This window comes from Hydra vulgaris, chromosome 15 (genome assembly GCF_038396675.1).
Source record: "Hydra vulgaris chromosome 15, alternate assembly HydraT2T_AEP".
Lineage (NCBI taxonomy): Eukaryota > Metazoa > Cnidaria > Hydrozoa > Anthoathecata > Hydridae > Hydra > Hydra vulgaris.
Genome location: NC_088934.1, coordinates 29,055,314 through 29,127,402, shown reverse-complemented (window position 1 = coordinate 29,127,402; position 72,089 = coordinate 29,055,314). Strand labels below are relative to the sequence as shown.

Sequence of the window (72,089 nt, the reverse complement as noted above, 5' to 3'; positions counted from 1 at the left end):
CTATGTTTAAAAAAAAATACTAGTCTGAATAATGCGATTTTCTAGTTAATAAATAACATCAATACAAAAAAGTTCTTTCAAACTTAAGTTATAAATGCTATGTTTGGGTTTTCCCTTTGCCGTTAAATTTTATGTAGAAGAATTTCATTATTTTTTTCATAGAACAAACCATTCTTTCATGACCGAATGAAAATAACGCTATCAATGAATAAACGCTTTAAAAGCCCAACTTCTACTTATTTTGTTTTAAAAACAAAACTTATACTAGCGCTATAAATATAAGATATGTAAATTATAAAATTATACTGATATTTGTTAAAAACAAGTTCTGCTAATAACATCTTAAAACCGAAAACACTATTTTTTTTTTTGGCTTTGTATGAAATAGTAAAAACACATTAGGTTTAACGGTATATAAAATAAAATATTTTAATGGAATTAAAAAAAAAAAAAGTCAAAAAGCGGTAATCTTTGTTTAAATACAACTTTTGTTTCGTGAAAAGTTACAAAAATGCTTTAGGTAGGGCAAAAATTTTGTTTATAAAGGGGAAAACCCAATCTAATCGTGTAGTTGTAAGAACATTTAAATCCCTTTAAAAAAATCAACCATAAACAAGTGTCCACTCATTAAAAAAAATAACCATAAAACAAATGTTTAAAAGAAAAAAAAAAGTTTAAATAAATAGAAGATTTTAAAATAATTTTTTTTTAAAAACATTTAAATTTTGTTAATAATTTTTTTTATAACAATATTGTTTATTTAAAGATATTTTATTTCAAAGACTTACAACAATTTTTAATGCGGTTTTAAATTTAATTACAATGAGGTATTTACGTAACTAACGTAATTAACTTTTAACAATTATCTTTATTGCACTTTTCCGTTACGCAACAAAATCTTATAATAAGGCCTGTATCTATTATCTATACATCTATATATATATATATATATATATATATATATATATATATATATATATATATATATATATATATATATATATATATATATATATATATATATATATATATACATAATATATATTATATACATATATATATATATTGTTGTAAACCATAATATAATAGTAAAACCATAATAATAATATTATTGTAAACCATAATAAAAAAGTCTTTCGTGTATATTTTGGCTTTTATCAAATATAAGAAAAAGGCTATACAAGAACTACAAACATCTATCGTATATAAATAGCATAACTAATAACCGTATGTATAATAGATTATATATAAATAGCGTTATTAATAACTATAATATTCAGAAGACGGGAAGTGACGTCATTAATATTATATTGCATTATTACTTAAATTATAACAGTCTTCTCCACATTAGGAAAGTTTTAGGGCGTAGAGTATAGACTTAACCTCTGATATTATACTAGGAAAGAAAGTAGTCGTCGAGATACTTTGGCCTCTTCATAACGCGTCCTGTTCTTGAGGGTATGTTAGTAAGATTCTCGGGAGTAGTAACAATCTGCATAGGCTGACTAGGTACTGCTGTTGTAGGTGACTGATTACAAGGGATACTATCTATAATTGAATTCTCAACTAATTGGCTTGAAGTTACTTCGTTGGTTTCGCTTAGTTCTTCTTGGTTTCTGTTTATTGAATTGCTGGTATTGTTGATCATCTGTTCAATGTTCAAATCACCGGATTGTTGTTGGACTGATTCTGTTGGGGGATTTAGGTCTTCTAGTGGGGCGAGGTCTTTTGTTGAAACAGTATCAATTTTTCCATTTTGAAATTTTATTCGAGCGTAGTGGGGCGATATTGTTTCTAGCAGTTGAACTCTGTCAACGAGTGGATCTCCTTTCATTCGTACTCGACGTCTGTAAAGGATTGTGGAATCCTGTTCTGTTAAGAAGTTAGGTAAAACAGTGCCTATTATTGATGAGCGTTGAAAGTTCATCATCCTCTGATGGGGTGTTTCGTTAGTGACAGTACACAGAAGTCCTCTTATGGAGGACAAAGCCATTTGCAATACTATTTCCCATTTCTCTTTTCCTAGACTTAAGGTTTTTAGAGCTAGACTAATAGCTTTTAGTATTGTTCCATTTATTCGTTCACACTGACCATTGCCTTGGGGATGGTAAGGAGTGGTTCTAGTTTTAATTACTCCGTTTTTTTCTAGAAAAACTTTAATTTTTAAGCTTTCGAACTGAGTTCCACGATCTGTATGAATAGATGATGGTGCACCAAATAATGAAAAGAGGCTAAGAAGGTGTCGTATAACAGTTTCAGCTGATATGTCTTGACAGGGGAATGCAAATGGGTAGCGTGAGTACTCGTCAACCACCACGAGGATGTATTTGTTTGTTGTAGTGGATTGTAAAGGTCCAACAAAGTCCATCGATAAGCGTTCCCAAAGCCTTGTTGCCTGAATGAGACGACCTGTGGGGGGTTTATAAAAACGTGGTTTGAGTTCATTGCAAGTTGTACATTGGTTTGTTAATTGTTTGATTTCTCCGGTGGAGTATGGTAGATTTCTGGTTTTGCAGTAATGTATCATTCTTGTAATTCCGGGATGGCATAGCTGGGAATGGATACTGTAAAACGCTTTAGTGTTATTTACAATCGAGCAACATCTTGAAAGGGCATCTGCTACAATGTTTTGGTTCCCCGGCCTGTATGAGATTGTATAATTAATATCAGCTAATTCTAAACGCCATCGAGTTAATTTTTCTTTTTTTTTTTTGTTGCATTCTGTTTATTGAAAATAAGGGAAATGGATCTTTGGTCGGTTATTATATTAGTATATGGTACTGAGTTAATCAAATGCCTCCATCTTCTACAGCACTCCACTATGGCAGCCGCTTCTTTTTCAACTATCGCATGCTTCCTTTCGGCATTAGTTAATGTTCTTGAAAAGAAGGCAACTGGCCTGCCAAGTTGTAATAGTGTACCTCCGAGTGCTGAGACGGAGGCATCAGTTTCTATTGTTAATGAAACTTTTAAATTAGGGGAGGCTAGACAAGCTTCTACAAGTTTATTTTTGAGTATTTTTATTGCTTCTTTGGCATTTGGGGTTAAACCCTTTGTTGGAAAATTGTCTCTTGCTTGGGTAAGTGGGAGAGTTAATGCTGTGCAATTGTGTATCCACTTAGCGTAATAAGCAAATAAACCTATCATTCGGTTTAGCTCTTTTAACGATCTTGGCTCAGGCATATTTATCAGTGCTTCGTATCTTTTTGGGTCTGGCTTTATAGTTCCATTTTCAATAATGTGGCCTAAGAATTCGATATGAGTTTTTTTAAAGTTACTCTTTTCTTCGTTTATCTTAATGTTAGCGATTTTAGCTGCGTGTAGAAAGCGACTAAGATTTTTATCGTGCTCTTGGGCATCTTTTCCACCAATAATTATATCGTCGAGATAAGCGTATGTGTTTTCAAGTTTATTATCCTGAATGAATTCATCCATTACTCTTTGGAAGATTGGTACTGCGTTTGTACATCCAAAGGGTAAGCGTTTGAACTCATATAATTTGCCATTGGCTTCAAATGCGGTTAGTTTGTAATTTTCAGGTCGTATTCTCACTTGATGATACGCCGATTTGAGATCAATTGTGCTAAAAATTTTATGGACTGCTATTTTAAGTATTAAGTCATCGATTCGTGGTCTAGGATATGAATCGAGCGGAGTGTGTAAATTAATTGTATTCGAATAATCGATCACGAGGCGATTTTTATTTCCTGTTGATACTACAAAACATTGAGCTCGCCAAGGGCTGCGGCTTACTTGAATTATGTCTTTTTTTAGTAAGCGGTTTATTTCATCTGTTACGACGGAGATATTTTTGGGAATACGTCGTGAGGTTGTAGCTACAGGTTTTATTTTGTTAATATCGATTCCAGGAATTAAGGCGTATGTTGAACATTTCATACTTTTTGTTGCTAAACAGAATTTTAGAGGCTCTTTGTTTCCTTTAAAATTAATGGTAATTGAGGAATGACATGTTAACACGTCCATTCCTATAATTACTGGTGCTACCAAGTCGTCTACAACGAGAAATTGTACTTTTAGTTTTTCTCTAGCCAATAATAATGAACCATGGAAGATACCTTTAACTTTTAATGTCGAGTTGTCTGCCAGTGATACCTTTGAGGTAGATTGAGTATCGTATGAAAATTTCCATTGTCGAAGAAGTTTTGATGTAATAAAAGTTTTGTCGGACCCAGTATCTAACAGTGGATATGTTAGATTTTCGTTTATGGTGACGTTACTTAGTCTATCAGGTGAGTCAATTGCTGCTACGACCGTAGATATTATTGTGTTATCATCCTTTTCGTTATCTGCAATTTCGTTATATTCTTTAACAACTGCTGCTTTGGTATAAGTTTTGTTTTCTTTCTTAGAAAGACAGACAGTTGCCCAGTGGCCCTTTCTATGACAATGTGTACATGTAGAGTTTCATGCAGGGCATTTGATTTTTGAGTGTGGATCATTACCACACCAAAAACAGGGAGATTTGGTAAGATTACGACTTGCTGCAAAAGTTGGTAGTGTGGTAGTAGCTGTTATGGTTGTTGTCAAATTAAGGGCATCTTCGGTGGCCAATTCCATCGTAAGAGCTGTTTTATAAAGTGACTCTAGATTGTCATCTGTAGCTTCAAGCAGTCGTTGACGAATAGAAGTTGAGCGGATACCAGCTATAGAGGCATCACATATTAGAAGGTTACTATGTTGATCTGCTGTCAGAGGTTCTGTTGGACATTTTCTGGAAAATTGTTTTAAGTTACTCATAAAGCTTTCAATCGATTCCCCTTCTTTTTGTTTAAAAGAGCGAAGTTTATGGCGCATCATGATCGCTGTCGATCATTTTTGATACTTGTTATCAAGAATTTTGATTGCATCGTCGTATGATGTAACATCCTGAATTATCGTAAAAGCCTTCACTCCGCATAGAACGAATAAGACTTGAAGTTTACAATCCTCTGGGATTGTGGCTTTATCTAGGTAAATTGATAGCATTTTTTTCCAGTATATATAGTCTTCTTCGTTTGGTTCGGCGCACAGTACTTTTTTGAATATTTTTGCATCCATACTGATTTATATTTATATATAATAAAATTTACCTTATATTTGATAAAATTGTTGTAAACCATAATATAATAGTAAAACCATAATAATAATATTATTGTAAACCATAATAAAAAAGTCTTTCGTGTATATTTTGGCTTTTATCAAATATAAGAAAAAGGCTATACAAGAACTACAAACATCTATCGTATATAAATAGCGTAACTAATAACCGTATGTATAATAGATTATATATAAATAGCGTTACTAATAACTATAATATTCAGAAGACGGGAAGTGACGTCATTAATATTATATTGCATTATTACTTAAATTATAACATATATATATATATATATATATATATATATATATATATATATATATATATATATATATATGTATATATATATGTATATATATATAAATATATATATATATATATATATATATATATATATGTATATATATATATATATAAATATATATATATATATATATATATATATATATATATATATATATGTATATATATATGTATATATATATATATAATATATATATATATATATATATATATATATATATATATATATATATATATATGTATATATATATATGTATATATATATATATAAATATATATATATATATATATATATATATATATATATATATATATATATATATATATATATATATATATATATATATATATATATAGTGTGTGTGTATATATATTTTTTTCTCTCACAAAAGTATATTTTTTTCTTTAAAAAGTATAATTTTCATTGTAACTAAAATGAAAAATGCAGTCATTTTTAAAAATAAAAATAAACTAATTTCATAATAAACTGTATTGCTTTTTTAAAAGGCATAGTTGTTGCAACAGAAAAAAAATTTTTTTTAAAAAGAGCGCTGATTTAAATGTAAATGTTTTTGATTACACTCACCAAAATTTCTATAGTTCAACTTAGAATTTGTACATGTAAATGAATTCTTGAAGTATTTGCATTTTTCTTTTTTTTACAGAAATAATTAGGAATAAATAAATTTGCAAATAATATTTTAATAGAAAATAATTATTAATTTAATTCGTAAAAAACAAATTTCTATTGCCTCATCAAAAGTAAATCTTTATAATTTTTGTTTTAAATAATAATTGTTCTATTACTTAAGTTTTAAATGTTTACTAAGATTCAGTTTTTCATACTTTTTATAAGATTTTCCAAACAAACTTTTGAAATATTATGCCATGCTTGTTGGATGGAAGTTTTAAGTTCTTGTATCATATTATACTGTCGAGAATTTCCATATATAGTTCATGCCAAAATATTTCCCATAAATTTTCAATAGGGTTTAAGTCAGGTGAACAAATGGCCTATCCTAAACATGTATATGTTTTTTCTGGAATCATGTTTCCACCTATTGCTGTGTTACTTGCAGCATTATCATTTTTTTTCAAATCAAGCCAATAATACTTAAATTGATCAGGTCCATCTGAGCTAATCTTTTTTTCATTGGAAAAAACGTTATTTTTTTAATGAATATTTTTTTCCTATTCTGCGTCCCATGTCATGTGGCTCTTGGCAAACTCAAATCTTGCAACTTTTTTTTTAGTCAATGGTGGTTTTGTGAGAACTCTTTTTCTACTAGAACAGCCCTGATTTTGGTTATAATTTGTTGGACACGTCTTGTGGTCACAGGTAATTCCAGTTCAGTCCTTCTTTGTTTTGTTTTTCGTACTCTGGATAATGTCACACGCATAATGGAAGAATGTTGCCTTCTGGTTATTTTTTTATTTCTGCCCTTAGGGTGATTTTTGTTGTAAAATTTTTGTTAAGTTATTTTCTACTAATTTATAATTGCTCTGTTCTTTTAAGAACATTGAGCACTCTATTTTGTAGAATACGTTTCAAAAATGTTTAAATATATATATATATATATATATATATATATATATATATATATATATATATATATATATATATATTTATATATATTTACGTGGTTTAAAAAACATTAGAGCCATCAACAAATTTCTCAGATTTCTCAGTTTAAAGCATGTATGCTTAGGTTTTTAAAATAGATACAAGTTTTAAAAAAATGCTTTTTATGTTATGTTATTAGTTAAAGTACAAAGAAACTTAAAAAATAAACTAGTTTATTAAATATTTTTTAATTTTAAGTTTAAATGATTTTAATACTTTTTAAAAATACACATACATATGACTTGGTGGCTATATTGACATGTTTTATTCTTACTAGTAAAGTATTTATTATTGTGAGAAAGTATGTTCAAACCAAGCATCATAAAGACATTTTGTGTGTTCTATTTGTATTTTGAACAGATGATATATACATTCTGTAATACATAGTACAAGTAAAATTTTATTACTATTTTATTACCAATGTCACTGCTTCAGTTAGAGCAAAAGTTAGAGCTGAAGCCTTATTTATGAACTTTTACAGATAAAGTCTGTCAAAAAAGTTGTTTACTATTAGTAAGTAATTTACACCATCCTAAAAAATTTTATATAGCTGACTACCCTAAAATGCTTAGACTGCAGTTGAAAAGTTCGTCATAATAGCTTTTGCCTATTATGACCAACTATTTTGATCAACTATTTTGATTGGTTTAATGCAAGATAAACAAAAAAAGATCAGCTTTAAAGCAAATAACAGCAAAATAATATGGCTTTTTTACAATTGTGTAAATTGCTATTTTAACCATTCAAGTTTTGGGGCCAAGCCTCAAAACTTGAATGGTTAAAAGAAACCACAGGTCGAAGACTGCCAAGATTTTTTATGACACAACCTAACAGAAAATTATAAAATTATTAGATTTTTTTTATTTACTTTAAAAAAAAATTTTAAAAGAAAATAAAGCTGTATAATCTGTTCAAAACGAAGCTAAAAGAAAAGTTACTAAATACCAATGTTTCTAGCATAATCTAACTTTTGTTAACAGAAAATTTCAGTGTAATAAATCCTTTACAAATATACAAAACTAAACTTTTATAACTACTATTTTAAACTGATGATGAACTATAAAATTTTGAAACAAACTTTCGGTTGAAAAATCTTTTTTGTTTGGTCATACACACTGGCACAAGTGTGGGTAGATGCAAGTGCGCATGTGTTTGTGTATAAAGACATTTTATTATTAACTTAAATTAAACAAATACTTAAATTTAATTTAAGAGTTCACAAAAACTTTTCTTAAAAAATTATCTTCAAGACGATACTTAACAAGAATTAATTATAAAGGTGATTAATGATTAATTTAAATAAATATAACAATATAAGATTTGTTATCAACTTAAAGAATTTTAAAATGGCTTTTTTTAAAAAATTATATAATAAAAATATATTAAACATACTGTTAAAATATTAAATTTATTTTCTTTAAAGTTAGGAAGAACTGACACCATGGAATGTTCTGCAAGGAATTCAACTTCTGCCAAATTCATCGTTTTTTGCTCTCTCATTTTATTACAGATTGTACACTAAATACTTCTAAAGAGATAAATATATATCAACACAATCGATAATATATACTATTATCAAAAACACAAAAAAGTTATTTTGTAATAAACATATACAATCAAAGTACAATAAACCTGATATAAAAGGCTAGAAATATTTTATTCAAAAAAAAAAATGCAACCTTTTAACAATAAATTTGCAAACCTACTTCAAGAGAAACTTAATTGCATATATATATATATATATATATATATATATATATATATATATATATATAAAATAAACATAACTCCAAATATACAAGTTAAAGAAGTATTATAGTTATGTATAAACAAATGGTTTTCTATATAAATTGGATACATTGCATGTAATTTATACATAGTATAAATTATATAGGATTTATACAATATACTATATAAGTATTCAAAACAAACACTATTACAATATAATAAAATTAACAATTATATACTCATATAATAGAAAATATTATATACAATAGATACTACAGATATAAGAGATTATATTTTATAAATCAATATATGTTAAATACTTTAAAATTATGAATCATATTAAATACAATGATTAAATACGATTAAATTATGAAATTGATGAATTTTATCATTTATGACAAAATGATAACTAACTTTAAATATTGTAAGGTTTAAACTTAATGGATTCTTAAGCAAAGTTTTACAGAGAAAAGTTTTACAAAGATTTACAATTTTGAGCAAAGCATTCTGCTGTTACCCCTTACAATAACTCAATGAAGTTCTTCAGAAAACATACTTGATAGAAGAGTAAATAATTCAATAAAGTTGTATTCATGAATCAAGGCCTCATGAGCCATGTGATACCATAGGTATATGTTTACAAAGACCGAAGCAGTTTGACAAATGTCCTAAATAATGTTTATATCAAAACCACATGACATTGTGGTTATAACAAAAATGTTACCTAGCTGTGTTGCCTAGCTCTTGGTTGGTCTACAACAAAACATTCTTCTTTGAAATTTAGTGTAATAGTATGTTTGTTTTTTTTTACCCCTTAGGTTCTACATCGTCTTTTTATTCTAATTCTTATATTAATTCCATTAAATTCAAAAAACCTTATTTAGGCTTGGGTTGCCAAATAAATGGTTGCCCAAAGGAGGACATAAAAAAGACAAAAAGAGGATAAAGAAGGATATATTACTAATTTTTAGATGTAATTGATAACATTAAAGTCGTAATTAGAAAAAGGTTATAATTTAGATACTGAGAACAAAGATATTTATATTTTTATTTTGTATTAAAAATTTAATTTGTAATTTAAGGCTGGGTGCGTCTCAGGCCAAGATGTACAATGGGTTAGTTTTGGGACAATGGGTTTATTAAAACAATAAATAAAGATCAAAAAACAGACTTTTGGCAATGTGGCAATAACTGGAAATTTTCATTGGGTATTAATTGAAATTATCATTGTTTTTAGTTCAATTGAAAATTCTGATGAAAAACAAATAACAATAAACAATTTATTTACAAAAAATATGAAACTTAAAAACTTCAATGAAAATTGTTAAACTCGTTGCGTAAAGCGTTGAAATATTATTCAGCACGTGCGTAATCACCTCCCATTATTGTATTCTTTGCCGCAGCATTGGAAAGAGTACGGGGAAAAGGGACACGGGAGAAGTAGATAAACCCAAAAATTCTAATAAACAGAGGTCCCGAATCACTATTACCTGGTATAAATAAAAAAGTATTTTCCTCTCTGTTTAGCAAACACAAGCTGAGCAAAGTAAATTAATTGAAGTCCCATTGTTCCTTAACAATTTTGTGCAACTATGTTGTGAAAATCTTTAAAGTATTTTGATGAAGATTTCGTAGCTTAGGGCTTTAATAGTTTTAATAGTCTTTATCTATTAGACTGGCGTAGATTTACTTATAATACATTGTTTCCAGTTTAGGAAACAATGTATTATATTATTTATTTCTTATCAACAACCTCAACGTTTTTACAAAAAAATTGTTCGCTATATTTTTCATTTATAAATACTACTTGTGACTCTTGTCAACAGTTAATGATTGTTAATCAAAACGTTATAATAATAAAAATATGCAACGTGTGACTTTTATCAATAATTAGTTAAGTTAGTTATTGACAATTAGGGCTGACAATTATTGACAGCCCTAGCCTAATTTTTAATAGCTTTTTCGGAGGTTTAACCCGTGTCAGATTATAATCGTCATCAGTTGTTATACTTTCTTCTTTTTTGTCTACACGACAATGCTGCAGATGAGAAAAATTTCGTGGCAACGTATATCCATTGAATTGAATTAACCTTCGTTGTGTACACGGCGTCATATGCTTGGGCTTCAACCACACTTTATCGCCAACTTTCTAATATTGAAACTTTGTCAGGGACTTTTGTGTTGCTTCAACTTTATTGATTCCAGGAATTCGGATGCGTTTGTATTGTTGGCAAAAGATTTCAAAAGGTGTGCCGTGTTTTAATGAAACGTTGTTGATTAAGAATACACACATGGGTGTACCACATTATGCTCTCGCATTTATTTTTTTTACCGTACGATAAACTCTTTCAACAATTCCATTTTGTGATGGTTTTTCTACTGCTCGATAAATAAGTCTTATTTCCCACTACGACGCCATAGCTTGCATAGTCTGAAATCTAAACGACTTAGAATTATCTAGGAGAACTTTGGAAGGCGGTCTAAGCGATGACCATATTGTTTCTAACGATTGAACAATTATTGTTGCACTTTCGTTATCTAATGGTGTCCATAACGTGTATCTACTTGGGCCACAATCAATGCAGGTGAGGTATAGCAACAAATCAACGTGAGTAACATTGCAGGCTACTCTTTTCCACTCTTTGTTGACAGCAATATTTCTTTTATCCCACAAAATCACATTAGGATCAATTGAGTTGCATTCATCACGTTCAGCGACAACTTGTTTCACTGTGTCTCTGTTAACGTGGATACCGCACGCCAGCATAACTCCATACTCTTGGAAACTCCCATGTGTGCTATTGAATGAACTTTTTTAATCTGCTTATTATTGTGCTTATAAATGATATTACATTCAGACGTTGCAACTTTGTTTTTTATCCATTTTGTTGGCACTCGTGTGAGTTCATCAGCGATATTTTTTGTTGTTGGTACCCATGTAACATTTACATTTCTGGCGTAATCCAATTATCCAAATATTTGAAGCTATTCTATTTAAAGCCCGCTATTCTAATTCGACTTCGTCGAATTAGAATAGCGGATTTTTATTAATATGGCATTAACGATGCCAAAGCCCGCTATTCTAATTCGACGAAGGCTTCAAATATTTGGAAGCCTAATTTATGAATTGATATTCAATGTCATAAAACATTGAATATAAATTTATAAATTAGGCTCCAGAGACTTCTGGAAAATCTTTATTTCACCTCTCTTGCATTGTTCAGATTTTGTTACCTCATCTAAAAACAAAGCCGAATTGTTTGCCACAAACTTTTCATCAATCTCATTTCTTGATTTCACCAATCACATTCTACCTAATGTAGCAAACAAACAGGTTGATAGATTGCTCGACACTCTAGCTTCTGTATCTAAAGTAATTTCCTGCTTAGACTCTTCTACAGTTTGTGGTCCGGACAACATACCTGCAGTTTTGCAGAAATATTCTCCGGAGCTGTGGTCTGTATTTTCAAAACTATTTAAAAAGTGCTTATTAGAGTCTTATTTTCCAGCCTGCTGGAAAGCGGTATCTGTTATCCCAATTTCAAAAATTCTATAGAGCAAATTAAATCGTTTAAAAACCATCCCATTAGTTTTCTTTCATTTATAAGCAAGGTTTTTGAGTCTTTAATTGACAAGCATTTAATCTTTCATCTTGAATCTAATAAATTACTTTCTCATTATCAATATGGGTTTCAATCTTCTCGTTTTACTGCTAATTTGAAGATATTAAAAAAAGATTATTTAAAAACAAAATAATTTTATAAATAATATTTTTTGTTAATATGTTGTTATTTACTTGCTTGTCCCACATCACCTGCACTTGTACCACTTTACTCAAATAGCATGGTTTCTCCAAAAAAAACTAAAAGTATATAAATTATTTTAATTTGTCGTCAATCTTGATGGAATCATTATCCAAAATGATGTTCTTTTGTTAAAACTTGTTTGGTTCAGTTGATACACTATATAAAAAAAAGATACTAGAAATTATACTAGAAGTGCTTTTTAATATCCTATTTTTCCCCACTCACCCATTTTCTCTAAATTTTGCATTCCACAATCCCAGAATTTTTTTACATTTTACTGTTGACCTTTTTTAATTCAATAATTCCTTGATGTAACACACATGTGAAATATAACTAACATCCACTCTTTAAAATAAAATTAATTATATGATCCTTAATATCTTTGTTTTGATGGCCATCAATGTCAGTTGATAGTTGCTTTCACTGCATGTTAACGTTTCTTCGATTTTATCATCGCTCAACTTTTTTAGTTTAAAATCACTTTTTCAGGTGAAATTTGAATTTTAACTACGAATCCAATTGTATGGTGTCTTTGACACCTAAAAATCGCGCCCCAGTCACTCAATCGCCATTTCGCACAGTACATTCTAAATCTTTTTATCATTTGATGAAGATAAAATGGAATTCTTTCGTTCAACTCATTTTTTTGTTCGCTGTTGGACAAGTTAGAGCTGGTTGTTCCAGAAATGATAGTAAACAAACTTAGTGAAAAAAATGTTGAAACAACTTTAATTTAATAACAGACTTTTGTTTCATAGTGTTTCTTTTGTTACATTACATTTGAGAAGCTACTTGTATTTAGACAAATTTTGAAAAAATTATCTTTACTGTTAAGGCAAGAATTTTTTAAATTACCGCTGATTTTTGTCTTGTCTTGATTTAATTTACATTATTGGTCAAACAACAGCACATGACTTTGGAGTTTTATCAAAATATATTGTCATAAAGTTTTAAAGGTTTTAATTGGTGTGTTATCTAAGGTAAAAGTTTTAGTTTAGGTTTAACTTACCAATGGATTTAACTGGATTGCAAGATTCTATTGAAAGGCCAAAACATGAAACTTTCTTAAATGCTTCAGTTTTTTTTTTGCATTTAAGATTTTTATCGATGTCCAAATCTTAAATAATGTGTGCATTAATTCAGCTGTGCAGATCAGAGCGCCTTTAGTTTCTGTTGGCATTTCAACGGCATTTCTAAAAATTTGGCCTCTCGCAGTGCTGAATTAAGGAAAAGGGGGGGGGGGGGGGGGGAAAAAATCTAAATTTAAAGGTAATTTTTTTTGTTAAAATGCCAGTTTACGTTCTTTGCTTTTAAAAAGACTCAGACCTCAAAATCTTTTCACCTCTGGGCCTAGAAAAACGTACAATACAATTAAAAAACCGTTCTTTTTTTTATTGCTGTATAACTCTTTTACTCGTGTTTTTTCTATAACTCTTTTACTCGTGTTTTTTCTATAACTCTTTTACTCGTGTTTTTTCTATAACTCTTTTACTCGTGTTTTTTCTATAACTCTTTTACTCGTGTTTTTTCTATAACTCTTTTACTCGTGTTTTTTCTATAACTCTTTTACTCGTGTTTTTTCTATAACTCTTTTACTCGTGTTTTTTCTATAACTCTTTTACTCGTGTTTTTTCTATAACTCTTTTACTCGTGTTTTTTCTATAACTCTTTTACTCGTGTTTTTTCTATAACTCTTTTACTCGTGTTTTTTCTATAACTCTTTTACTCGTGTTTTTTCTATAACTCTTTTACTCGTGTTTTTTCTACAACTCTTTTACTCGTGTTTTTTCTATAACTCTTTTACTCGTGTTTTTTCTATAACTCTTTTACTCGTGTTTTTTCTATAACTCTTTTACTCGTGTTTTTTCTACAACTCTTTTACTCGTGTTTTTTCTACAACTCTTTTACTCGTGTTTTTTCTATAACTCTTTTACTCGTGTTTTTTCTATAACTCTTTTACTCGTGTTTTTTCTATAACTCTTTTACTCGTGTTTTTTCTATAACTCTTTTACTCGTGTTTTTTCTATAACTCTTTTACTCGTGTTTTTTCTACAACTCTTTTACTCGTGTTTTTTCTATAACTCTTTTACTCGTGTTTTTTCTATAACTCTTTTACTCGTGTTTTTTCTATAACTCTTTTACTCGTGTTTTTTCTATAACTCTTTTACTCGTGTTTTTTCTACAACTCTTTTACTCGTGTTTTTTCTATAACTCTTTTACTCGTGTTTTTTCAAAGTAATATAAAATAAAATGTAACATAACACAAATCAAAAGTTGAACAACGATTTAAAACTTCTATTAAATTTCATGTTATAAAAAGCAAAAATAAAAAAATTGAATAAAAAAAGTATTAACTGCTTATATCTTATATATTCATATTTTATTATATTTTAAATCACTTCGTATTATTAAAAATTACGCACAAACGAAATTTATAAATTGTACGCCGCGGCGATTTTTCTGCCTAAAAAACTCCCAAAGCTTTTTTTGAAGAAATACAAAATTTGGTCTAAAACGTCCGCATTATTTTGATTTTTATGAAAAGTTGCAAAAAATTACCATCTTTAGCATTGAATTAGGGCTATAAATATAAATTTATATATTTTTTTAAAATTCTTTCTAAAGTGTAAATATATATCATGAGTTTTTTTATAAAATCTGCTCTTTAAAAATTATATAGATATATAAAAGTTATAGATAATTCAATTTATTTAAAAAACTAGCAAAAAAATTAGAAATAATCAGCTGGATAGACTAAATGACGGTTTCTTTAACTATCAATATTATTACTTATAAAGATAAACTTCAATCGGATCTCAAATTCTAGTTTACAACAAAGTATCTAAATTACAGTTAAATAGTAGTTTTAAGCAAAATAGACATAGAAATCACTGTTTTTTAATGAAATACATATATATTTACGACATCAGTTATCAGAAGGTATATGTTGTAAACTGGTATTTTAGATATACACATGAACCCGTGTGAATTTTTATAAAAATTCACACGAGTTCATGTGTATATCTAAAGATGGTCATGGATAAAGTCTATCCACGAGTTTGATAGTTAGTTATTTTATCGGTAAAAAGATGGTTCAGAAACCATTATGAACTTGTTAGTAAGTTGAGTAATAAGTTATTTGGAGAAAATTAAATTACTTGGCGCGTAAAAATAAAATAAACTGTTCTGGTTACATCCGTTTCCGAAAATCTCGTAAACCATAGCAAGAGGGAGAAAATCAATAAAAAAAACCGCCGTGCGCTTTCTTTTAAAACCAATGAATGTAAATAGATTAAAACCAACCAATGCAATAAGTCAGGTTTTTTTTTTAATTTAAAGAATAATTACAACATATCTTTGATTTAAGATAAATTTAATAAAACAAAAATGATACTGAATGATAACTGGACTCTAAAGAAAAATCATCAGTTTTAACTCAACTCAGCTTCAACTTTTGCTGTGGCTTTCCCACATTTGCCCGTGATAAACGTGAGTAAAGATGGCACTTGTGCAGACCATCAAGCTTTAGGACTGAAGATGACAAACTCTATAAAATGCCAAAGCTACTTTGGCCGCGTGAATAAAATTTAATAACTTTGGTAATTACGGTAATGTCTATGAGCTGTTAAGGTTAAGTTTATAGTACACTCTTAATTAAAAGGTGTTAAATTAAACTAAAAAGGTGTGTAGCATGAAAAACATCATAACGGTGTTAAATTACACCATTTTAGTGTTAATTTACACCGTTTTGGTGTTAAATTACACCGTTTTGGTGTATTTCATGCTGCACACCTTTGTTAGAGTTAATTTACACCGTTTTGGTGTATTTCATGCTGCACACCTTTTTAGTGTTAATTCACAACGTTTTAGTGCTTATTTAGACTGTTTTGATTATTTCAGGCTAGTTTCAAACAAACGACCGTAAAAAAACGTCTAAAAATTAACATACACACATATTCAATTATAAAGTACATAAAAATATGTTCCTGTGCATGTTCTACTTATTAAAAAAGTTATTAAAAAATGTCTTTATGGTTCATTTAAAAATAATGATTTCAATAGTTGACTTGCCTTTATCGATAAAATAATTTTTTTAAATATAAACATTAACCTAAATAATTTTGAACTATTAGGATGCTCTAGCTTAAATGCATAAAAAAACCCATAGTTTAGCGTGTATAATACCAACAAGCTTGCTTGGGGAGCACCACAACAACAACAAGATATCCGTCTCTTCCATAGTAGTCTGCAAGTTGCATGTCAGTGACTTCTGGGTTTTGCCTAATAACAGTTAAGCGAGGATTTAAATAATACACAATAGCCATTAAAAGGATGTCGTCATCGTAATCCTAAAATAAAAAAACAAAATGAAACATAATTTTTTAATCCTTATTATTGATATAGGAAAGTCCAAATAAATAAGTTAAACTTTAAACAAAGCAGGAAATAATTATAATACTCTATCATGACATACTTGTGGCGTCTTTATATAAATATATATATATATATATATATAAATATATAAATATATATATATATATATATATTATATATATATATATATATATATATATATATATATATATATATATATATATATAAATGTTATTGTTACCCACAGTACCAGGAATTAGTATATAGCTTATGTTTATAATAATATAGATAATAAAGTTTTGCAACTCGGAGTTTAATGTGTTTCCACAATCATCAGGAAAGTAGCAGGAAATTAATTTTGCTTCAAATTTTGTTTAGAAAATTACGGTATTTATTTAGGTTTTGAACAGAAACTTGAAAATAATTAGACAGTGGGTGTAAGTTATTTATTAGTATTTAGTTTATAAAACTGATAAACAAAAATTTATAATTTAATTTTATTCAGACTGTTAAAATAATAATTGGTATTTACATATTTAAAATTTAAAAAGAGGAAAAATAAATGTGGAATGCATAATTTATAATGTGGAATGCATAATTTTAGATTTTTAAGAAAAAATAGAAAATTATAAAAAAAATTGTAAAAAAACTATTAGTGAATGTTATTAGTTGAGGTTTGTTGCTGTCTATGTAATTTTTTAGTAAATATTTTGTTAAATAGTTCATTAGGTTTCGAATAAGAAATAATTGCAAGTTTTTCATTTAGGCAAAGGTGACACTTTTTTGAAATGTTTGAATAAGGGGGAATGAATTTTAAAATAGACCAGGCAAAAGTAGGGATTTCGTTAAATTTGCTTTTCAAGTTTCTTTTCATCTACTTTCATATACTTAACTTAACTTAAATTTTTTACATTCATATATACATATACCTATATATTAGGGTGTCCTAAAAAGCAACATGTTTGAAAATAATCTGTTCCACCTCTAAATGCGTTTTATCTAATAAAAAAAACACTAGGTTTAAAATTTTTTTAAATAAAAAATATTTTAAGGGGTCCCTCAAGATCCTCGAATATTTAATGGGTCTCTAATATTTTCAAAAAATTTTTTTTTTTTTAATTTGTCAACCTGGTACTCAAATTAAGCAAAACTATATAAAAATTTCAAAGATAATATTCATTTTGAAAAAAAAATGTTATTTTTGGTTTTATTACATAAAAAATTACGTTTAGGGATCCATTAAATAATCGAGGGTCTTGAAGGACTCCTTAAAATATTATTTATTAAAAAATTTATATATATATATATATATATATATATATATAAATTAGTTAAAACATTAGTAAAAACATCTAATTTTTAACTTCTTCAACAGCTTTTTTCTCCATCAGTAGGTTTATCAGGAAAAATCTCTGAATACCAAAAAGTTCAAATTATAGAAAAAATTTTTCACAAGAAGTTGGAAATTGTTATAACTAATTATGTAATAACTGTATTATTTTGCAACCAGGAAGTTGCATTAACTACATTAGATAATTAAAAAATCATAAAAAGAATTCTTTAGAATTAGGATAATTTTTAGACTGGTCACTTGTTTTTATAATTTTTTAAAAAGAAACTTATTTTCATGTCTGCATTTAGAAATTAATTCAGATTTTTTATTCAGTAAATTTTCTTGATCTAAATGAGTAATAATTTCAAATTTTTCTTGTAAACATAGTATACATTTTTTGGAAATGTTATTATAGGCAGACTTTTTAGAACAGACCAGTTTAATTCAAAATTAATATTTTTTTCTTTCGGTGGCCAAATATATTTTGATAGCATAGTCTCTTTTTAATATTCTTTATGTTTAAAAGATTGTTTGTGGTTGGCATAACGTTTTTTCCATTTGTCCTCGGTTAAGCCAATATATTGTTTCTCAGGGTTGTTTTGCGAGGAAACAAAGCATTTGTAAATAATATTTTTTGATAAGCAATTGCCATTCAATGGGCAGTCAATTTTTGCTTGCAGTTACAATTTACAGTATTTTTTTCTTTAAGAAATTCATTTTTATTAATCAATGCGAAATTATGGCGAATTTATAATTCTTTCAATATTCTTTGTATATTTTTTTCTTTTGAAATTTTTATATAATTTTGCTTTATTTGAGACCCAACATGACATACTTTTATATCACTTATTTTTTGATAATATTAGGAACCTGTTTGATGTTTAATGGTCTTGTGGCACCATATATATATATATATATATATATATATATATATATATATATATATATATATATATATATATATATATATATATATATATATATATATATATATATATATATATATATATATATATATATATATATATATATATATATATATATATATATGTATATATATATATATATATATGTATATATATACAGTGGCGGATCTACAGTACGGCGGATTAGGCGGTCGCCTAAGGAGAAGTATTGTATTATAATTAAAGTGTATCTTACTTTACATTTTTGAAACTTCAGAATTTTTTATTCTTTACGGTTGCAAACCGCGGAAATGAGCGATAGTGTTAAAAACTATGATTAGGCGAATGGCTTTTTTATGCATAAGGCGAAACAAATTTCGCCTAATCTGAGGCTTAAAAAGTCTGGAAATTATAAAAATTAGCCTGATTGGGTTAAAATTTGGCCGGTTGGGTTTTAGTTTAGGCTTAAATAGTCTGGAAATAGAGAAAATATGGTTGCTTAAGTTAAAATTTGGTCGATTGGGTTATAATTTAGGCATAAATAGTCAGGAAATAAAAATAAATCTGTGAGATTAGGTTAGGTAAGCGATCTTTAGCATGCACCAAAAGAAGGTGCCATAGATTTTAAAAATTGCAGACTACGGAAAAATTTATTGAAATCAAATATGACGCAAAGATCGTCTCAACACCATCCGAAAAAATTTTCACCGTGCCATTGAAATCGAAAATTTCTTACGATTTCTTTGGATATTTACCAATATTTGTTTATTGATATTTATATTGTATTTATCAAAAAAATTTAAAAGTTAATTAAAATGGACGAGAATAATTTGGGAGATTGTAATGTTTGTGATATTGTTTCTTCATTAGATCTTGAAGATTTTGTTGGTAAGATTTTATATTTAATGTAAATATATTTGAACAAATATATTAATAATCGCCGTGGATAGCCTACCGAAAGTCGGTAGCCAAAAAAATAAAAATTTGCCTACCGAAAGTCCGTTTTATTGGCTAGGAATGTCACGTGTCAAAATAGAATTTATCAACCAATAAAAGCGTTTTCGGTAAAATAAAAAAAATTAACAACCTCGACTGTCGGTAGCCAAAAAAAATTTTTTGCCTACCGAAAGCCCCTTTTATTGGCTAAGAATGTCACGTGTCAAAATAGAGTTTATTAACCAATAAAAAGCGCTTTTGTTAGAATAAAAGTACTGTTAGCCTGCCGTTTAAAACGTGTAAAATATGTAAAATATTTTAAGATATTTAAAAAAAAAATAATTTACACATACGTTTTAAAAAATTAATATATCTAAAATATAATGACAAATTAAAGTCCAATGTAGAATTAAAATGTTTTTAATTTTTTTTAAAAATATAAAACAGTAAACTTTTACTTTTAAAATTACAATCTGTTTGGTTTAAAGGTTTCAATGCAATAGCACGCTTTTTTTATTTAATTTTTTTAAACACCCAATAAAATAATTGGGTGTACGTATTAAGTGGGGTATACGATAACGATAAAATAAACAAGATTGTTAGATCAATTTCTGCTTCGGAATGTTCTCCTTCATAAAGTTCCTTAAATCACTTGTTGTTCCTCTAAATTCTAGTAAAACTGATTGTTTTAAAATTGCTTTTCTAAACGTTGGTCTTTAATACTTGCTGTGAGCGTGTAACATTAATTGACCATCTACCATCGTTCACACATTAGAGTTTATATACTTCCATTAGGTTGCGTATAGTAAATACTTCGTTTATAAATAAATTCAGATATTTTTACACTGTAACTGAGTAAGTAAAAACGCATGGGATTATTTATTAACCTAATAAAAGAGTTTAATTTATTACAAAACAGAACTGCCGTCTTATCTTGATTTGAAAAAATAATGCAGGTAGTTTTTATTTTTCTAAGACATATTTAAGAAAAATTCTAAGACAAATTGTGCGATCGTATCAATATTATTATAAAAGTAATTGTTATAACAACACAATTCAAATCCGCGTAATATTTTTGGAGTCAGCTTTGCTGATGATACAACACTTTGTTGATGATACAACACTTTGCTGATGATACAACACTTTGCTGATGGTACAACACTTTGCTGATGATACAACACTAGCGTAATATTCAGGCAAAGTGCCAAATAAACTACTATTAATTAATTTTAATTGATAGTTATGCACGACACCTTAATCAAATGTTCTTAATTTTATGACTCATTAAGGTGTTGGCGTTGATCATTAGTAAGACGGTATAAAAATTTTTTTTACTTTAAAAAACTGTAATTAGTTTTAAAATATGCTATATGTACAGAAAAATATACTTAAACAGAGTTTTGAATTTTGTACAATTTAAACATATTTGCAGGTTTATTTATACTTGAATCTACATATTCTATATATAGGTTTATTTATACTTAAATCTACATAATCTACATATATATATATATATATATATATATATATATATATATATATATATATATATATATATATATATATATATATATATATATATATTTATAGTAAAATAACACTTTACTAACTTGCGCTTCTACTGTCAGTTTCTCCTTCAGCAGGATCATCAGGAACCTGGCAGTAGAAGCTCAAGTTAGATATTTGTTTTTTTGTACTAATTTCTCTCTCTCTCTCTCTCTCTCTCTCTCTCTCTCTCTCTCTCTATATATATATATATATATATATATATATATATATATATATATATATATATATATATATATATATATATATATTTGTATGTTTGTATGTGTATATATATATAGTCTAAAAGGTTGGACAAAGCAAGGAATTGCATCTCCACAAACTTTAAATAACTTCAACAAATATTGCCTTGGTTTTTAGTTTATAAATTACAAAGTATAAAACTTTTGTAACTTATTTAACGAAATGCACCACGAGAAGGTAAACCATAGGACTTGGCATTTCATATTTCTAGATTAAATACAAAACAAAAAACAAATAAAAACAAAAAAGGAAAAAATGTTGTTACTAAAAAACAGAGGTTTTATAAATATTTTCACAATCTGTATCTAATCTATACAATCTAAATAATACTATTTAAATATAACTATATAATCTGTAACAATCATACTATATAATACTATTTATCATAATATATAATACTATCTAAATATAACTATATAAACTGTAACAATCAATTTAATATATATATATATATATATATATATATATATATATATATATATATATATATACAAAAATTATAAAGTTAATACTTAAATCATTATTTTCCATAACAAGTGCGACAAAACCAATACCTTGCTTTTAGAAAGGAATTCTCTTTTTGTCCAACACATTTTTTATGTGACCACAACAAGCATGAATCACATGCTATTGCATTACCAGTTTTATTTTCTTCGCTTGTGCTCTTCAGGCAAACAGCGCATGGCCAGATATGTTGATTTTTTTTAGCCTTGATTACTTTATCAAGTGCTTTCCATGCATCTGAGCTAAAGTATATTTGCAATGAAGAAAGCAACTCTAATGCACTTACATCAAGTATAGATGATGGAATACAATTTGGTCTTTTTTCTACAGCACTCTTATTGATAAGGGTACCAGAAAGAGCTTTCTGTACGTCGTCAGCTTTTAAAAACCAACTAAGCATCACTATAACAAAGCCATTTAATCTTAATAACTAATGCTGTAAAACCATCTATTAATAAAAAAATTCATTAAAACATTTATTAATTTTAATTAAGTGGTCACCAATAAAGTATGACATGCTGTATTTGACTTTTTAATATAGATAGGAGACCATTTCCATTTTTGCACAGTGATTATCATTAAACATATAAGTTTAAAATTGTGCAAGAAAAGTAATCTTCTTAGTACTAGAAAAAAATCTTTTACTACAATTTACTAGTTAAACTCTTTATGGATGACCCTTAATATAAATTAGAAAGAAAAACTTTTAAAAATAACTTGTTATTTATTAGCTTTAAATGTAAAACAATATTTTTAACATACAAGCATGTCTATTAACAGGTTCAAGTTTTATAAGAGGAACTGGCACATCAGAAGATCGACAAAGACGTTTTTTAGGAAGACCTATTGTTGTATGAGTAGCACCTTTAGGACGTCCACATTGGACAACACTTTGAGGCAAGCAAATCTTTTTTAACTGAGTATCTAAAATAAATGTACAAAATGCTATAATTCCATCCTATTCTTACATAATTAATAAACTCTATTTACTATAATTATCAATCTCAATTGCATATAGTTTTTTTGAAATTTATATATACCTAGAACACCTGCTTTGTCCTGCACAACAAAACATTCTTCTTGGTTTTGTTGCAAATTATCGGCAGTAACATATTGCTCTGAAGACTCATTTCTGAAATCGATCTCATTTCTATCCTTTTTGTTAGAGTTTTTAATAAGGTCTACATCGTTTGGTGCTCCTGCATCTGAAAAAGTTTGACTTGAGACTATATCAGATACCTTTAAGTCTGTCTCATCAAGTTCATTTAATACATGACTTTGCCATGCTCCCAACCCTTTTGCAGTTCTTGTAGAAGTTCCATTCTCTGTTCAAAAGAAGGTCCAGTTGACTCTGAAACTAATCTAGCTAATATTGAAGTTGTACGAAGTGCAAGTTTGAATTTTTCGTGCTGAGAAAGGATTATTTTTTTTCTTGGAGCAACACAAATTTCCACACAAGACTCCTTAGTTTCCGAAAAAGTATTAAAAACTCTTTGATGCTGACGATAATGCTTCATTGTCCACCTTTCCAGACATAGATTCAAACCTAGCAACTGGCAAACTGCAAAGATATGGTGACATGGCAGACCCATTGATTTTCTAAATGTACAACCACACATATCAGAAGTGACTATAAGCATACCTTCACTGCTTTTAACTATATGGTTTTAATTGTCACAAAAAAGATGTACTTCAGAACGCAAGGAAAATTGTTTCAATACTTGCTCAAATGCATATGTTGTCAGAAAATTTTTATAACCTGTTTCAGCAGAATTAGGTTCAAAAAAGTCAATACAAATTTTCTGCATTTTGAAAATAGTTTTGTGATCTCTCTCATTTCGCATTGAGGCTAATAAAACATATAAATTCTCAAGGAAGTTTTCTAATGTACTATTACAGTCAATAATTTCTTTCAGTTTTCCATTAAAATTTTCCAGACGGTTGTTAGTGTTGTTCATAAAATTAGCACATGCATAATTTAAGACAAAAACCCATTCATTACGAATGTTGTGCCAATTATTAATAAAATAGTCGAGAACTGCAGTTGGCGATGAAGAAACAAATATCTCATAAAATTCATTATATTGGGCCTCTGATCTTGCATATGCTAATTTTTGAATGAGTTCTAGACAAGACATTCGTTGCCCACTTGTGATGCCAAGTTTTACAGAAGAAATTTCACGATTAAAAGTTCTGAAAATAAAAATCCTTTAACTAACTATTTTCATAAGTAACATTTAACTAGCTGTTACTAGATTATTTTACCTAAGAGTGTGAAATAGGCAAAGTAAAAGAGACGCATCAGGAAAGGAAGCACGTACAACATCTCTCTCGATCAAGTCTTTGTCCGTCATTATGGCATTAGTTTTAGACCAGGAACAGTTGTTTCTTTTAAATGTTTCTACAAACCAACTAAAAATATTATAAAGATAGTTATTTTGACCAAAAAAAAAATACCAATTAATAAAAAATACTATCTTTACATACATGTTATGACACAAATAGTAAAACCTCAATGATGCCGCATCTTCATTTGTAATTAAACAAATGGCAGCTACTTCACTTTCACCTATTTTAGTAAAATTAACATTAATTAAAAAACAATTTAGCAACAATGCAAATACAAAATATAGAAAGTTAATTGGCATATTGTCACCATGATCACCCAGTTACTGGAAACCTGAAATCCAGTCCAACCCGTTCCATGTCCTGCTGTCTTGTTGGATTCGCTTTCTAAGCAAAGAAAAGAAGAAGTGCATTTTCTGTCATCATTACAATAACTTTTGTATTTCTCAATATGTTACTAAGATAGCTAACTTGTGACTTTTTCTTTAGACAACCTAGTCACTTACCCTAACTCCTTGATATGTGTCTTAAACCTGACCCTAGCTTGCGTACAGTCACTTCTTTTTCTCCTTTAGGTGGTTCCGCGAATGCAGTGTTTTCCATAAATCTTTCGTCTTGTACTTCTTCTTTGGATTCACCCTATCATTGAAATACTTACTACTAACCTAAAGCTGACTAGAATTCATTTTGCAATTTTTTTTATGATGCCCTTTGGGCTGATGACTTTTCTCTTTCTGCTGAAAACGCATTGTAAACATAGTTGGCCCTGCTCTTGCAGCCAACCGCCAACCATTATCACATCGTCATATCGGTGCTTTTCTTTCTCTTTTCTACAAATACTATCATGGTTTCTGCTCAAAGAAGCTATTAGCTCTAGCTCCACCAACCTAAACTCATTCTCATCTGACTCGTCATTAAGTAAAGTCACAAGTTTTTACTGTATTTGTCACTGCATGGTCTTTTATTTGTCTAGTTTTTTCCCCCTACAATTCAATTTTTTGGAAGGCTCTCCCATTTTTATGTTTTTCTGACTCTTAACCTTAACTCTTAAAGACTTAGAACCTACAACCTTTAAAGTCTTCATTCATAAAAAATATTTGTATATGAATATATAAACTTGTTCATTTCCTTTATACATTTTGTGATTGGTTGATACATTCCTAAATTGACTGTTATCAATATTATTTACAACAGTTGATCTAGGGATGTATCAACCATATCATTAATGTATAAAGAAACACACTAACCACAACTATCTTCACAAAGTACAATATAAACAGGCAGACGAATTTGTAACAGTTTATATGTTGCATCAAAACAAAGGAACTCTGGATATGAATTGTACGCACTGTGCATAATATCGTCTTGAAAAAAAATCCCTTTCAAATTGTTGTCAGAATCTAATAAAACTTCAACATTAGCATCTGAAAATAAAAAAAGTGATTGTTTTCATAATAATTAAAAATAATAATTGTAATAATAAAATAATAATGTAATAATAATAAAATAATAAAAAAATAATAATGTAAATAAATAAAGTTTAGAAACATTTTCTGAATGGCTGAATAAAAACATTAGAAGCAGCTATTACTATAACAAAGTTGTGTTATCAAATTTTGCTATTACATACCATTTTTTAAAATAACTTAAATTTAACTTTTCATTACGAAAGTTTTATTTGATTTCTGACAATCAGCTTCAGGGTAAAGCTGATTTGAAGTGTCAGGTTGAAGTTGAAGCTTAATCAGCCTAAATTATTTTCTGATTCTAACATCTCTATCTATATTAATGATTTCAAACAAAGTCAAAAAATATATGAATATTTGTTGCCCTTTAATTGGTAATAAAAGCTAAAACAATAGATACCTATGTAGATACTGTACAGTAAAATCTAAACATCTGTTAAATTTTATCATAGAAAATAAAAAATCAAGCAGGCTTTTTTAGCTGGCATCCCAAGACATTCAAAATGAAATTTTTTTTACCTGGCATTCTATTCAAATTAAATTATTTTGCGCGGACAAGACTAAAAGATTGGCGGTCGCACTCAAAGTTTGTCCACATTTAAAGCAATTTTTTTAGACACACTGACCATGACAGTTCGCATCTTTTAACTTTTAAAGCGTTTCAATAATTTGTGGTAAAAAGGTAAACTTATCTACTTAGAAAAAAACCAATTCTAAAAAAAAAAAAGAAACAAAGTTGTAACGAAATAAAATATTATATTTTATTAAATTATTTATTCATTTATAATTTATTCATTAATAACTTAAAACCGAATTTCATACAATTTGAGGAAAAAGGCAGTATATTTTAACTAAAATTAACTAAAAAATTGCATGATTTTTTTATAAATGTATTTACCACATTTGATCCCAGTCTGAAATTACTTCCTTTATATTGCCCGATTTCCAGCGTTAATACGAAATACTGGAGATAATGAACATAACGATTGCTCTGTTTGAAAAATGTAGTTAAAAACTTATAAAAAGGTTTTAAATAGCTCCAAAAAATTTAGTTAAAAAAAATTTTGTCCAAAAAAATTACTTTAAATTAAAATTTTGTCCAAAAAAATTACAAACAAGGCGTGCGACCGTACACGATTTCGAGTAAGACTTGATCGGTGCACTCCTAGAATATATATTTACATATACTAAATATAATACATATATTTATAGTTATTATATAATTTTATTTACATCACTGTAAACAATTTATCTAGATTAATTAATTTTAGATCTAAAAAAAATTTTTTTAAATTTATTCATCTAAAATTAGAAGTTATTCATTTAGTCTCACTTGCATAAAATCATTTGAGGGGCAGTTTAGGAGTAATTCCTAAACTTTAGGAGTAACTCCTAAACTTTAGGAGTTATTCCTAAACTTTAGGAGTAACTCCTAAACTCACTCTCTCTCAAGCTGATTATAATATTCCTTATCAACTTCAAGTTCAGCATCAAGTTGAAGCTGAAACTGTTCACCTTAAAGCTGAGACTGATATGTCAACAACAATCCCTATTTTCAATTTAATAAGTCAATTTATTAGCCTTCTAAACAAAACCAGAAAGATTCAGAAAACATTTTTTAAATTTAAAGTTGACCTAATAAAACAATATAAAATCAATAATTTACAAATTATTGAGCAATAAAAACAGAAACAAATGGAGAAACATTATTTAAAAACATGCCAAATTTAAGAGAAAAAAAATAAAATAAAAAACAAGAAGCATTATCAGTTCATAAGACTACTTACTATATTTGTCTTTTAAAGTTGTAACAAAGGTTGTGATATCATTCCTGTTTTCAACTTTGTTAGATGAAGCAGCAATGTTTGAAAGATCTCTTAGAGTGATAACTTTACCTGTGGATTTAATCAACTCTTTTTGTAGCAGTTTTTTGTTCGGTTTTAAATGCATAAACTCTTAGCTTTCTCGATAGCATAATCTGGAAGTTTTCTTTGATTTGGCAAGTGCTTCTAGATAATCTGAATTTAAAACAAAGATTAATAAAGAAGAAAATTCAGTCCACTTCAAAACAATCTGTACAAAATTAATTGGTTTATAATGTATGTATGCATGTATGTATGTATGTATGTATGTATATATATATATATATATATATATAAATTACATATATTTATATTATATTTATATTACATATATTTATATTATCATATATATATATATATATATATATATATATATATATATATATATATATATATATATATATATATATATATTTATATTATCATATATATATATATATATATATATATATATATATATATATATATATATATATATATATATATATATATATATATATATATATATGATAATATAAATATATATATATATATATATATATATATATATATAAACTATGTTAGTGTATTCTACTAATAGAGTGCTTGATGTCCTTAAAGAACAGAGTAATAATAAATTAGTAAAAACACTTATCTAATTTTTACTGGTCTTCAACAACTTGTTTCACCATCAGCAGGCTCATCAGAAAGCCATATATATATATATATATATATATATATATATATATATATATATATAATACTGATTAAACATGATGGTAAACCAGTGGTACTTGGTATAAGCGTATACATTCCTGTTTATTTGGATTTAAAATTGTGATTTTCATCTTGAAGTTTTCTGTTTTTTTTTTGTAGCCATGGCAAAGTTTAATGTAGTAGATTAACTTCTAAGACACAGATCCTCCACACCAATTAAATCTTACCATCTCAAATCTAATGGTAACAGAATCTAATAGTAACAGCATCTTATACAGTATGGTTGTTGCAAACACTTTCAACAACTTTTATAAAACAATACAATACCCACCTAAAAGTAAAATGATTTCTTCTTATAGTATCTTGTCTGGCTATTTAAAAAATTCTAATTCTTTTTTCTTAATCTAGTGACTGAATATGGTGTCTAATTTAATAAAAAAAATTCTAGAAAACAATAAAAGTTTAGATCCCACACACCTTCTTAAACTTAATTATCATGTTACTTCTAAACCTCTTTGTACCATATAATAGTTCTTCTAATAAAGGCTTATTTCTAGATATCTTTAGGATATTCAAAGTCATTCCTATACATAAAAAAGGTTCTATAATGGACCACACAAATTATCAATCAATTTCTCTTCTATCTATATCTTTTTTTTATCTATAGCTTTTTTTGAAAAAAATCAAAGTCTCCACAAATATAAGTATGGATTTTATAGCAGACACTTAACAACTCATGTACTTGTTAAAATAACTGAAACTATTAAAAAAGCTCTTGACAATAAACTTTTTACATGTGGATTGTTACTTGACTTGGAGAAAGCCTTTGATTCTGTTGATAACTCTAATCTCCTAAGTAAATTAGAACACTATGGTGTTCGAGGTATTACTTTCCAATTGGTTTCATCATACTTTCTTTAAATTTTGCAATTTGTCTTCATTAATAATGCCAAATCTTTGCCAATAAAATGCTGCATAGGTATACCCTAAAGTTCTGAATTAGGACCATTGCTATTCCTCATTTTTATAAATGATCTTAATATCTAAAATTTTAAAGGCTTATTATTTTGCTGACAACATAAAATTACTCATAACAAACCAACCATTAAAAAAAATTAGCAAATATATTAATCATTTATCCAATCTAGTTACAAACTTAGTTTGTTAAAGTGCAGCACTTTAACAAACTAAGTTTTAATACCAACAAAACTGAACTCATCATTTACAAATCACATCAATCTAAAAAATATAAAAACCTAAACTTAAAACTAAAATATATAAAAACCTAGTTTCATTAAAATAGCTTAGAATCAAAACTGACTCAAATCTATCCTCCTCCTCTAGTCTTAAAAACTTAATGGTGAAATTGTGAGCGGTGAAATGGAATGCTAGCCAAAATGTGTCACTATGTCAATTATAAAACTTTACTCAATATAAACCAATCAATTTTTGGATCACATCTCAGATATGCTTGTCAGGTTTAGGGACAAACCAAGTCTCATGCATTTTTCAGATTATTTAACCTACAAAACAAAGCTTTAAAAATAATATACTTTCAACAATTTTAGCTCTGACATCAATTACTTTCTTAAAAAAATACCCAAAATGTGTGATCTTAAATCAAAAAAGTAAGTAAACCTCCCTATAATATCTTCAATCTTTTATTAACTTTATATATATATATATATGTGTATATATATATATATATATATATATATATATATATATATATATATATATATATATATATATATATATATTATATATATATATATATATATATATATATATATATGTGCATTTGTATATGAATGTATGTATATGTGTATGTGTGTTTGTGTGTAACTTATATTAAAAACTAATAAGAAATTATTTAAATACCAAACAAAAATTTTTTACTTCAGATACTTCATGATTATGTGTATTATTCATTGTATGTAACACTAAAAATTCACAACCTTCAGAAGCTTTAAAATTCAGGTAGAATGGACAGTCTTTTTTAAAAGTTCTATAATTATTAGCACAATCAAAATTCAACATAAGACTTTTTTATTCGGTTAGTTATTGGATTATAAGTTATAATCCAATAACAATTATAATATAATATAAATCAAAGTAAATTTCTATACTTTGCTAAAACAATAAACACAATAACTTACGAAGTTTTACGCTTTCCTTTGCCACAGTATTTAAATTTTTGACCACCATGAATGCAACAATACTTTATAAAATAATATTTAATATCAGCTGCCATTAAAGCAGCTTTATTAGAAATGGATTTCCTAGCAGCCTCAATAGTTCTAGCATCTCTTACCCACAACTTTATAAAAGAAGTATCTTCGTACTTCCTAATAGCTTCTTTTAAAACTGCAAATGATGCAAAAGAATCAGAGCATGAAAAAGCCATACTTTCACTAGAAACACAATAAAGTAAGTTATGAAAACAGCTATATGAAAAATACTTCGAAAAATGTGGTAAAAAAAAATAAAAAATATAAACAAGATTAAATTTTTAACACGCGACATTCTTAGCCAGTAAAACGGACTTTCGGTAGGCAAATTTTTATTTTTTTGGCTACCGACTTTCGGTAGGCTATCCACGGCGATTAATAATATTAATATAATATGGCATCAATTGATGGCATCAATTTATTTACATTAATAATATACATTAATCAATGTCAATAAGTGTATTTAAGCCTAATTAGCACTAAAATAAAGTTAAACTACTTATAAAAGAAAGTTAGTTAAAATGTTATTAACTTTGTTTAAATGTTCAGTAAGTATCAAGAATTGATACTTTCTGATAATATATCTAATGTATATCTTTAAAAGTTAATACATTTTGTTTTTTGCTTTTATATAAAATTGATGCAGGCTTTAAGTATAACTTAAACTTGAAACTTTGCTCTAAGTTACATTCTTTTTGCATTTGATTTATGACATGAACTAATGAATTTTTTTATTTATATTTTACATATGGCAAATATTAAGTAAAAAAATAATTATAAAAAAAATTAATAATAAATATGAAGTTAATTTTTTAGTATAATAAACAAGTTTTAATTTTTTTTCAATTTTGAAAAATAGTTATTAAAAATTTTTTATTTCATCATTTTCATTTATTCACTATGTGCAGAACCAGGATCAATAACAGTAACTTTAGATCCCTTTGAAGAAACTCTTGAAGAACGACACATTCTCAATACATATAGAGACGTTTGTTTAAAAATAAAAGAACATCAAATATTGCACACAGTGCATTATGTTTCAGCATTCTCAAGAGGAATGGAAAAGGAATTAAAAGGTTTGCAAATTTAAAACATTTTTACAATCCAACAATGTAAATAGAAGTATATGTATACTTACGTGTAAAATAATAGATGTATGTATAGATGTAATTTGAATGTTAGTTACTTGTATTTCCATTTAAAATGCATTGATTTTATTTAAAATTATATATTTTTTTAAGGAATACAAATTCTTTAATTTTCAAGCATTATTCATTATTTTTGTGTATGTAAAATTAAATAAAAATTAAACAAATAAAAAAATAAAAATTTTGGCCGTCCAATAAAAAACAATTGACCATCAATTCCATGTGTTAGCTGTTTAAATTGACTGCTTGCCTTCAATTTTATATATTCCATGCTGCTGTTGAATGTTCTTCAGAAGTCACAAGAGCCTAATTTTTGAGATGAAATATGAGATTTCATGGCCTGAAAATAGTGGGCTTCTCATCAGACAAAACCTTTTTACAATGGTTTCTAGCCATAGTAAACAGAAGTCTGTTTTCTGGAGAAATGTTTTGCTGATAGATATGGAAGTAATGTAAAGTAAAAAGATAAAAAAGTAAAAAGTAAATATCAATATTGATCTTTTCTATTACTTTTCTATTTTATTTTATACTTCAAAAATCTATTTTATTAAGTTAAACAATTTTAACATAAATATTTGTAATTTTAAGAACTAAAGTAGTTTTTAAAATATTTACTTTTTTTAAAATAATTTTTTTAAAAATAAAAAACTAAAGCAAAAATAAAATAATAGATTAATACCCTTCTATATCCTACAATCTTGGTTTATAAGTATATTTTAAATTATATCTTTATTTCATTTTCTGAAATAATTGTTGTAGATATAATGGCAATATTTATTTGTTTTATAGAATTGACAAAAAAAAATCATAAAGTTTTTTTTGAAGATAAAGAACTTTCCTATTCTGGAGTTCCTTTTATTGTATCTTCACAGTCTACTCTTGACTGTCAACAAGGGAAAGACCGCAATGTTAAAGTAAAGGCTGAGTACAGAGAGAAAAAAAATGATGAAGCGGTAAGTTACACAACAGTTAAGTTCATGCAAAAAAAAATTCTTTATTATTTTTTGATTACTGTTTTATTCTATTTTAATTGTTATCAATATTAATTATCTTTAACATTTAATACATATTGATAAAACTGTTTTTTTCAATTATGAGATCTTTTAGTTTTTTCTTCAAGGCAATGAGATTATTCAATTTAGTAAGTTTTATATTTTGTGGTATTTTGATGTATAAGGAGAGGCCATGGTATACAATTGAAAATCTCGAGTCTTCATTTCTTCTTCTAAATAATCTTGATGAAGTTTAAATTTTAAATCCAATTTTGCTTTTTCATTATTAAATACATCATTCAACTCAGTAATTCTTCTAAAATTTTGTTGATCAAGGTTTGCTTTAGTATATTCAAGAAACTTAACTTGATCTGACACAATTATTTTTTACTTCTGCATCAGCCAATTTTTTTTAAGATGTTATTTCCGCTGTCTTTTTATTCAATTTAATACCAGTCTCCTCGCTGATAACTTTGGTTAAATCCTGCAGTGTAACCTCAATAATAATATTAACAGGTAAAACCTCAAAAGTAACATTTACCTGTCATGGTATTATATCTTTTACAACCTCAAGTGTTGTGGTTTGAAATTTTTTCAATGCTTCTTGCATTTGCGCATCTCACTCTCTTAAGTTGTTTTCTATCAAAAATATTTACATCACTAACCTCTTCAAAGGTAAGGCTTCATTTCAAAATCACCCTAGTTAAAACTATTCCTATTCGATTCTCCACCTTCTTCACCCTAATCCACATTGGTTAAATCCTAATCAATTGGTTAAACATTCAGCCTATTATTGTTTCTTTCTAAACAATATATTAGATAGTACCTCTGCCTCTAATTATAACACAAAAAAATGGCTTTGAGTCTTTCATCAAGCTATGGGACTTTGCTAAATCCAAACTGTTATCTTATTACAAGGCATGAATCCTGGTATCGCATATGCAAATTATAACAGTTAATTTTAACCCTTCAACTATCGCATCACCATCTGGTACTACTTTATTAGTTTGTTTTCCTTCTTTATCCCAAAACATGGTCGTTGTCATAAATCATCAAGAAAGGTGTGTCCTAAGACCATCAGGATGGCGCCAAAGTCGCCTTTTACATCTACTGCTCCTTGTTAATTGTTTTATTTTCTGGTTCATCTAAGCCAGACCTTAAATTCATAAAATTGTAGTAATTGAATAATTGTCATCAGAGGTGCTTTCATACTGTTGTTGAGGACAAACCCCTTATGACATCTCCAACGAGTACTAATCTGGGAATATTTTATTCTCCTGATTGCCATTTTTTGTAGCTACTAATTCTAGTCATCTAAATAGAAGAGATAAACAGGTAAAATTAAGCTAAACAAAAATGTTATCAAAAACAGAAAGTGCATATTAAATCTATAATTATATATACAGTCAGAGAAATAATTATCAGAACAAAAGATTTTATTGTGAAAAACAAACTTTGTCAGGTTATTTCTAAAAAACATATGTTTTTGATAAATACTTTTATAATTATTCTAAAAGCAAATTTAATCATGATTTTATCTAGCAAAAAATTAATCAATGGTAATTAAATTGCGTTGCTAAAGTTTAATAATTCCCGAAGAAGTGTTACAACTTCAACGAATTTATAAACATATTGTTTTATAAACGAAGTTTTGAAATTGACTATTAAAAAAAGTTTTTAAATCAATAATTTTAGAAATGTTGTTGTTTTACAAAGAGTCATTTTTAATAACTGACTAACTAATTTTTAATAACTAATATTTTTTAACTAACTAATTTTTAATAACTAATAAATTAATAAAACTAACTAATAAAACTAATTAACTAACTAACTAATAAACTAATAAAACGAACTAATTTTTAATAACTAATATTTTTTTAAATTCATTTGATTTACCATTGATATTATTAAGTATGGGAGTTAAAATCAAGGAATGGTGCCAAGCTCAGCGCAATTCAATTATTGACTTGTGCAAGCAGTAAAACATTTAAGTCAATAAATAAACTGACTGGAATGGCATTAGGAACCATCGGTGATCTGATTAAAAAGTATAATATGTTTGGATATGTGCAAAATCAGCCATAATCCGGAGCTAAGTGTAAAACAACATCAAGAATAGATCAACAAATTGTCAAGATGGTGCAAAAAATCTATCAGCACCAAAAGTGTCAAGCCTCCTTGAGAAAGATTTTGGGTTGCAAGTAAGCTCATGTACTATTCGAAATCGATTGAAAGAAATTAGATTCAAAGCAAGAGTTTCGCGCAAGAAACCATTCCTTTGAAAAATTCATTGAAAATGAAAAAATAAAAAAGTCTTATGGACGGGCAAGGTTTATTGATGGAATTATGGACTCTAATGTTTATGTTAATATTCTCAATAAAAATCTTCTTCCTTCAACTAAAAAACTATGATTAGGAAAACATTTTATCTTCCAACAAGACAATGACTCTAAACATACGTCAAAGAAAGCTAAAGATTTTTTTATCCAAAAGCAAATTGAGTTACTTGAATGGTCAGCGCAAAGTCTAGATCTTAATCCAAGTAAACATCTCAGTGCTATTCTGGATAAAAAATTTGGCACACGATGTCTAAAAAGAAAACAAAAGCTAAAGATCATGCTCTGAGAAGCTTGGGCTGATAACGACTCAGATGCGACAAAGTAATTAGTTGAAGCGATGCCATGTCGACTTGCAGAAGTCATAAAAGCTAAAGGCGGTCCAACTCGATATTAAAAAGTCATAAAAATAATTACTTGGAGAAGCGTTAATCTTTAAGCCTTAATCTTTATAATTTTGTTTGGATATTATATCAATATCAATTAAATATTATTATTAATTTTTTTCTTTGCACCATATCAGAACATGAATAACAGAGAGCTTCTTTGGTTTACTTACTTTTCTTCATTATTATATGTTTAGAATTAAGGGATTAAAATTAATATGCTTGCAGTTCATTTTAAACTATTTTGCAATATACAATACATTAATTATAATATATAAATATATGTAAATATAAATATATATATATATATATATATATATATATATAGACACACATACATACAAATACATATATACAAATACATACATACATATGTACGTACATGCATTCATGCATCCATACATATATATATATATATATATATATATATATATATATATATATATATTTTTAAATTATGTTAGTGTATTTTACAAATAGAGTGCTTAATGTTCATAAAGAACAGAGCAATAATTAATTAGTAAAAAACACTTATCTAACTTATCTAACACGTTAGATAAGTGTTTTTTACTAATTAATTTATATATATATATATATATATATATATATATATATATATATATATATATATATATATGTATATATATATATATATATATGTATATATATATTCATATATATATATATGTATATATATATATATATATATATATATATATTCATATATATATATATATGTTCATATATATATATATATATATTCATATATATATATATATTCATGTGTGTATATATATATATATATATATATATATATATATATATATATATATATATATATATATATAGGCAAAAGAACATTCTTGTAGCAAAACATAAAAATATTGTGCAGATTACAAAGAAATTTGATTGCCCTGCAAAGGTTCATATTAAAGAAATACTAGAATTTCCGGAGTTTAAGGTTTAGTACTTTTTTTTTTAACAAGCCAAGATGATAGCATTTTATATATTTTTAAATCTATCACTAGAGTAACTCATAATTTATAATATGATAACATTTAATAAAATTCCTGATTAAAGTAACAAGTTTTAGTTACAATAAGAGAGTTGACTCTCTTTTTGTTAATAGATTGGGCAATCTGTCTAAAGTAGTTTGCCATCAGTCCATGTAAATTTGATCAATATATTAAACTTTGCTAGAACCCTTTTATAAAATGTCCAATCAACATAAAATTAATAATTTTTCTATAATAAATGTTTATTATCTTATAATAATAATCTTATATGTGTTATTAAACATTTATTTACACATTTTCTTAAAGCTTGATAGAGATTCTGAATGGCTCAGGAAAGACACATCAAAAAAACTCTGTTTAGCTTTGACTGGAAACAAAAATATGATTGTGTCAAGAAAGTATGTCTTGATTATACCAGATATTTCTGTGCACAGAAACCATTTAATTGGTGATGTAAGTTTTATTACATATTTTTTTAACAATATTTTGTGTCGTTTACTTCTTTTTAACAATTAACTATACTTTTTAAAGGCAGCAGGTCTCATTCAACCTATTTCAGATGAGCTTATTATCAAAATTGGAGAACTAATTAAAGTTGGAGTTAATACTGTAACAGAGATGAGACGGCATCTGGAGAACTTTGTTCGCATCAATTTTAGTTCAAGAAGTATGCCCAATAAATCAAACAAACGCTTTTTCCCACTGGATGAAACTATCCGCAACCATATGCTAAAAGCTAGAAAAAAATTTTGTTACTCCCTGATAGACCAAGAGTGTTTAAATATAAAGGTAGTAGAATGGGCAAAAAATTATAAAGAAGCTTTTATAAAGTTTCGTCCGAAAGGTGAAAACAATTCAGAGGACAATAATCAATTTTTGTATGCGAAAATGAAACAACGGAAGCCATTAAAGAAGCACTAACGTTTATTAAAAAATGGAATCCTTCATTCCAACCTAAATACTTCATGACAGACTATTCAAACGAAGAGATAAATTCACTTGAATCAGTGTTTCCCGGTAAAAATTTTTGTTACAAAAGATATTTTATTTAAGTCTCAATATTTATTTTATTTGGAAAAGTCAACCATTGTGTTATGAAAAATTGTTCTTGGTTAAAGAAATTATTAAAAAAAGTATTTATTCCAACAAATAAACTTGCCTTTTAATTATTTAGCTGTTTTGTTTATAAGACTTTATAACTGTAATTAAAATGTTTACCTCGTGATATTTGCACCACTATCATCTCATTGATAATAATATATTTGTATATAATAAAAGTATAAGAGCTTTTATAAAATTTAAAGTCAAGTAGAAGAAAAAAAATCGCTCTGCATGTTTTTTTATTCTCATTTAAAAAAAAGTTGTAGTACCTAAAATAGATAGAAAATTGGTTAATGACTAATTACTACATTTACAACAGAAACTGTTTTTTGTTTGCTTCAAACAAAAACATTTTCTGTTGTAAATGTAGTAATAAGTCATTCAAAAACCAAAAAAGTAGTAAAATGTGTTGACTAAAGAAAGAAATTATTCATTTTATCATATTAATTACTTCTTATTGTTCATCAACAATGAATGAATACTTTCTTTAAACAAGTTTTTTATGGAGTATTGTTGTCTTTTTTATGTAGAATGTAGTGTATTTATATGTGATTTTCATCGTGAGCAAGCTTGGGAGCGTTGGCTATCAAAATCTAGTAATGGGTGTTTAATTGTCAAGGAAGATGTCAAGGTTAAGTTACGTCGAATAGCTCATTCAAAAACAATTAAGATTTGTAAAGAAGCTGTAAAAGCATTAAAAGATTCATCTGAATATAATAGTCATCCAAAACTAAAAGAGTATTTAAAAAATACTTGGTTGTGTATCAAAAAGGTTTGTATTAATGTTTTTGAGAATATAAAATAGTTTAGTTTTCCTAAAACATGCAACTAACCATGTTGTGAATTCCAGTTGATTAATTTATTTTTACAAATATTTTTTAACGACTTCATTCTCATTTTGAGTTTTTAAGGGAGGAACAAGAAATATATTAAATTGAGGTAAAATATAAGGTGGATGGATGTTATGTTATTATTACAGTATATATTTATCAAAATAAATTAAGTTTATGCTAAGGTGGTAAGCAACTTTATTAGCATAAAAATTGTAAAGACTACAAAACATATTTTGCAACTTTAATATTTATGTCATGATCTGTCAAAATTATTTTTCTGTTATCCTTAACTTGCTTAATTTTAGAGATGGGTATCCGCGTACAGACAAGATAGACTCTTGCTGAATGTGAATACCAACAACGGAATTGAGCGTCAAAACCAAAGTTTTAAATACCGTTTCTTAGAAAAAAGAAAAAATTCTTCCCTTACCACTATGCTTAGCATATGCATTGAAGAATTCCTTCCGCACAAGTATGACAGGTTAGTCAGTTATTGTCAATTCTATAGATACTACAAATAATTTCAATAATAATAATACTAACAGTAAACAATAGTAACAATAAATAATATTCTCCTAAATATAATAGGTATTGTGAGATTTCAAAAATTATTTTTAAGTCTAACTGTCTTTCTATGCCTTTTGGAGGTTCAAGAATTCTATATACTGTACTGTAAAAAGCAATCATATTTTAGTTATGCCAATGAAAACACAAGGGCAAATTCATCATACAGAAAATACCATGAGAAAATACCAACATATTTAACTAATCGTCCACGCCCTTTGGTTAATCATTGCATGTGAATGATTGACAAATTGCATGGTGTAGATCTTACAGGAATTAATGCTGTGACAGATAGGTTATACAATGTTGCGTCATTGAAGTCTAACAGTCGGGTAATATATCAGTGTTATCTAGGTGATGATGAACGTTTACCAACTTGTTCTTGTCCATCATGGTTTAATTCTGCTTATCCATGCAAGCATTTTTTTGCTATATTCTTAAAAGAAAATCTGTCTTGGTCTGCTTTGGTATGGCTTATCAGAATTCTCCTTATTTTGTTTTGGATTTATTGTCCGAAAAAAGTAGTGTAACAAATACTGTATATTGTCCGGGTTCCGTTTATTCTGTAGACGATTCCACAAATGTCATCAATGACAATGCAGCACCACAAACAATAGTTGATTCAAAGCAAATTAGGCAAACATTACCAATTAATAATAATCAACCATTTAATACTACTTACCACACTGCGGCAGAATGTAGAGAATTATTGAATGAAATTAGACAGTTGTCATATTTATGTGACTCACAAAAAATAGATACTTTATTTGAAGAACTGTTAAAAGTTAAAAAATGCTTGTCTGAAAGTCTTCCAACTGAAACAGGGATTCTTCTTCGTCCAGTAGTTAAACCAGAAACTTGGAGCAAGTCTGAAACAAAGTTGCCAAAACTTATTAACATCCCAGTTACACGAAAAAGAAAAATGACGAAACGAGTTGGTGCTAGATATGACTTATGTAAAGCTGCCAAAGAAATTTGTGTAAAAGTGGAAAAGTCAGAATCTTGTTATTCTGAGATTGTTACTGATTACTCAATTGAAGAAAATTGCAAAATTTTTACAGTTAGTCATGAGTCAATTAAAGAAACTACATCTATTGAAAACAACAAACACCTTCAAACCACCTTAAGCCAAGTTAATAATGATGTTCGATTTCAAACCAAGTTTCAATGTATTCAAAGTCTCAAATCGTCCTTGATTGGTGAAGCTGAACTATTTGAAATTGAAAAATGTCTTAATGACAAAATTATTCATTTTAGCCAGCAAATGATGGCGATTCAATTAAAAATTAATGTTGGTTTACAGGATCCCATTAAGGGTCAAATCAATGCTTTTAACACACATGAATCTACTCCTTTTGTTCAAGTTCTTCATGATGGGAATCTTCACTGGCTTTGTGTGAGCACATACAATTGTAAGCCAGGTGAGATTTATATGTTTGACAGCCTTTTCCATGGCTCTATATCTGTCGAGACGAAAAAGCAAATATGTTATATTTTACATTGCAAGAAAAAGTATATATTAGTTAAAGTATTACCTGTTCAACAACAAACTAATTTTTTGGATTGCGGATTGTATGCCATTGCCTGGGCTCGACAAATCCTAGAAAATAAAAGTATACCATCAACTTCCATTATGTTTGAACAAGGGCAAATGAGAAATCATCTCCTAAGCTGTATGCAAAAGAACCAGTTAGATGTATTTCCAGTCACTGAAAATCCCTCACTTTTTAAAAAATGTTTAGCAAAGAACTTCCGCATCCCTCTGCATTGCTCGTGTCGTATGTTTTGGACAAATGAAGATGAACAAATCTTTAACAGGTATATTATCGCATTAACATTACTCTAAAATTTGAAATTTAATTTTAATAAATCATAAGTTGTAAAGATTATTTTAGATTTTTAACATAAACATTATCTTTAGTATTTAAGTGTATCTGCAAAGATTTTGTTAGCATTCTTTATTTTACATTAAAGCAATGACTTTAAATTGCTTGTTCATTGATTTAAATTTATTGAAACAATTAATAAGTACAAATTTTTTAAGGCAAATGGCTCAATGTTTTAATTGCAAAAATTGGTTTCATCATGAATGTGAAAGAATTCCTCAAAGTGCATTTGAAAAAAAAGATGAGCTTTGGAGTTGTCATGATTGCTTCAAAGAATGTACAATCAAATAATATTGTTAAAAATTTATACCAATGCAAAAACATTTTAAATGCAGTACTTGAATACTTTTTGGGAAAAGGTGTCACAAAAAAGACTGCTTTTAATCACTATATGTTCCTGGTAAACAAGAGCTCTAAAATAAATTGAGAGGCTACATTAAAAGAAAATAATACCGAATTTAATGTTTTAAAACTGAGCATTTTTTACTCCAGGTTAAAAATTGGTCTTTTCTATAGCTTAAATGTTGAAATTTTCTATATATATAGACTTTTAGAGTTTGTTGGCACTAAAGTCCAGCAATAGATAGTGATTATTAACTTTTGAAAGCATCTTTTTTGGTACTTCCTATCCCTGCTAGTCAAGCTATATCTATTACATATCCCAGTATATTTTATTTAATAATTGTTTTATAGCAAAGAAAGAAATTAATATTAGGAAATAAAAAGAATAAATAAAGATAAAAAAGAAAATATGTGTTAGATTTTGTAAATATTTGTTTTTCCTGTTTCATAATTATGTAGTACCAAGATTGTAATCATTAATTTAAAACTATAAAATAGGTTTGCAAGGATAATTGGTTATAATGCAGTATGATATAACAAATAGTCCTTATTTTGTGGGTCATTACTTTATTGAAGATTTGCAAATAATAAGTTGTTACATTAAACAATTTTCTATTTTGTTTATAGAAAGGAAACCAATAAAGCTTCATCTGAACCTGCTTAGCACAAATGGTAAAAGCATCACTTCTAAAACGGTTATTTTCATAGCCACATAGATTTTTAAAAACATTAAAGCATCAGAGCATTAAAATCTTTTCCTATAAAATCAGATTCTTCAGAAAATCCTTGCTACATCAACTTCATGCTATTAGCAATGATTTTGATAGTTAAACTTCAGGAACTGATGTTTAACTTTCGAATCATAAACTAAAAGCTGATATATATTAAAAACCTAAAGGTATTTCTAAATCTATAACAAAGAAAAGTAACTAAAGGGTAAGTTTTCTATTTAAGTTTTTGTTTATTATTTTTAAAATGTTTCTTTTATTATTGCTCTATTTTTAATCATTTTATCTATAAATTGTTATTTGTAATGAAAAACTTTTTTGTGTTCTAATTGGGTCAATATTTAAGTATACGTATCAAAAATGTGCTAAAATAATTTCACCTCATGGTTTTCATGTTAAATATACATCGAACTAGATTCTGAAGATTTGAAGCTCTAAAATGTTTGTAAATTTCAAAAGAAAAATAAGACTTTCAGGGTTTTAAAACCGAATAATTTCAACCTCATGTGAATTGCATAGTAGTTTGTGTTTAAAAAAAGATTCCAGGCCTCTTATTTGCCAAAAAATGTCTTAATTTAATTAAAAGCTATTAATTTGCCAGAAAGTTTTCAAACAGAATTATTTTTCAAACAGAATTAAGAAGCAGTCTCATTTCATAATACAAGATTTGGCCTACTATCTGTTGATCAGTTGACTCTCAACACTAACTTGTGAAAAAGCAACCCATAAAGTCTTCAATATACATCATAATGTCCATGAAGTGTCAGAGCAAGGGTAACACTAAACTATGGTAACCAATTTAGGAAAAATGATAATGGTAAGAGAAGAGTCGTATTTTTAATCTGTAATTAATTTCTATTTTCTGTGCTATGTTAATATGTGAAATATTATTAATTAATTATATTAAATGATCAAATGTCTTTTGTTCATTGTAAAAATGGCTCATCTGGTATTTAACAAATATCACTCGCCAGCACAGGCAGTGTTAATCTTATAAAAAAAGTCATTTGAATTTGTTTAAAATCTAATATGGCTGCATGTCTTATATCTTTTTAGTTTCAAACAAAGTAAATATTGCTATAAATGATTAAAAAAATTTATCTTATTGTTCACAATATTGTAAAAATGAATAAATTAAACCCTTTTTCTAAGAAATTTTTTGAATTAGTAAGTTTGTTAAGGAAATTGTTAATATTACAAGTAACTATCTTTGATTGTAAGACATAATTAGAAATATATGGTTGATTAATATCAACTATAATTTTGTGGACACAGGTGGTGCAAAAGTAAAAACTGTTTATAAAAAGCTTTCTTGATGATTACAAAAAACGCGTAACATCTTAGTACCGTGAAATATTGTTTCTTTGAACAGTGGGGTAACTTTGGAAAAAAACTTTGAGTAAAACTCTTTTTAGTAGAGTTTTTTGTCCAAAGTTACCCCACTGTTCAAAGTAACAACATTTGATGGTAGTCTTGAAAAAATTTAACTAACTGGAGTCATTAATCAAAGTTGTCAGTGATGAAAAGCAACGCTACATGATCCTAATTTACCATCAAAACTAAAATTCTTTGAAATGGTATCAGGAATTAAACACCTTTCTAAAAGGGTTTCAAACAGATAAACTTTTGGTACCATTTATGGTACCAAAAGTTTATCTGTGATATAGTCAAATTTTTGGTAATATAGTCAAAGACAAAAAATGATGCACTTTATTTTCAAACTTGATGTAAAAGACTTCAATTGACATAAAAGCATTAAAATTGGCAAAAAGATGCAGCATCATGCAAGAGAAGCAAGCAGTTGCTACTGTGAAAACTTACAAAACAAAAAAGTTAAAAAAGAAAAAAAATGTGGCTTTAAAGCAAAAAATTGTTTGCAGAGTTGTTCAAAGTTAAACTGATTTCTTATCAAATAAGTCTGACAAGGTTGCCACTAATGCAGAAAAGTAAAGTGACTTTTTAAAGAGTAACTAAAAACTTCACTTTTAAAAGAGTCTGATAAAAAAAATAGTGATGTTAAAAAAAGTTAAAGCAAAATAGGAAGATACTGAGTTTGAATTGATTGAAAAAAAGCTAAACAAGGCAATAAGTAGACATTATTTTAAATGTGACATTTTCCTTTGATGATATTTTATTGTCATGTTAATAAAGCCAAATTTTAGATTTTCAGTACTTAAAAAAGCAATTATTTATAAAGTTAATTTTTAAAAAATATTTTATGACTTAGGCTTTGTAGAAAGGTAAAATCCTCAAACATAGTTATTAGATTTTTGGTATAGAGTTTTAAGTTAAATTATTATTTCAAACCTTTTTTTCATTTAAAAAAATGCTCTCACTATTAAAAAAAATCCTAAAAAATTTTTAGATAAAATTTGGGAAAGTCATGAATTTTTTTTTCTGGAGGGTAATATCCTGGAATTTTAAAATCAAATATCCTTGAAAAATAGGAAAATAGTCCTATTAAGTCATGAAATTTTGATTTTGTTATTTCTAAAAGGCATGTTTTGCAGCTCTGGAAGTGAATTAGTATAATAAAAAAAATTGGAACTTACCCTTAAGTACAAGCTTTTTGTTTGGTATTAAATGTTTTTCCTTCCAATTAAAAAAATTCTTTGTAGTTCCAAATTTGCTGTGTCTCTTAGTTTATGATTCAAAAGTTAAACACTAGGTTTCAGAGTTTAACTATCAATATCATTTCTAAGAACAAGCGACAAGAGGTCCATAGACTCTAAAAACAAAAAATACATACTAATTTTAATATATGCTAATTTATTTAAGAGAAATTTAAATATACAAAAAAATTTATCAAGTTAATATTTGTATGTTGTAATTTAAAAAACACATAAGAACATATATAACACATAAAAAATATATGTATAGACCACAATACAATGAAAATATGGAAGAACATATACAACTTATAAGTTCTAAGAACATATACAACTTATAACTTATAGCTCAAAAGCTACTGAGAGTTAAATTTACCTAATTTGTAGCTATTTTCAAAACTGTTAGAAAATTTTTTTTATAGTTCTTTATTAAAAACTCATGTGAAATGGTAAGAATGTAATTTTGTGAAAAATTTATACTTATTTAGATTTATTTAGGCTTATGAAAAATTTATTTAGTCTAAATAAAGATTTCATAAAATTACACCTAAATTAACACTTTTCTAATAATATAAATCATAAAAACACTTTTTTGTTATTATTAAAATTCCTACAAGTTTAAGGTATAAAATAAAGAATAAAATATGAAACTAAGGCAAGAAAGATCAAACATTTTGTGCGATCTAGAAAAATAATTTACAGTATTTTCGCTTTTTGTAAAATTGTTTAAAATTACTTTAAGTTTTTTTAATCACAAAAATCACTATTTAAAAAAATACAGAAGCCTGTTCAAGTAAAACCTTTATCTTGATTCAACATCAATATCTGCTTCAACATCTTTACAAGGGTATTCTTTAGAACTTTCTTCAATTCTCTTTAAAAATTTAAAAACCGCATCAGTGGTTCGAGTTTTTAAAAATTCTGGAGAACATGACCAACTATCATCTAATTAATCTAAGAAATCTTAAGGTTCTATCCTGTTTTGTTTCTTATCTACATTAATGATCTTCTTGACAACATTATATCTAAGGTGGCTCTATTTGGTGAAGACTCAACTTTATACTCCTGTTTCGACAAAAAGTATTCTTTTTTCGATCTTAGAACAGGGAGCCAATCTTGAATCTGATCTCACTAAGGCATATTCTGTAATAGAGATGAGCTTGTCAAATTTAACTCTAAAAAAACTCAGTTATTTGCTGCAAAGAACTATTGCAATACTATCAACATTCTAATATCGATGTCATCAAAAATTGATAAATAGCAACCCTCTCACTGAGTCCAATTATTTACATTTTCTTGGAATATCACTATTACCAAATTCCACAAATGTGTGAAAATTTACAGTAGTTAGACAATTGCGATTTCCTGTAATTTTTTTAAAGTTTTTATTGATGAGTTTTTATTGATAAAACACAGTGTAAAATTAAAAAAAAATTTTGTTTAGTGATTTTCTACTAATTTATATATATATATATATATATATATATATATATATATATATATATATATATATATATATATATATATATATATATATATATATTATATATATATATATATATATATATATATATATATATATATATATATATATATATATATATATATATATATATATATATATATATATATATATATATATATATATATATATATATAAATTAGTAAAAACAATTATCTAACTTTTATCTTCTAGAAGATAAAAGTTAGATATCATCTTTTTAATAATCAATACTAAAAGTTTTTTTTAAAAAAACTAATTTAATAAAATAATAACGCTGATTTAACCATTAACTTTTTACAATTACATAATAATAACATACACAGTTGGTAAAAATTTTTTAGCATGCACCAAAAGTAGGTTTTTGTTGTTTTTGAATTGTTTTCCGTTTGCGCGTAAGCATAAATAACTTACCAGGTCCGCAGTTTAAACAATTTTCACAACCTACTTTTGGTGCATGCTAAAAATCGCTAACCATTAGGTTAGGGTTTTTGCTCTTGGAATTTCTAAATTAAGATGTCTAATATTTTTGATAATGTACGAATTGCTTTAGAAAGAAGCGATATAGTAACTCTTGAGGAGATTAACAAGAAGTTATCCCTTGAAGTTGATTCTCTATGTTTTTTAACTGAAGAAAACTTGCATTTATTAATTAATCAAATTCATCTAAAGCGAAATATCTGCGCAGAAGCATACTTAAGCAAAAATGCAAAATCGAATAAACTTTTACCTATTCTGTAAGTTATTATTTGCTTATACTACAGATTAAATAACTTAATGTAAATAAAGCAATACTGCTTTTTTTACATTAAGTTAATCAGAGGTTTTAATATGCACAGCATGTTGTTTATATTTTGCTAACAAAGCATAAGTTAATTTTACAGATTATAAATTAATGTTTCAATCTAAATTATAAATCAATTGCAAAAGCTACTTTGTGGCTTTATTATTTGTGATTTTCTGATATATATATATATATATATATATATATATATATATATATATATATATATATATCAAGAAATCTGTAATATTAAAGCCACATATATATATATATATGTAAGTATTGTAATTTTTAATTCTAAAAGTAAGTTTTTAAATTCATTTTAGATCAACTTCATCTGGTAACCGGCTCTACAGCTCAGTATCATTAGTTATTGTAGGAAATAATTCATTAGTTGATATTTTAAGGGTTCTCACCTCAATGGAATTGTTTATTAATGCTGATTTTTATTCAAAACATCCTATATTTAATGATATAATTAACAGTGGTAAATATAATTTTTATTCTTATGATAACATTTTAAAGATGGCGTTGTCTAAAACTGTTGTTGATCAAGATATCACTAAAAATAAACAATGTGTTCGGTCCGAAGCAATTAATAACTGCTTTGAAAATCAATGGTCATCTTTTATGTGTATCTTAGGCCTTTCATCTGTTGTCAATTCACAATTTTTTTGTCATTATCCTGAATTTGGACTTGATCGGTTTTTTTTGCATTTAACAAATAAAACCAAGGGTTAATGAGTTGAAGCCAACAAGAAACAAAGTAAATATAATGTTCTGTCGGATAGGTAAGTTACCATCAGGGTTTGATTTTACACCCAATCATTTTGTACCTTGTTGTTTATGATTTTAAAGAGTCACGTAAAAGAAATTTTGTTTCTGTTATGATGTTGATCACTTAGATTTAGCTCTTTCTGATAGGTTTTGCAATGACAATTTAACTTTGTTCCATAATAAAATAATTTCTTTGCTAAATGGTCCATCAGAAAAAAATAATTGGAGGGAGAGCTTTAAGATTTTTTCAGATTTTTTTTCTGAAGATTTGCCAAATCCATTAGCTTTAGAAGCAGAGTTTGGTCTTTGGGAGATATACTGGACTACCACTAATTATCCCATTCCAAACAATGTGTCTGATAGTCTAAAGTCAATTTCATGTATTAAAACTTTTGCCAATATTTTTTGTTTGTTTGCAGTTATTAGCAACATCACCTGTGACAACATGTTCTTGTGAAAGATCTATTTCAAATCTTCGCAGATTGAAAACCTGGTCAAGATCAGCTATGTCTGGAGATCGTTTGAATGGTTTAGCAGTGATGTATACACATAGAGACATAGTTCCAGATACTCAAGAAGTTATTAAAAAATTAGTGCAAAGAAATGGTAATTGTAAGTTAAACCTTTCGTGAGAACACGAACACTTCAGTGATTCAGAGTTTGTATAAACTTTACTTGTATATATGTATGTATGTATATATGTATATATATATATATATATATATATATATATATATATATATATATATATATATATATATATATATATATATATATATATATATATATATATTATATTTAATATTTATTGTTATATTTAATTTAAAAAATTGTCTTTAATTATAAAGCTCTTGGTTTTCTTTTCATTTTGCAACTTAATGAATAGTTTAAAAAAGTAAATAGTTTCTTTTAAGCAGATTAATTAAAGTTCCATTAAATCCATTAATTGACTGTAGAAAAATATCTTTGGTCATATGTGAATAATGATATTAGTAATCCTCAAAATTGGCTAAAAATCGGAAAATAAAAAAATACCATTGTTAGCGCTGATGCTATATGATGTGCTGAAGGTAGCGCAGATTTTAATCTCAACATCACTAAGATTATTATAATTAAAATTACTAAAGAAGTTGCATTTTTATTTTTATAAAGGGATGCTATCGCCAAGTCTCAATGACTACAAAAAAAATCTTTTCAAATTATGCAAATAGGGTGGTCCCATAGGGGGAGCGTTGCATTGCTTTGGTAGCCCCCCACACCTGGGAAATGGAAACTTTTTTAAAATATGAATCCGAGTGAATAGAAGAAGGGGAGTTCACAAATAATTAACGGAGGAGGGCTAGTATTTATTCGGTATCTGGGAGGAATTTGGTTATGGAGCTTGGGGGGCGGTCATTTTTTCAAAAAAAAAATCGCCAAAGGAGAAATAAATCCTAGATCCGCCCCTGGAATCGGCGCCTAAAAAGAAGGTTTATTCTTAAAAACTTGTTTAGTTCAGTTATATCATCAAATAAAAAAGATATTATAATTACCCTAAAAAAAAATGTATGTGTCCTACTTCTCCCCACTCTCCCCTGCACCATTTTAAACCGTTTACACTATAACGGTGTAAATTTAAACTCTTTGCTTGAATTACTTTTTAAAAAAACCGTTTGAAGTTATGTAAACGCTGAAACGGTGTAATTTTACACCTTTTAATTAAAGTGTAAACTCTGAAGGTTGATTTAAAAAAAAACGGTTATATATTTACCTTTTTATATTTACTACACCGTTTTAAAAATGTTTAAAAATCGAGTATTGCAAAGTTTTTCTTTTTTTTTCAAAACAGCTTTACACCGTTTTATTAAAAGGTGTAAAAGAAACAAACATTACAATATTCGCTTTTTACACCATTTTAAAACGGTGAAGTGATTAAAAAAAGGTGTCATTTTACATCGTTTTATTAAAAATTAACCTTAAGAGTGTATAATTATACAAAAACGGTGTTAATTTATACTTTTTGCTGAAAAAAGTTTCAAAAAATACCGTTTGAGGTTATATTAACACCAAAACGGTGTAATTTTACACCTTTTAAGTAAGAGTGTATTATACAGTTTTAGAGTTTTTAATTGTTTAAAAATTCATCAAATGTTTTAGTATATTGATTATTTTGTGTTTAAGAACTCCAACGCTTACTTCCCGACAAAAAGAAATAAAGTACTTTTGTCAAATAAGAATACTTTTCAAAAAATAATCCTATAAATAGAAGCGTGGAAACAAAAGAACTTTCTAAAATATTTGCCATCTTACCTTAAATTTGTCTACAAACTATTGCTCTTACGTTTGTTTAGGAGGATAAAATTTTAGGACCTGACTCCAATCAAAGCATTTATTTTCAAAGTTGCTATGAAATACTTTAATTCTTTGTCTGTATTTAATGTATAAAGAAAAATTTTCTAACAGAAAGCAATCCCAGTAAACACAGATTGGTTCAGAATTGGTCAATATTTAGTCGAAATTGGTCGAAAAATGGATAAAACGTTTGGTGACCACCTATTATTGACTAAAAATCGACGCTTGATTTGAAATGTATATTTCAAACTTTTTTATATATAAGTTTATTTAACGTCGATCTAATGTTTAGAATATTGACTTACATTAGTCAATATTATAAACCTTTAATCAACCTTGTTTAAACGTAAACATTTATAGATTTAAAATGTACGCTTTAAATCTTTTAATATATACATTTATTAAACGTTGATTAAACGTTTACAATACTAACGAATATAAGTCGTTATTCTAAACGTTTGATCGACGTTTAATATATTATAATATAGCATTATAGCAATGGGTCAGAAGACTCACATAACAGCTTAAATGACGCAATTTTATTAGGCATAATTAAAACGAAATGAAAAACTTATTGAAAAACTATTTTTTATTGGCTAAATAATTGAATTAGGCTTAAATGCGTTTTCAAGATTCACTTCCTTACAACAACTGAAAGCAAAACGACTGATAAATAATTAATAAACAAGTGTTAAAAAGTTCTTATTTTGATATATAAATTTACATTTAAAATACTAACTATTTTACCCAAGTTTTTTTGCGGTTACAAATCAGGTTCCGAAATCAGACGATCAGGATCGAATGTAGAAGATAATGTTGCACAAACAGGTGCATGGTAAACAAGCAGTTGACGGTATTCTAGGAAGATTTTTAATAATGCATAAACCGGAGAAAACAGTGATCCAAAATATATGTATATGTAGGGAGTTTAGGCAATATTTATAGCAAATGTAAATATTTTTTATATTAAATGCATTATATTCCTTAATATATTTCCTTTTCAAAATGGTTTCAACCACCTCTGTAGCTTATTTAGTTCCAAAGATATACGTGTTTTAATATTTTCAATTCATAGACTTTTTATGAAATATTTTCTTAAAGTATCTCGTTCAATTTTTGGCACCGAAAAAAAAAACTTTTTTCTCTTTTTTTTTTTTTTTGCGTAAAAAGTTGCGTAAACTAACTTATAATAAAATTTTATTAGAAAATAAATTGTAAATCTAAATTATTTGAACAATTCATAAGTAGAATTTTTTGGGGGGTTAACGCAGACGTACCATGAAGTAGTCAAATAACTGTATATTATGTTTGAATATGTTTTAAACCTTTTTGACAGAAAATAAATTTTCAAATGTTTTAATTTATAATACGTTGAGCGTAACAAAACTTTGATGATAAATATTAACTTAAATTAATTTTATTTTTCTTTAATAAATTATCAATTGAACAACGTGGACCCAAATAAAACACGCCGAAAACGTCAAAATACGTACAAAATAAAAATAAATCTAAAACTTATTTTTACACAAACAAAAAAAGAAATTAGTCAAAGACTTGTTAATAATTTCACTATTGTTATAGATTCAAAAAAAGATTTAACCACTTATAGTCTACCGATTCGACTAATTTGTTGTTTTCGGCACCTATCATAATATAAAAAATGTTATATTTTTTAATGGGGTTAGGGTTTTTAACTTTTTAAAAATTTTGAAAACAATGAATGAAAAACTCGTTGAATTGTTCTATTTCATTGTGTTTGGCTTTATTTGATTGTGTACTCTCGAGTCCTTAACTCAAGGGGGGGGGGGGCGCGTTTATTATTTTTGGGAAACTTTGCCACCCACACTAAGCTTATTAAGACCCCCTCCCGTTTATTAATTTTTACTTGTTTTAACAAAAAAATTATATCTAAAAACTAAAAAAAAATCAGTGAAAATCAGCTTTAAAAATCAAAAAATACATACTAGTTACTGATAAGTAATAAAACTTTCAGTGTAAATTCTGACCCTCCCCTCCCCCGGTTCATTAAATCTTGACTAAACCCCCCATCCACTTTTATTACCCCCCTCTTGTATTAAGAAATTGAGATTACATAGATTAACAGACACATGGAAATACTTATACGGATTATCTTATCTATCTATTTGTCTTAAACTTTTTAATAGATGTTTTAAATCGTTTTGTCTTTGAAATAAATTATTGCACTATTAATGTACCCAAATTTGACTATATGTTGCAAATAATTTGAACTCAGAAAAAATATTTTAATTATCGAATTTCAATTCAAACTTCAGAGTAGGCTGTGTGTGTATTGTTAACAAACAATTTTATACATAATTTGCCTTGGCTATTCCGTTCATAAATTAGACAAAATTGTCTTACTTAACAAAGTGCACCAACGAGAAGGTAAGCCATAGGACTTTGCACTCCATCCGTGAGCTGTCATGTTGTCTAAGGTTAGCCCTCCATTTCTGGATTCTTTCCTTTACTTGATAGGCAGTTAATGTAAAAGTAATAGTATTTTTGCATAAGCTTTTTTTTTTTTTTTTTTTTTTTAATAATAAAAATGTGCAGTTAAGCTGCAAATAAACAACAACAAATAAACAAAATTTGTACAGATAAACATATCAGATATGATTCATACTATTTGTAAAGATAAAAACCACTGAACTCAAATGCAGTAAAAACAAACTAATGGAACATAACAATAAAAGAAATAAGATTAATATATACTGTAACATAATTCTAAATTTACATTAAATAAAATTACCTCGCAACCCTAGCTACAAAGAATAAGATCACCTTTTTCAAAATCAATCAATAAAGGAAATGACCATACTTCATCAGGTTCGTTATCATACTTAACAAGGTATGTAGTTCTTTTACCGTTTAATTGATCAATTTGAACCACTTGCGCACATTCCCAAGATACTTTAAGAGCATCTTCTTCTCTAACACGATGTTGTATAGAAAAACCTACAAAATCAGATGGATTGTTAATAAATTTTGATAAGGAGTGCTTTTTTTGTTGCTCTATTAGTTTGTTTAGTCTTGCATCCTGAATTTTTTCCATTAATTCTTTTTTTTTGTTCTCAACAGCTGCATCACGTATTGTACGAGGCTTTAAATTATTACTTATATTATTACTTAAAGATTGTTTGTTTGGTGTTAAATTTGCTTGAATAACAATAAGAAGATTTTGATATAATTCCTCTGAAGACAAGTTTATTCTTTTGCTTCCTTCTACTTTTGTTTTACAAAAATGTTTTTTGTCACATTCAACACATAAGATTATGCGATAAAAATTAAGTTGAGCAAGGAGTACTTTTGATTTAAATGGCTCTTCTATATTAGAAACTGTTTTCTCTGCTTCCTCTAATGATATCTATGCCCTTACATTTAAATTTATCAAATCATTACAAGCTGCAACCTTTTTATGTTATAGTTTAATTTCTTCTCAATTTTTTTCTTCTTGCTTTGCTAGAAGGTGCATAGCTTTATCTTTTTTAAGAGCTTCTTTTCTTTCATCATATTTGCTTTTCATTAATGTTACTTTAGTTCTTGAATATTCAAGCAATTGTTTTCTTTCTTCATCTGATTTACTATTAAGCCATTCTAATGTTTGGTTCTGAGACCACATTGTCAAAGCCTGGATAGTTTGAACATTTGCATTGGGTTTTGTGCGAACCATTAAATCCAAAATGGCAAAGTCGCTTTCTGATGCTTTATTAGTGACAGGGACATTAGAAGCAGCTTCAGAAACAGAATTAGATGGATTCCAATATTTACCACCTGGTAATTGATCAGCACACTGACGTTCCAAAATAACAAGAATTTAGTGGAAAATAATTTCAAGTGATTGAACAGTTAAAGAATCAAACTCATCATTTTGAGTGCATTCAAACAGCTTGGTGTAAACCACATCTTGATGAAGAAGATTGATACCCTCAAAAATTTTTCCATTAGCAAACAATAAAGAAGATGCATCGATACAAAGAGATGAAAGTCTAACTTTCAAGCGAAGTAAGTAGGAGTTTAAAAATAATATACTATCAAGTGATTCGATAATTCTCCACATTGGACCAGTAAGTAGTTTGTCAATAATACCTAATGCACGGACTTCAGCAATGAATACAAGATTTTTGATATCTTCCTTAATTGCTTTTAATAAATTATTAGGGTTAGGCCAAGCATTAAGAAATTCTGTTATAGAATCCTTATGATAGTATAGGACAGCTGCATTGTAATACAAAATATTAAATCGATTTCCAATAAATGGAACAAAATAAGATTTATCGTTACGAGAGGAAAGAAAAGAATTAAACCATGATGCAACACCAGCTTCCTCACTACCCCTTGAATGAAATGCCTTACATGTAGTACGAACTAACCGTACAGCACCACATTCTTTACCACTAAAAGCAAAAACAGTTTCAAAATCATTTTGAAGCAGAATTTTTTCAAAAGAATTTAAAACTTTATCAGTTTCAGAAGCAAAATTAGCAAGCAAATGAAGTTTACAGAAAAAATTACTCATGTCCTTCATTTTGTCTTTGACGTTTGAGGAAAGAAAATCCCAGTTACTAATTGCAATAGGCAAAAGTTTTTCCCTTAATGTTTTTAACTGTGAGTTAAAAAGAGGATTAACCGAAGAAAGATCAGACATTTTTGATTTTATTGATGTTATTAGTTTAGCAAAATTAATTTCTTTTTCAGTAGCTGAGTTGCTAACAACGTCACAAATGTCATCTACTATATTAGTAAAGTTTTGCAAAACAGTTGCTGCATCTTTGCCAACCACTTCTGACAGACCAAAAGATCAAGTTTTCCCACTAGTTGTAGTAATTTGAAAGTTTTAATAATGCTTATGGTATTTCTGAGTACCATCACCATGCAAACAATTGCCTATATTAGAGTTTTTATTTTATCAAATTATTTTCAAGCATTGCTTCCGCAACTTGAAATTGACCTAAAAATGAAGCTTCCTGCATTAACCTACATTTTACAGCGGCTGATGGCAGTCTAGATATGTTCTTTTTGGCTAGTTTGTTTAAAACTACTTTTATGACTTCGTTGACACTATTCATACTCACGTTCATTGAAAGAAGTTTCATTATTGTTTCTCGAATGTCATCACTGTATCTGCCATCTTCAAATGTTACTACTTCGTCATCATCCAGCAAAGAAACCAATTTTTGAAGTTCTAGATTCTCCTCTTTTAAAATGTTTGTCTTACTATATAACAAAACAACTTCTTTCTCTAAACTTATAACATCTTTCATATTGTTGTCATTGATATAGTTGGTTTTATTTTGCAAAATAACTTTTAAATTACTCACTTTTTTTTGCAGCTTTATTTTTTCGTTTTTTAATTCAGAAATGTTTATGTCTGAGTTTTCAAGAATTGAATTAATATCTGTTATTTTATTTTTTAATTGCAATATTATTATTTTATTCTTTTTTATTTCCAGCTGAGTATCACGATATTTTATTTTTTTATTCAAATTTCTAACATTAAATGATTCTTTTTTTGACTTTAATAGCTCTAATTTGTTTTCGATATTATTAAGCTTTTCTTCTTTTTCACAATAACACTTTTTAATAAAGTTTAATTCAGCTTCTATTAGAGAGTTTTTTGAAATAAGTATTTTTAGATTGTTTGACATATCTTCAAAATCAAGTATTTTTAGATTGTTTGACATATCTTCAAAAGATGTGTAAAATAATCCATTTGTAAATCCATCATAGATTCCATTTTCCTTTTTAAAATTTTATTTTCTTTTTGAAGCATTTTGTTTTCGCTTATCAGTATTGTTTCTTTAAGAATTTCGGGTGCATTCACTGTATTATCAGAAAAATTTGCCACAGGTGGAAAAAAGGCTTTACCTAATAACAATGCTAATTTGTTATTTTTTCGTTGTTTCTTTAATTTTCTGATGGTGTCAACTAATCTATTTATCTTTTTGGCTAAAGCTTTCTTGCAGCAGAACAGTTCAACTTTAAAATCCACACAATATCTACAATATATTGCATCATAAGATGTATCTTTTAAAGCCAAATACCAATCATAAATACTTTCATTTATCATTTTATCTAAATAAATAAAGATTTTCCAGTCATCAATTCGAAAAAATATATAAACATATAAATATATTATTTTAAGTCTTTTACTTATTATATATATATATATATATATATATATATATATATATATATATATATATATATATATATATATATATATATATTATATATATATATATATATATATATATATATATTTATATATATATATATATATTATATATATATATATATATATATATATATATATATATATATATATATATATATATATATATATATATTTATATATATATATATATATATATATATATATATATATATATATATATATATATATATATATATATATATAAACTTAAAAACTAAGTAAATTGTATAAAAAGAAAATTGTAAGTTACAAATAAGACTTACTGATAAACTGCTGTGATTCAATTACCAAATGGTTAGCAAAAACCACATTAACAACACAAAACAAACTCACTTTAGAATACCTTTAGTAAAAATTTATAATAAAATCTCAGCTATATAAAATATTGAATTCAACGTGTGCAAAAATCTTTAGTCAAGTAAAAGAAGAAACGGCAAATTTCCAAGAGTATCTAAAGACGGGGGAAATTATAATAATCTTTACTTAGAAAACAAAAAACCCACCCTATAAGACTACAAAAAAAAAAAAAAAAAAAAACTTATTCACTTAATAAATAAATAGTTGCAGAATTTGTTTTTACGTGGGGACGAAAGAATTATTTTAACTTACTTGTATTTTAACAAAACTGAAAGATTTAAAACTAAATAACTTTATCAATTCTAAACCAAAACGTCGTCCCCAAACAAATTATTGTAGTACAACCTTTTCTAAAAAATAACATCTACATGTACGTATATACTATTTATTTTCATGGGTGGGTTTTTATTCTTCAACACCTACATAAAATCATTTCTGGCGTTTTTTGGACGAAGTTTTTCAAAAATATATTAACGATTTATTTCCGCGATAAAATGTCACGTGACAAAATTCCCTAGTATATGAGTTTATTAATTTTATAAAAATATTCGACTTAATCTTAAGTAAACTTTTATTTTCTGCTGAGATTAAATTTAAAAAATATTTGATAGAAATTGTTACTATAACATTTTCATTGCAAAAAGCTTGGTTATTTATTTATTTTTTTAATTACTGAAACATAAACAAGTACAGCGCACAAACATTTTTTCTCTAATCTCCAACATATGAAAACGTTTTATATAAGTTTATAAATTTATATATAGTTTTATATACTAAAAGCATAGTATTAGTTGTATAGTATAAAAGTTTATAAACATATCATTAAAAATAAGACCAGGTCTTTTATAACTATATCTTATTTATAAATTTCAAGACTTGTATAGCTCTTATTACTTATATAAAGTTAAAAAGTTACAAGGTAATTTTAATTTATATCATTTTCAAAACTTAAATAAATTGAAGTTACGTTAACTAAACCAAAGAAACTATTAGACAAGATTTAAAAGTTTAATATAAGTTTACTTAGACTAAACCAAAACGTTTTATATACGTTAATTGGACTAGATTTAAACGTAAATTAAAATCTAAACGCTTTACATACGTATAATAATCCTGTAATAGACGTCTAAAATACGTTTGAATATAGACCTTTAATGGACGTTTGTTCTAAACGTTAGTCTGGATTTCATTCTAAACGGATAATCGACCATATCTAAACGTATTGTCGAAACGTTGTTTTGATGTTTAATAGACGATTGTGTGTTTACTGGGATAAAATAAAAAATTTTTTTTTGCAAAGCAATATTTTATTTAAATATAAAGTTAATTTTTTTAAATAATTTTTTAAAAACTGTTTTGAATATAATATTGTAGTTATATTTTGAGATATAATATTTTAGTTATATTTTGAGATGATTGTACCAGTATGAGTAAAAAAAGTCGCTAACAGCACATTTTGCCGCTTTTTCCTTTAAAAAAGCTCGAACAACCTAAAATATATGTAATATTCAAAATCAATTGAAAGAAGGTGTATTTAAAGCAAGAGTTACGCGCAAGAAACCATTCTTTTCAAAAACCCATCGAAAACGATAACTTGCATTTGCTAAAAAATATGTGAATATGCGGTATCATTCTGGAAGAAAGTTTTATGAATTGACGATTCAAAATTTAATCTTGTGAAGTCCGATGGAGCTCAAAAAGCATGGAGAAAAAAGGTAAAGCATTCACACTTAGTTAACTAAATTTTACCGTTCCTCTAATGCAACTAGTTGCATTAGAGGAACGGTAAAATTTTGTAGAGGTAAAATTTTGTAGAGGCAATGTTATGATCTGGGGATCGATGGCTTGGAACGAAACAGGAAAGCAGGAGTTTATTAATGGAATTATGAACTCTGAGGTTTATGTCAATATTCTCAATAAAAATCGTCTGGCCTTAACTAAAAAATAGTAGTTGGGAAAAATTTTTATCTTCCAACAAGACAACGACCCTAAGCATACGTCAAAGAAAGCAAAAGAGTTTTTTAATTTTTTTTTACTTTAAACTAATTTTTTTCTGAAAGAACCTGACATAGTTTATTTAATAAAAAAAATGTTTTGTTCGGATACTTATTTCTCTGACTATAACATATTAAAGACTTGACGCATAAATTTACATGTTTCTGCCGTCCCAGTTAAACTTCAACACATGCAATTTGGCTTTATTAGTATGGACACGACAGTTTGAAATAAAAATCTTAGTGCTGTGTTTGTTTACCTTTACAACAGGTAGCAGAAACCCGGTTAAACTACAAATGAAGCCATTGTTATTGACAATTTTAAGCATTGATAACACAGGTCAACAAAAAATTTTTTTTCTCTGGTGCCGAGCAAACAATTTGTTTTTTGTATAGCATTTCTCACTTTGGTTTCAAATATGCAACTCTTTTTTTACCATCACGTCAAGTTGTAAAGATATTTAGGTTCAAATCTTAAGTACTTAGGGTAAAGTCCCTAATATTGTCGGAAAAAAAATTATTCAAAAGTATGTCAACCTGGGTCTCAAAAGAAGCATATTTTCATAGAGATTTTAAAAATGTTATTCATTTGTAATAAAAATAAATATTTATTGTATTATTGCTGAATAACATTCTGTTGAAATTTTCTTAAGAGTCTTTAGCATTTTTTTACATAATTTTTCTGTCAATTAATTTTAAGGAAAAATATTTATGTTTTCTAAAATCTCTATGAAAATACGCTTCTTTTGAGACCCAAGTTGACATACTTTTGAATAACTTTTTTTTCGACAATATTAGGGACTTTACCCGAAATACTTAAGATTTGAACCTAAATATCTTTAATACTTGACGTGATGGTAAACAAAGAGTTGCATATTTGAAATCAAAATGAGAAATGCTATACAAAAAACAAATTGTTTGCTCGGCACCAGAAAATTTTTTTTTTTTTGTTGGCCTGTGTAATAATCTTAACTAAAGTCATATGAGACTAAAACTTATTTTAAAAAATAAAAATACTTTTCAAGAAATTACTGTGTTGGAGTCTGTGAAGAAAAATAATCCAAAAAACGAGTTCTCCCACCCCAACCTTAATCCGAATGTGAGAGTGATAAGTTAATAAATATATATATTTTTTAGTATATTATATGAAAATTCAGGAAATTAAACAAATTTTTATTTCAAATTTTTATCATTGTTGTAAACATTAAATCAAAAAAGCTTCATTTCTCTGAGCTCGTCAGAAAATATTTAAATAATTTGGAACTAAAAAACGGCGGTGATTCAAGCGTAGAAACAAGACTAACCTATAACGTTTGACTGAAAGTTTATGAGATGGGTCACACACGCAAAGACAGCATAATAGACAGCAACAAACAGCATAATATTCAATTTTAATATCTAAATACTTAAAAATATTCTTTTGCTGTCTAAATTTTTTAAAATCTTGTTCATTAATTATTATATTTAGATTATTTGTTGCTTTTCATTTTATCAGCTGACAATTTTTTTTATTACTTTACCTTTTCACTTGACTCCTATTGTTATATCAAGAGTTGTTATCTGTCAAATATGTTTGAGACATATTTTCTGCCAACAACACTTATCAATACTATCAAATGATACATTGCTAAAATAGGCCGAAAAAGACCTTTATGAAACGACTGATGTTTACTTATAGGGTTTAAAATAAAAGTTTTATGAAGCATAATTGATTGCAAAAAAGCAACAAATTTGTTAAACTATTTTCACTTTACTCTTTAAATTAAGCTGAAATGCGCAATAAATTTGTTTGATTGATTTTTTTTTCAAGAATATCAAACAGAAAATAATTCAGACATAAAACTATGTCAAAATGCGTCGATAGAAATTATGTCGGGCATATTTTATGTCGGCAGAAAAAATGTCTGAAAATATGTCGACAGATCTGCCAGACATTATGTCGTAACAACCCTGCTTAAAACCATTGCCTTATAAATAGTAACGCAAACATTATTTCCAAAACAAAACTAATTCAATGTATAAAAATAATGTTTTTCTTCCAATGACTTTTGTAATTACTTAGCTAAATACTTATACACTTCTATAAGTTGAATTTTACAGTGTTAACGCTGCTTTATTTTGTAACAAAATAAATTTTTGTAACTAAAGTTTTTTAATCAAGGATTACACAAGATTTTTTAACTTTGCCAAGTGATAACTTTTTATAATTGCACAATATGGTTCTTGTTTGTTCTTGATTATGCTGAGAATAAGAAGAAACTTTAGAACAAACACATTATATGCGTCTAGAATGAAAACTTATATACAAAACAAGATAAATTGTAAAGCATACTCGAAAACCACTACCGACGGCTTGATGTCAAAACTTAGAAAAATCAAAAGCCTCTGTCAGCGGCTTGCGGTAGTAAAAAAAGATAATCATTCGCACTAAATTTTTTAATAAAAAAAACAAAGGCAGGAAAATCTCTTCTAGTCAAATTTGATGCTCATATTTATTTTTGAACAATACATTTTCAATAAAAGTTTCGATATTTTGGTCAGGATATCGATTACCTTTCGATATTTGTGCAGAAAAATATCGTACAATTTCGAAACTTCGATATTTAAAAAAAAAATTTTAATATCGAACATTCGATATTATAGAATGTCAAAACGTCGGTATTATACCATGTTTCGATACTACGGTATTGATACCGCAATACCTTATATGCATTTCCAAATTAAATTAAAATTGAAAAAAGAAAAATATTTAAAATGTCCTTGGATCACCAAAGGTATTAAAAAAATCTTCAAAAAAAAAAACTTTATTTCAAATACTTAAAAAATAGAAATGAGGCAAACCTAAATGTTTACAAACAGTATAAAAACTTGTTTGAAAAAATTTTAAAAAATACAAAGAAAAACTATTACTCAACTAAAACAAACAAACTCAAATGTTGGTATTTTTGGATATCATGAAAGAAATAATTAGGATTAAAAACTGCAAACTAAATAGTTTACCTGCTAAAATTTTTATAGATAATAAAGAGTATGACAATAATAATGCATCTTCAGAAAAATTTAACTGTTTTTTTGTCAACATAGGCCCAAATCTGGTTTCAAAAGTCCATTGTCCAAACAACGCATTTAAATCTACCTTGTGCAAACAACGAACTAATATTTAAAGAACTAAAAATTGATGAACTCGAAAATGCAATAAACTCTCTGCAGTATTGCATATATTGTTGTTAATGTCTTTTCGGAGATACGCAAACCTATTTTCGAACTATTCAAATCATTTAATTAAAACTAGAACTGTTCCGGATAAATTAAAAGTAGCTAAAATTGTATCTATTTTTAAAACAGGTGAAGCATTTCTAATAAACATTACAGACCGAGCTCAATACTTCTAACTTTTTCTAAAATACTTGCGATTTGGCTTCATTAGATGGACACGACAGTTTAAAATAAAAATCTTAATGCTGTGTTTGTTTACCTTTACAACAGGCAGCATTAACCCGGTTAAACTACAAATGAAGCCATTGTTATTAAGCCCACACGCAAAGACAGCATAATAGACAGCAACAATGAGCATAATATTCAACTTTAATATCTAAAGACTTAAAAATATTTTTTTGTTGTCTAAATTTTTTAGTACTTTGTTCACTAATTATTATATTTAGATTAATTGCTGCTTTTCTTTTTATCAGCTGAAAACTTTTTGTATAACTTTACCTTTTCACTTGACTCCTATTGTTATATCTTTAGCAACATAAAAAAAAAGGGCGGCCGTGGTTCTGGCTCAGAACCAAGAGATAAAGGTTTTGATGCTGGTCCTGGCCAGATAAATGACAATATTAGGGATGGAGGCGTAAACTTCCTGGTTAATTCTGCTGCGCTTTGTGATAAGACTAAATCTTCTTAGTCTTTTTTTAGTATCTCGATGAAAATCAAAATCAATAATAAAATAGTTTCTAGCTTTAAAAGCTTTAAAACAGCTCTAGCTTGTTTTCAAAACGGTATGTTAAAATAAATGCTATATCCCATCGACCTTAAGCTTATTAACAATCCCCCCCCTGCTGTTATTAATATTTATTCAAAACTAAAAAAAAATAATTTAGTGAAAATTGGCTTTAAAAATTAGAGTAGAAATTATTTTAGTCATCGATGAAAACATAAACTTTCAGTATAAACGGGCTTTAAAAATTGTTGCCCTTGTAAATTTTGATTAGTCAACAAATGAGCTTTTGGATTATTTCTCACTGAAGTATAAAACTTATCAACATATTAAAGCTTATAGAAGCTATAATTATGGTTTTATGCGTGTTTTGTAAAAAATATTAATTTGGACTTATGTTCAAACGTTCTGTTATGCCATTATATGAACTAAAAAATCAAAACATTTAATTAAAAAAATCCTTATCAATGCTTCAAAAAATAATAACAATAACAATAAACGATACCTCTTACCAAGGAGGTATAATAGCTTAGCTGGAGGGAGAACAAAGCCGAAAATGAATAAAAATCGCGTTACAGTCTTTGTAGTATAATTATTCCAGAAGTAAGTCAAAATGGCGCTTTTGCAAAAAAAAAAAAGGAAAATTTTAAAACGTAATCAATAAGCTTAGAGTTGTAATCGAAATGGATTAATAAAAGAAAAAGTTTGTTAGATATGTTTTTAACAACTATTTGATCAATCACGAAGTTAATTAAAACAAAAATCACAATTAAGGTGAAGTAATTGTTTCTTGCTCTATACCTCAATTATAGGTATAAATATCAAAGTTTTAGACTCTCTATCTTAATCTCTACTACCTATTTGAACCTTATCTTTTGCTTGCCTGTTCAGCTATAGGTTAGTTACGCTCTTTAAAACTGTTATTTCGGCCAGGAACTTATTAAATCCCTCCAGGATTTTTTTTTGTGTTAGAGTATTTTTATCGGATTTAAAAGCAATTATAGAAGTATAAAACTTCTTTTTGTAAATCCGGCAAAAATACTACCAAACTCTTATTTAGACATTTATTAGTTAAATTCTAATCTAGAAATTTATTATTAGTCGTTCAAAAGCGCAACAAAAAAATAACAATATACTAACTCTAAATATTGTTTACGAATTTCTTAAACTTCCATCTTTTATTTGCAATCGTTTATAACGTTTTGAAACAATATCATTGTATAATTTTTGTTAAACGTGGAATGTGATTGGTTAACTTTAATTATGATAATTACGCAGTGTTTAATAGAAAATTATTTTACTACTAAGACTGTTCCTTGGAAAATGACTTATTTTAACTTCGTTCTCACTCCAGTCTATGATAACTCCTTGCTGACAAATTTAGATAGCTCTAAATTTTTTTATTTTAGTTGCCCCAAGACCACTGCGCAACGGCTGCTCTTAGACTTTAAAAGTTTTTTTTAAAAAATAGTAATAAATTTTAAACGTTTCTTTTAAACATCATAAACTGATAAACAGAAATGCAAATTTAGTGAATCGAAAAATTGTATCCGTCACATAACTCTAAAATCACGCTAAATATAAAAACATTAAATTAAAAAGTATAATCAACTCAAGATTGATAAAAGAAAACAAAAAAATTCCGTTTTTATATCCTTTCCAACTGGGAAGGATATAAAAATCGAAGGTTTCAATTTTTTTTTTTCTCAAACGGTTTCTTTCTTTTTTTTTTAAGTTAAAAATTTGTTTTTAATACAAATTTTTAATTTGTTTTTTATACAAATTTTTAATTTATTTTTTATACAAATTTTTAATTTGTTTTTTATACAACAATTCTTATTTTAATTATGTTATATATTTTTTCTTCAAAAACCATCGTAGTGTTAATAGAATTTTTAAAGATTTCTTAAAAGATCACAAATCCTAAAAACCAAAAATATTTTCAAGATAATTTTGTTGTTGTCACAGAATTAAATTTTTAGAAACATAATACTTAGTTATATATATGACGCAGGTTTTAAAGTGGAGAGGCAAATTCGTCAATTTCTAAAAAAAATCCTCTATACCTAGAAATTTCTTAAGAAAAAAAGTGGGTGGGTGGAGGCAGTGCCCCCCCCCCCACTTCACCCTCTCGGCTCGATGCAGCTATACAATTATACATAAATATACATGTACATACATATATACATGCACACATGTGTACATAAATATATACATGTACAAACGTGTACATATATATACAATATACATATATACATGTACATGTATATATATATATATATACATCTACATGAATATATATACATCTACATGAATATATATATATATATATATATATATATATATATATATATATATATATATATATATATATATATAATGATATTATTTTATCTTATATTTATATTATGCCCACTATATATGATTGTGTTACTATACATTAGATATACTAAAAAACATATAAAAAAATAACTTACTGACACCATACAAAATATATTTGTCTTGATCGGATTTACAACAATATTATTATAAATCTTATCAAGAAAATAGATTATAAAAAATAGCATTAATCTCTTCAAGAAGAACCGTTGAAAGAAGGATATTTATATCGGATATGAATGTTATAAACGTATATCATAAAAGCCGATGTAACAGACGCAGATAAATTAGATGTCTAATTTGGTCTTATATGGTGCTAAATCTTTACTACTTATCAAGAACCAAATAAACTTTGAAGATGCATTTACAATTATGGACAACAAATTAAAAAAAAAAATTATAATGATGTACAAGTTAAGATGAAATAAACACTCTTAAATTTAGTGTGGAGGTCAACAACATATCCAAATGTAATGTTTTAAATTCGACATGTAATACCGGTGGAAAAAGAGCACAGTGGTCCGTCAGAGCCACGGTTAGGTTTCCCCACACACCCTAATAAGGGGAGGGGGTCAGCAATTTTAGGGGCCCTTTTGCAAATGTAAGGAGTTTTTTTTTTTTTTATGCCTAATAATACCTAATAGAAAATTTTTTAAGATTTTGGGGCCCTTATGACAGATTTTGGGTGTAAGTGGGGGGACTCTGACATAGTACCGCGGCACTGTGGGCCGTTGTCTGTTTAAGTAAAGAATTAAACCTTTTAATTCGTTACTTAAACGTTTATTAAAGGTACCTAATAAAACACACATAAAGATAGCAGCAACAAATATAATAATATTAAGATAATGACCCACATACAGCTCCAGTTTTAGCTTCTATAAATCAAAAATTAAAACTTATAAATGCAATAATTTATATATTTGTCATCCCTCATTGACACAGGCTTTTATCTATTACTCATTTCTCTAAAGTTTATGTCTGATAACAACATTAATTTCAACAACAACAAAATTTGTCTTATGTCTTATAACAACATTAATTCACTAACAAAAATCATTGGCTAATATGATGGTACCCTAATAATAGAAAACCATTTTTATTCAACTAATTTCTTTGTGGTAAGACAACTAGTTTCACCTCTTATTATAGGCATAAAAATTCTCAATAAACACTGTTTGGAGGACAGCTCAAACCAATCCAATTTTGCCTTGCCCTATCTTCTATGAAATGTAAACTATACAAATTTATTCTAGGAATTAACACGTCCTCAACTCATCCCATTAACACGTCTCAACTCATCCCAATTGCAACACCCTTAAACAACGCAATCTGAATAAAGATTTTATCAATAATGAAATTACTCGCCTCCTAAATGATATTATTCAAAGCTCATGGAGACTTCAATGATTTGTAACAAACATATCAAAAAAACCTTGTTTAGTAATCGATTTTTATAACACTATAAACATTCTCTTCTTTTTGTCGTAGTTTCTAAAAAGGCTCTAAAACAATATCCTATAATGACCAACGTTAAACAATCAAACAGCTTAATAGATTTTTTTGCATATTATACTAAATGGATCTCTAACTGTACCAATTTAACTTCTAAATGTACCAATTTAACTTTTAGCTGTACCAATTTAACTTCTTATTCTTATGACTCAATAAACAAAAACATTCATATTAAGCTTTTTTGGCTATTAAACAATTTAAAGACTAACTACTGCATTTTTAGCAACACTGCTCCCAAATACCCCACTTTGCAATAGGTGGAATGCCAAACCAAGAAGAACGATTTCTTTTCCACAGTTTTATCTAGAGTAGAAAGTCTCTAATCTGTCATAGAATAAGATGTAACAGCTATTATGAAGTGTTGTCATTAATGGATACAGCTACTGTCTTCCACTTTAAAATTTAATTCTTTAACAGACCAAAAGGTCGTTTCTCTTCTTTTTAACCATGGAAAAATTTCCAAAAGAAAAAGTAACCAACTCACAAGATGATCTTTAGAAATACCTGAATATTGCTTTAATATTTCATACAGATCTGGATTGAAAAAATTTTGCAGCATATGGACTTTACCGATGTCTAACCACAAATACTAATCTTAGTACACTACAACAACTCCATATCAAACTATGCCACCCAGCAGTTTCATGACTGAACGATTACTGTAAAACACAAAATTTACCTAAACTTTTGGTGAAATTAAAAACAATTTCTGACGGTCAGGTATGCCCTGAGCTCAAACCAAAATTTTCCAACCCCTATCAGATCAACTTACCTCTTGTAGGCAATGGAAGACAATGGAAAAGTCTGACTCTTGGTAGGCAATGGAAAAGTTTGACTATGGATTTTGTTAACCCTCTTCACAAGACAATGAACAAACTCCTTCTAGTCATAATTGATGAGTATTGATGATATGTCTGCATTCCTTTACTCTCAAATTACCTCTGACACTGTAATAAAACATTTCTTAGAAGCATTTTCTCTTTTTGACACCCCTGCTTGCATCCACTCTGATTGAGGTACGCAGTTTAAAAAAAGAAAAATAAAGAACTTCCTCATGGGCAACTGTGTCAATAAGACTCGAACAACACCTTATCAACCAAAAGAAAATGGTCAATGTGAAAGACTAAACTATATCATTATGAAAACAATAAACATAGCCTTAAGAAAGTTTTAGCTAGAAAAACTGACTACAAACTGGTACTTCATGCAGCTCTATCCTCCATTAGATCACTACTATGGACACCTGCAAATCCTAGCCCACTAAAAATTTAATGGCTTTCAAATGCACAATCATCTCTGGTGTTGATTTACTTCCTAGTAGATCCTACTGTCTTGCACAAAAATCAACTATAATTGAAAAGAGACTCGCTGATAGAACAAGTTACCTGGCTTGAAACCATATCACCCCACTATACATGTATAAAATATACAAATGGAAGAATTGACACTGTATCAATTTGACATTTAGTATCATGTGCAATAATACACACACATATATACATAGATACATACACACAGTGTATTAACCAGGATATAAGTTTTATAGACATTATATATATATATATATATATATATATATATATATATATATATATATATATATATATATATATATATATATATATATATATATATATATATATATATATATATAGAACCCTTAGATGTTGTCCGAAAGTTTTTTCCATATTTTGTTGACAAAAAGTAAAAATTAAAATGCAAGACCGGAATTTTTTTTTTTAAATAATGATAGACTGCCTGCCCCAACCAAACCCTCAGTCAATGTAGCAGCACTCCCTTGCGGGTCAGGCTATTTGTCAGTCGATGTAGCAGCACTCCCTTGCGAGTCAGGCTATTTTTCAGTCGATGTAGCAGCACTCCCTTGCGAGTCAGGCTATTTGTCAGTCGATGTAGCAGCACTCCCTTGCGAGTCAGGCTATAAGATAGTCGATGTAGCAACACTCCGCGCATGATTTACAGTAAAAATAATAAAAATAAAAACATTTTATTATAAAAAATAAAAATAAAAACATTTTATTATAAAAAATAAAAACATTTTATTATAAAAAATAAAAACATTTTATTAAAAAAAATTAAAATAAAAACATTTGTTTATATTGTTAAAAAAATTCAGAATGTTTTTAAAACATTCTGGTCAATTAAATTTGCGTTTTTGTGGTTTTTTTAAAAAACGATTTATTTGTAATTAAATTAATGGTTTTTACTTTCGTCCAACATGCAAATGTTGGACGAAAGTCAAAAGTAATTAAAAGTGACGTATGTGTTGGCGTAAGAATCACTTTTTTCCTTCCGCTCTTCCCAAAGACAACAAACTATAGATCTATATATATATGTTATATATATGTATATATATATATATATTATATATATTATATATTTGTATATATACTATATATTTGTATATATATATATATATATATACATATATATATATAATAACAATATGTATGTATATATTAAAAGCAATATGTATATAAATACATATATATATATATATATATATATATATATAGATAGATAGATAGATCTATAGTTTGTTGGCTTTGGGAAGAGCGGAAGGAAAAAAGTGATTCTTACGCCAACACATACGTCACTTACAATTACTTTTGACTTTCGTCCAACATTTTCGTGTTGGACGAAAGTCAAAACCATTAATTTAATTACAAATTAATTGTTATATAAAAAAACCACAAAAACGCAAATTTAATTGACCAGAATGTTTTAAAAACATTCTGAATTTTTTTAACAATATAAACAAATGTTTTTATTTTAATTTTTTTTAATAAAATGTTTTTATTTTTAATTTTTTTAATAAAATGTTTTTATTTTTATTATTTTTACTGTAAATCATGCGCGGAGTGTTGCTACATCGACTATCTTATAGCCTGACTCGCAAGGGAGTGCTGCTACATCGACTGACAAATAGCCTGACTCGCAAGGGAGTGCTGCTACATCGACTGACAAATAGCCTGACCCACAAGGGAGTGCTGCTACATCTACTATCCTTTAGCCTGACCCACAAGGGAGTGCTGCTACATCGACTAAGGGTTTGGTTGGGGCAGGCAGTCTATCAATTAATAAAAAAAAATATTCCTGTCTTGCATTTTAATTTTTACTTTTTGTCAACAAAATATGGAAAAAACTTTCGGACAACATCTACGGGTTGTATATATATGTTTATATATATTTATATATATATATATATATATATATATATATATATATATATATATATATATATATATATATATATTTAGGTAATATAAAAGTATTTTGATTAAAACACTTTGATAAAAGTCATGAAGTTAACAAAATATATGTTTAAATTGGTCGAGGTAGGGTTTACCATTTATTTACATAAGCATACTATTCTGTTAATCACTTGATAACCATGCAATTACCAAGCCCAATGAAACTGAAAGTGTGGTCAATAAAAATCAGAAAAGATAGAGACATGGGTTAGGTAATGTTATGGTTTGGTGCTGTTTTGGTGAGAATACCTCAGGTGATATTGTAAAAATAAAAAGAATAATGACAAAGAAAAAGAAGTTTATTTGGACATTTTAAAAAGTTAGAATTATTGGGAAGTTATTCGTCTTTCAAAAAGATAATAATCTAAAGCATTCTTCAAAACTTTGTAGGAGTTACTTAGAAAACCATCAAGTATTGAATAGAATGAGTAGGCCTCCCTGATCATTAAATCATTCACCTATTGAGCTTTTATGGAATGAACTAAAAAGAAATATAAAAAAGTCTAGTGGTGCAAAGGATATATGGAAAAAACTTGATAGCGAGTGGTATGAAGTTTACTTTGGAGAAGTTGTTACGTAGAATGTATAGAATATGTAAATGATTATTGCCACCAATGGTAGTTTCATAAATGAGAACAAATTATAAAGTAATTTAATTTGATTTTTTACTTTGAATTATGTAAACTTAATCAATAGTAAAATAGCTTATTTTTCAGATAATTTTTCTTTGCAGTTGCTCTTCCAATAGCAAAACATCAAAAGTATGACCATTCAAATAATTATAGACGGCAGTGTATATATTTATTATTTATAAATATATATATATATATTATTTATATATAAACATATAAATAATATACATACATATAATATAAGTATGTATATTATTTATATGTATATATATTGTTTATATGTATATATATATAATATATATATATATATATATATATATATATATATATATATATATATATATATATATATATATATATATATATATATATATATATATATATATTAGCACAACATTTATAATACAAAAGTTTCACTATAAAAACATAGAAACAAGATCGACAAAGAATCGCAGACCTCAGACACTTTTAGGTATTTAGGTCATAGTATATCAACAGTATCTGATGACAACAACCACATTTTGAACCTAATTAGTTTTTTTATGCCAGAGCTAATATTACCATGTAGAATTGATAAATGTAACATAACTATCAAACTACACTGGTCTAAATTTAGTTAACTTTGTGGCATAGATCTGTGGCAAAGCTAAAATATCACTGTGTTAAAAAGACTTAAAACTGCATGTGTAAAAAAGTTTTATTCTTTTAAGTAGCAAGATAGTATTACTATTATGTTCTTTGAATTTGGTTAACCTATATTTAACACTCTTTTGAACAATTTAAAAATAATATAAATATTATTAAAAATAGTATAAATAAAATATATAAATGCAGCAGTTTAAATATAATAAGATACTATCAATAAACTATTATATTAATAAGAATGGTTTACATAAGGCTAAAAAAATCTATTATCTTAAGTTATGCATAACATAAAATATAAACAGTAATATAACATGCAAACCAAAATAAAGTATACGAAGAATAAAGCTTATTTACTAATTAAAAAAAAAAAAGAAAGTATTAATATAAAAAATTAGGAAGTTGCATAACTACTGAATTTCAACAGTATTTATCATACTTAAACACTTATAAACAATATCAAGAACACCATTATGAAGCTTACCCAATTATAATGTAAATGACTTTCAATCAGAAATATTCTTTTACTAAACTTCATAAATAATAGTTATACTTAATTTCTTTTTAAAATGTTATTTTTCTTCGCACCATTCATTTTCTTTTCGAACTTGTTCTTCTTCTTCTGGTGTAAAATCATTTTTTATATTAAATGTCTTTCGAATTTCTTCGGGTGTCTTACCTTTAATCATGTTAGCAACAGTTTTGCAAGTCACATCCAACAATCCTTTAATATCCAGATAGTTTGCTGCAAGAATTAATTCGAACAATGTACCT

General features: G+C 27.1%; 5 protein-coding genes across 6 annotated transcripts in view; 2 read left to right on the top strand and 3 right to left on the bottom strand.

Annotated features, from left to right (window-relative positions):
* LOC100202090 (DNA replication complex GINS protein PSF2) overlaps positions 1 to 8,568 on the bottom strand; it is a 27,851-nt gene extending 19,283 nt beyond the window's left edge. Inside the window, exon 1 of the mRNA XM_065818790.1 lies at positions 8,418 to 8,568. Within this exon, the coding sequence (XP_065674862.1) occupies positions 8,418 to 8,525 (108 nt within the window). The 5' untranslated portion in view covers positions 8,526 to 8,568. The remainder of the gene's footprint in view (positions 1 to 8,417) is intronic.
* A 14,631-nt stretch (positions 8,569 to 23,199) lies between these two features.
* LOC136092182 (uncharacterized) lies at positions 23,200 to 28,244 on the bottom strand. Of its 2 annotated transcripts, XM_065819918.1 has the most exons (6): positions 28,020 to 28,244; positions 26,014 to 26,190; positions 24,932 to 24,989; positions 24,686 to 24,832; positions 23,461 to 24,613; positions 23,200 to 23,344 (listed from the first exon to the last, which is right to left on the bottom strand). In XM_065819918.1, exons 1-5 carry the CDS (start codon positions 28,180 to 28,182, stop codon positions 24,088 to 24,090), a joined length of 1,071 nt encoding a protein of 356 aa, XP_065675990.1. In that variant the 5' UTR covers positions 28,183 to 28,244; the 3' UTR covers positions 23,200 to 23,344; positions 23,461 to 24,087. The 2 variants fall into 2 exon arrangements, with proteins under 2 accessions (XP_065675990.1, XP_065675991.1); XM_065819919.1 differs by lacking the exon at positions 26,014 to 26,190.
* Positions 28,245 to 31,878: 3,634 nt separating this feature from the next.
* LOC136092242 (uncharacterized) lies at positions 31,879 to 42,029 on the top strand. Its single transcript, XM_065820013.1, has 5 exons — positions 31,879 to 32,097; positions 32,959 to 33,122; positions 36,733 to 37,352; positions 37,431 to 39,314; positions 39,528 to 42,029. The coding sequence occupies exon 5, from the start codon at positions 39,810 to 39,812 to the stop codon at positions 41,241 to 41,243; it is 1,434 nt and encodes a 477-aa protein (XP_065676085.1). The 5' UTR covers positions 31,879 to 32,097; positions 32,959 to 33,122; positions 36,733 to 37,352; positions 37,431 to 39,314; positions 39,528 to 39,809; the 3' UTR covers positions 41,244 to 42,029.
* A 4,873-nt stretch (positions 42,030 to 46,902) lies between these two features.
* LOC136091332 (uncharacterized) lies at positions 46,903 to 48,681 on the top strand. Its single transcript, XM_065818762.1, has 2 exons — positions 46,903 to 47,200; positions 47,574 to 48,681. Exons 1-2 carry the CDS (start codon positions 46,980 to 46,982, stop codon positions 47,986 to 47,988), a joined length of 636 nt encoding a protein of 211 aa, XP_065674834.1. The 5' UTR covers positions 46,903 to 46,979; the 3' UTR covers positions 47,989 to 48,681.
* Positions 48,682 to 71,526: 22,845 nt separating this feature from the next.
* LOC100212686 (S-phase kinase-associated protein 1) overlaps positions 71,527 to 72,089 on the bottom strand; it is a 1,018-nt gene continuing 455 nt past the window's right edge. Inside the window, exon 1 of the mRNA XM_065820716.1 lies at positions 71,527 to 72,089. This exon is cut by the window's right edge and continues 455 nt beyond it. Within this exon, the coding sequence (XP_065676788.1) occupies positions 71,888 to 72,089 (202 nt within the window). The 3' untranslated portion in view covers positions 71,527 to 71,887.

Bases quoted from the DNA above. Each gene is read 5' to 3' on its own strand.
- LOC136091332 (XM_065818762.1), top strand. From the start codon at position 46,980: ATGTCTAATATTTTTGATAATGTACGAATTGCTTTAGAAAGAAGCGAT. The intron at 47,201-47,573 runs GTAAGTTATTAT...AATTCATTTTAG, and splicing joins AATAAACTTTTACCTATTCT to ATCAACTTCATCTGGTAACC.
- LOC136092182 (XM_065819918.1), bottom strand. From the start codon at position 28,182: ATGCATTTAAAACCGAACAAAAAACTGCTACAAAAAGAGTTGATTAAA. The intron at 26,191-28,019 runs GTAAGTAGTCTT...TTTTATTTTCAG, and splicing joins AACTTTAAAAGACAAATATA to ATGCTAATGTTGAAGTTTTA. The intron at 24,990-26,013 runs GTTAGTGTGTTT...TTACTAAAATAG, and splicing joins ACTTTGTGAAGATAGTTGTG to GTGAAAGTGAAGTAGCTGCC.
- LOC136092242 (XM_065820013.1), top strand. From the start codon at position 39,810: ATGCAAGCATTTTTTTGCTATATTCTTAAAAGAAAATCTGTCTTGGTC.